At 42.1% G+C, this 72,089-nt stretch overlaps 1 pseudogene; it reads right to left on the minus strand.

Annotated features, from left to right (window-relative positions):
* Positions 1-26,890: 26,890 nt before the first annotated feature.
* On the minus strand, positions 26,891-28,069 carry LOC140508597 (RNA 3'-terminal phosphate cyclase-like protein pseudogene; annotated as a pseudogene).
* Between the last annotated feature and the right edge of the window lie 44,020 nt (positions 28,070-72,089).

Below are 72,089 nucleotides of genomic sequence, written 5' to 3' on the forward strand. Positions count from 1 at the left end.
CCCAATTACCTGTATTTCTTATTTCCCAGCTGCATGTAGAAACAATTTTTAACATTTGTTTTTTTAAAACTTTTGAGTTCAAACTTCTCTCCCTTGTTCTCTACCCACCCATCCCCACTGAGAAGGCAAGCAACTCAATATAGGTTATACATGTGTAGTTATGCAAAAGACTTCCACTGACAGTCATGTTGTGAAAGACTAACTATATTTCCCTCCATCCTATCTTGCCTCCCCCATTTGTTCTATTCTCTCTTTTGACCTTGTTCCTCCCCCCAAAAGTATTTACTTCTAATTACCCCTCCTCCCATTTGCCCTCCCTTCTGTCATCCCCCCCACACCTCACTTATCCCCTTCTTCCCTACTTTCCTGTACTGTAAGATAGATTTTCATACCAAATTGTGTGTGCATGTTATTCCCTCCTTAAGCCAAATGTGATGACAGTAAGTTTGACTTTTTCCCTCTCACCTCTCCCTTTTCCCCTCCATTGAAAAAGTTTTTTCTTGCCTCTTTTATGAGAGATAATTTTCCCCATTCCATTTCTCTCTTTCCCCTCCCAATATATCTCTCTCTCACTCCTTAATTTTATTTTTTTAGATATCATCCCTTCCTATTCAACTCACCCTGTGCCCTCTGTCTATATGCATATAATCCCACCAATTACTCAAATACTGAGAAAAGTTTCAAGAGTTACAAATATTATCTTTCCATGTAGGAATGTAAGCAATTCAACTTTAGTAAGTCCCTTATGATTTCTCTTTCCTGTTTACCTTTTCATGCTTCTCTTGACTCTTGTGCTTGAAAGTCAAATATTCTATTCAGCTCTGGTCTTTTCATCAAGAATGCTTGAAAGTCCTCTATTTCATTGAATAACCGTTTTCCCCCCTGAAGTATTATACTCAGTTTTGCTGGGAAGGTGATTCTTGGTTTTAATCCTAGTTCTTTTGACTTCTGGAATATCATATTCCAAACCCTGAGATCCCTTAATGTAGAAGTTGCTAGATCTTGTGTTATCCTAATTGTATTTCCACAATACTCAAATTGTTGCTTTCTAGCTGCTAGCAATATTTTCTCCTTGACCTGGAAACTCTTGAATTTGGCTACAATGTTCCTAGGAGTTTTTCTTTTCAGAACTCTTTAGAACTGGTGGAGTCTTTCAATATTTATTTTACCCTCTGATTCTAGAATATCAGGGCAGTTTTCCTTGATAATTTCATGAAAGATGATGTCTAGGCTCTTTTTTTTGATCATGGCTTTCAGGTAGTCCCATAATTTTAAAATTATCTCTCCTGGATCTATTTTCCAGGTCAGTTGTTTTTCCAATGAGACATTTCACATTGTCTGCTATTTTTTCATTACTTTGGTTTTGTTTTATGATTTCTTGATTTTTCATAAAGTTGTTAACTTCCATCTGCTCTATTCTAATCTTTAAAGAATTATTTTCTTTAAAGAACTTTTAGATCTCCTTTTTCATCTGGCCAGTTCTTCTTTTTAGGGTATTCTTCTCCTCATTGGCTTTTTGGATCTCTTTTGCCATTTGGGTTAGTCTATATTTTAAAATATTATTTTCTTCAGCACTTTTTTGTGTCTCCTTTAGTAAGCAGTTGACTTATTTTTCATAATTTTCTTGCATCACTCTCATTTCTATTCCCAGTTTTTTCTTTACTTTTCTTACTTGATTTTCAGAATCCTTTTTGAGCTCTTCCATGCCAGAGACCAATTCATATTTTTCTTGGCGGCTTTGGATGGAGGATTTTGCCTTTGTTTTCTTCCGTTTGCATGCTTTGGTCATCTTTGTCACCAGAGTAAGATTATATAGTCTGATTCTTTTTCTGTTTGTTGCTCATTTCCCCAACCATTTACTTGACTTTTGAGCTCTTTGTCAAGGTAGTTCTCTGCTTCCAGTGGGGGTGACAAGTGTACTGTCAGTCGCTCGATCCTCCAACAATCTGTGGGCCTAGAGCTCCAGAAACAGAGGCTTTAGCTGCTCTTGTTACTGCTGTGGCTGCCACGGGTTCCTCTGCCCCCTCCTCCCTCTGCTGCCCTATGGCTGGGGCCAGATCACTCCATTCTCTTACACTGGTCCCACAGGATTTTCCCACTGACCTTTCAACTTATCCTCAGCATTTTGGAGTCATGAAGTCCGGAAACCATCACAGGTGTGAGAGGCTTCCCCAAGGCTTGCTCAGGTCCCCTCTGTGCTGGCGCAGCTCACGCTGGACTATGCTCTGCTCCCAGCGTAATACAGATAGACACTTCCCGGGGAGCTTCCAGGCTGTCTTGGTCTGGAGATTTGCTTTACTTCATCATTCTGTGGGTTCTGCAGCTCCAGAATTTGTTTAGAACCATTTTTTACAAGTATTTGGCTGGGCTTGGGAGCAGTGCTCTAAAAAGTGTGTGGTTACTCTACCATGTTGGCTCTGCCCCCAGCCATGGAAATACTTGAAGAGAGTGAATGAGGGCTTAAACTAGGGTGGGGGTCAAGTGAGTGAAGAAAAAGGGACAGATAGTAGAGATGTCATGTAGATAGGATAGACAAGGGAGCAGTTGGTGAGATAGATGTGGGGTGAGAGAAAGTGGAAGAGTCAAGGATGAAATTAAGTTGTGACCCTGGGTGACTCTAATGCTACTGGTGCTCTTGGTAGAAGTCAGGAGGTTTAGAAGAGGGGCATGGTTAGGGCTATGGGCATGCTGGAACCAGCTTGAACTGGTTCTTGAGAGCCAGTTGTTAAATTTTCAGTGTGAGCATTTATAGACCATGGAAATTGGCAAACACAGAAAATTAAGGCTTGATTGATTGTTTGTTGATTGTATAGAATTAAGAAGGTGATGGAAAATGTTAATAATGCAGATTAAACTTAAAGATGTGTCATTTACTTTCCCTCTCTACCTCCCCACCCATATCTGGTTGTTAAATTTTTAACATGTTCCTGATTTTGAGGAAAAGATAATAAATTCTGTTTTGAACATGTGATCTAGGACGAACTCTCTGTTCTCCACCATCCATCCTCCACCTTCAATCAGAGGGAAAGAAGGGATGCAGGGTAGAGGGTATTGATTTGATCTTGCAAGAAAGTTAAGTTCCTGGGGGTCACAATGATGTCTGAAGGTATATAGATGGGTGGAAAAACATTAGAAAACTCTCTCTAGTTCCTCGGGGTCCCTTAGAAACCTGAGGGGAGATGGAACCATCCTTGCTGTCAGAGCTCAACTTGCTAATATGAATTGAATTTGGGAGACAATATGAGTTTTTCTTCAGAGAGATTTAAGTCAAAAAGTCTAGAGCATATACATTAAGTTTATTTGTGTGTTTTTGTAAAAAATATTCTACCCCAGTAGGATATAAGCTTCTTGAAGTCAGGGACAATTTCTTTTGTTTTTCTATAGCCCCAATGCCTAACCTGCACATAATAGGTTGTTTTTGTTCTTGTCCGTGTTGTTTGTCCTTTGTTCTGGAAAAGGACCATGACATCAGGGAGGTGGCGCAATGACATGCCAGTGAATTGGTTTTAAGTGAAGAGGGCTCTGCAAAGTCACTAGCCTCACTTTACTTCCCAGAGCCATCTCAGTTCAGTGGCAAGATATAGATCAGGAACACTGGAGATGGCCCATAATAGGTGTTTAAAAATGGAAATACTACTAGTTGCTCTCTATAGCATGCAAAGAGGAGACATATTTCTTGCCCCACTTAGATTATCACTTGCAAACCAGGCAAATAGGTGGGCAGTGGCTATTCATTCCCTCAAGGATGAGAAACAGTTGAGATGAAGTGCATTTTTTTTCAAAAAGAAAGAAATTGCTTTCAAACCCACAAACCTCAAGCTATCACCTCCAGTTGATCTAGAGTACTGAAGGAGGTCACAGATGGGTCACCTGGTGTGCTAATGAGCCTGTACCTTCATTTTTATTGAATTCCAATCTCAGTATGTGGAGGAATTTCTGCTAATTTCTGCCTCCTAGGCTCCACAATCTGTCCTCATTTCCAACCAGGTCTCTAATCCCTGCAATTTCCATGTTACTAGTAATTATGTAAAAAAAAATTTCAGAACTTTGGCTTGTTATGTCTTTTCAATAACATTATATATAAGAATATTCCACATAATATCGCCCCAACCAATATGGTTTCAAAATTATGCTTTTAATACAGTGTAAATAAGCCCCATCATAAAGTTATCAAAACATAATGCCTTTCTGGTAATGACCCAATTATAACTGCTCCCATCGAACTGTGACTCAGATGCCTCATGGTGGTATGCAGGGAACTTGCCTTCTTGAAGGGTCTGCCCCTTGGAGTATGATCTTTGGGTCATGAGCTCTAGCATTTCCTTACAGGTTTTGGCAGTGAGCTGTGTATTTGCCATGCCCCAGACAGACCTTGCTCAGTTCAGAGAGACTTGTTGTGGTGGGGGTGCTCACCAGGTGATTTTTTTAGCCATAACAATTCAAGAGGTCAATGAAGTACTGCCTTTAGTCCTCCTATGGCTTCTGTGACCTCACTGAGGAAACTACCCATTGGTAAATAGATTCAACTCTACACTGTCCTCCTCTCTTGAATCCCTAGCCCCCTTATCATATTGCTGATCATGCCCAGCCAAGCCTCAGCTTTGGATCACTCCCTCCACCCACCAACTTTGCTCCTACACATGCACTGCTCAACAAAGGTGGGTAAAAGCATGCAACTGTTCTGTTTGGGTTCACTACAGATTTATGCAACTGGCCCTCACTGCTGCTAGGTCACTCTTCTATATTTCCCTCATCAGTTCACTCCACAGTGGCTCTTCCAAACCTCTTCATCCCTCCTCAAACCTTTCATGGCTGCCCCTCTGTCCTCCCTATTCTCAGCTGAGAACCTTGACTCATATATTACAGAAAGAAGGAAGTCATCAGCCGTGAGCTTCCTCATCTCTTCTCTTTCTTATCATTCAGATGCCTTCTCCCACATTCTCCTCTTTGATTCCTGTCTCACATGATGAGGTTGCTTCTTACCAAACCTATCCCATCTCCTCCAACAGATTGCCCCCCTTGGTCATCTTCATTCTTCTACTTATTTTCAATTTTTCCCTGAATACTGGCAGTTCCATTTTGCCCACCAACATACCCATATCTGCACTATCCTCAAAACCCCCTCACTTTAACCTTTCATCTCCCACTATTATCTTGTATCTCTTCTTTTCTCTGTGGCTAAACTCCTCAGAAAGGCTGAACACGGTAGGTGCTTTCACTTTCTCTCCTCTCATTCTCTTTTTAAACCCTCCCAATCAGACTTCAGATCTCATCATTCCACCAAAACTGCTCCTTCCAAAATTACCAGTGATCTCTTAATGACCAGATTCAATGCTCTTTTCTCATCCCTAATTCCCCTTGACCTCTCTACAGTCATTGACACTGCAGATCATGCTCTTCTCCTTGATACTCTCTTCTCTCTAGGTTTTCAGGACACCCCTCTCTCCCGGTTTTCCTTCTACCTATCTGGCCACCTCTTCTCTGTCTCCTTTGCTGGATTTTTCTGTCAATTGCCCCCTCTGACTATGGTTATCCTACAAGGCTGTCCTGGGCCCTCTTCTCTTCTCACTCTATACTACTTCATTTGGTGATCTTGTCAGCTCCCATGGATTGAATTACTTTTTCTATATTAGTGAATCTCAAATCTGTCTTTCCTGCCCCAGTCTCTCTGGTGACCTCCAATCTCACATCTCCAACTGCCTTTCAGACATCTCAAACTGTATATCTGTTAGACATCTTAAACTCAATACGTCTAAAATGGAACTCATTATCTTTCTCCCTCCCAACCTCCCCCTTCCTATTACTGTAGTGGGCAACATCATCCTCACAGTCCTTCAGACAGGCATCATTATCTCTCATTGCTCTCCCTGCCATCGCCACATCCAAGATGTTGCCAAGGTCTGTTGATTTCAGCTTTGCACCATGTCTTAAATAGATGCTTTTTTCTCTTCTGACATTGCTACTTCTCTAGCTCAGGACCTCGTCATCTCATACTGGACTCTTGCAATAACCTGCTGTGGGGGGCTCTGTTTGCACCAGGTCTCTCCCACTCCAATCCATCCTTCATTCAGTTACTAAAGAAATTTTCCTAAAGCATAGGTCTAATCATAACTTCCCCTCCTATTTAATATACTCCAATGGCTCCCTATCACTTCCAGAATGGATCAAACATAAAATCTTCTGTTCGATGTTCAAAAACCTTCATAACCTAATCCCCACTATCTTTCCAGTCTTCTTGTACTTTACTCTCCAACATGTACTCTTCGATTCAGTGACACTGGTCTCCTGGCTGTTCCAAAAATAAGACCTTCCATCTCTCAACTCTGGGCATTTTCTCTGATTCCCCCCATGCCTAGGATGCTCTTCCTCCTCATCTTTGCTTCCTTAGCTTCCTTTGAGTTCCAACCTTTCAAAGGAAGCTTTCCCTAACCCTGCATAATACTAGAGCCTTCCCTCTGTTAATTATCTCCAGTTTATCCTGCCAAAGCTTGCTTTGTATATATTTGCTTAGATGTTGTCTTCCCCATTGGATTGTAAGCTCCTTGAGGGCAGGAACTGTCTTTGGCCACTTCTTATATCCCCAGTGTTTAACACAAGTGCCTGGCACAGAGTAGGTGCTTAAAAATGTTTATTAACTGACTGAATTTAGTCTCCTTTGGGGAAATAATAGTTTTTCATTTCTTTTTTTTATCTTCAGCCTAGCACAATGCCTGGAAAACTATCAATTTATCAATCAGCTAGCATTAATTAATCACCTACTAGGTGCCAGGCATTGGGCTAAGTGCTGAGGATACAAAGAAAGGCAAAGAACAGCCCCTTCTCTCGAGGAGCTCACAGGCTAATGGGGGAGACCACATTCATGCAACCATGCAGAAGAAACAACTTATAGACAGGATAAAATGTGATTTGTTTTGAAAGAAAGGTAATAAGATTAAGGAAGCCTGGGGAAGACGTCTGCAGAATGTGGGACTTTAGCTAAGCCAGCAAAAACACTTGGAGTCCAGAGTAATGCATGTATTAAATGTAATGTATGAGGAACAAAAAAGGAGCCCGTTGTCACTGGATGGAAGAGTATATGGAAAGTAAAGTGTAAGAAGGCTGGAAAGGTAGGAGGGGGCTAGGTTATGAGGGGCTTTGGACGCCAGAGAATTATATATTTAATCTTGGAGGTGATAGGGAGCCATTGCAGTTTATTGAGAAGGGGCAGGGGTTGACATGATGTGAAACTAAGATCAATTTGACAGCTGAGTGGAGGATGGCACATTGCAGGTGCTTAATAAATGCCTACTGAATTAACCACCTACCTTCTTATCTTACAGAGAAGTCTGAACTTCCTCAGCTTCCTCTCTGTTTTCCTCAGAATCTTTCAGCATCATTACCCTGTCTTGCATTTTCTTCAGTCACAAAAGAAGAATGCTTGTTATTTCCTTTTTAAAAACTTTTTGGAAACAATTGGAATTAAGTGACTTGCTCAGGGTCACACCTCTAGTAACTATCTGAGGCTGGATTAGAACTCAGGTCCTCCTTACTCCTCGGACAGAGCTCTATCTACTACACCACCTAGATGTCTCTGTTTTTGTTATTTCCTACAGCCAACCCTTCTTCCTGTTCCCTAAATTTAGAATTCTGTTCCTCATTTCCACCCCTTTACACAGACTGTTGTTCATACCCAGAACACACTCCCTCCTTTTGAAAATCTTAGCTGTCATCAAAGGCCACTTCAGATGCCACCTTCTCCTGATCACCTTGGTTGTTAATGACTTCTACCTTGTCTTTACCTTTCTGGTGAAGATTGATGGCTGGAAGCCTCATTCTCTCATTTTATGAATGAGAAAGTTGAGGTGTAAAGAAATTAGTGACCTGCCCAGGGTCACATAGGAAGTCAGTGGTAGAGATGGGTTTCAAACCCAGATCTTCTGAGATTGTGGATGAGCATTACCCATAGTGCTTCAGGCAAGAGAAAGTCAGTGTGATTCAATGGAAAGTACTCTGGCTCTGGAGTCTGAGGCTCTGGGTTCAAATTCTGCCACCAACCCGTACCATTTATCTGACCTTGGGCAAATCACCTAATCTCCCTGGGCCTCACTTTCTTCATCTGTAAAGTCATGGGGATAGGACTGGATGGCCTGTCTAGTACTTTTTAACTCTAGATTTATGATTCTGTGTAGCTTTATATAAAGGTCAGCCAGAGGCACTGACCAGACCCTGGGGACGGAGGACTCCCAATGCAATTTGCAGAGTCCAAAACCACTTACAAAGCCAATCTAATTTGAAACAGTCCAAATCCACAGACAATCTCCCTAGTTTCCGGAAATCCCCACCTCCTTGCTTTTCCTGGACCTCGCCTGTCCATGCCCAGTGACAGCTGCTTTGATCAGCCCTGGCAGTAACCGCTTTGCTGCTGCCTCCAATTTAGAGTCAAAACAATCAAGGGAAAGAGGTAATTTTTCTTCCTCTCCCCTGCTCCTTCTCTCCTCCCCACTTCAGCTCCAGGGCCTCAGCTCCCCAGCTGCTGCCCAGGGTCCATTTTCAGTGTACATGTGTATGTGGACGGGATGTTGGAGAGGCCGACTCCCAAATTAAACACGACACACTCCCTGGAGAAGGGATGAGAGATTATTGCTCTTAGCTGGGGGAAAAGATGTGATTTTGCATGCAGACCTCCTCATGGCTGCATCATTGGAGAGGGACCAAATGCAGCAGCAAGATGGCTCTGGGGGCCGTAGAGAGCCCTGGAGGGTGAGCTGGTATCGCTGGGAATCCTTGTGATCTGCTCACTCCCAGGACCAGGGGGTCAAACAGGTGCTGCAGAGACCAGAAGAGAGGAAGACTCCTTTGGAGGCACCCTTTAGCCCACCCTGTCCTGTCTGATTGGGACTACCCAGTATGGGGGAGGGAATCTTGGAAAAGCCTTTGATTTGGCCTGGAAGACACCTTAGAAACCATTAAGTGCAACCCTCTTATCATCTGAGAAGACTTTAAACCTTGGCCAAGTTCAGACCCTCATTACTTCTCTCCTGAGCTCTTTCAAAAGCCTCCTAACTGGACTCCCTGCCTCTAGTCTCTCTTTCCAGTCTGGCTTCCATTCAACTTTCAAAGAGACAGACCTAAAGCACATGTCTGCCCATGCCACTCTCCTGCTCATCAAGCTCCAGTGGTTCTTTATTGCCTCAGAAGTCAAATACAAATGCCTCTGCTTGGCATTTAAGGCCCTTGAAAATATTGCTCCAACCTACCTTTCCAGCCTTATTATTCTTGTTCTCCTTCATGATAACTTTGGCTCAGCCAAACTGGCCTTCTTGTCAATTTTCACACAGGAAATTCAATATCCCATCTCAATGTGCCTTTGCATTGACTATGGCCCATACATGGAATAGACCCCCTCCTCACCCCTACCTCTTAGCATTACTAGTTTTCTATAATGATTGAGTGCACCTGGTGAGTTTGTTAGCTGAGGACCAGCGTAGCTCAGATTGGAGAGGTTCATGCCCAAGTGGGAGACAGCAGATGATTTTTTTGAGCCACAATAGCTCCACAAGACCATCTACCAAATCATGGTTGGGTTAACAATAAACCCCATGGATCCTTAAGGTTGATGGTCAGGTGGCACAGTGTATAGATTGCTGGACCTATATATAGCCTTCAACACTGACCATGTGACCCTGGGCAAGTCACTTAACCTTTTCTGGTTTCAGTTTCCTCATCTGTGACATGGGAATTATAACAGCACCTACCTCCCAGGGTTCTTGTGAGGATAAAGTGAGATACTCTTTGTAAAGCTATTTGCAAACCTTAAAGCTCTACAGAAATACCAGCTATTATTGTTAGCTATTATTAAAATGGTCAAATGTTAGCATAATAGCTCTTGTGAACACTATACCTTATGATTACAAATTATTTCATATCCATTATTTCAGAGAGAGACAGTGTGGTACAGTGGAAAGCTCACTGACTCTGGAGGTGGAGGACTTCAATTCAAATTTTTCCTCTGATGCTCACTACCTCAGGAAAGTCATTTAATTTAGTAAAGCTTGATAACTATTACTATATATTTCAAGTAAGAGAACTTGGTTCAAATCCTGCCTCAGGTAACTGCTCCTTGTGTAGCCTTGGGGCAAATCATTTAATCATTCCGAGCCTTGTTTTCTCTATCTGTAAAATGAAGGGGTTGTACTGGGTGGCCTCTAATGTCCCTCCCAGCTCTAGATATATGACCTCATGATGACTTAATTCCTCATAACAACACTGCAACAGGTAGAAATATTTTTTAATTGGACTGGAATTTTAATTTCATTGGTATAGAGAACACCTAATGAGGATGCCCCATCTTCCCATCAGTACTGCACTTGACCCATAGACTAGTGTCTTTGAGCAATGGTTCTCCACTTGATCTGGCTCATGGCACAGCTTTGTTCTTTTCTGGGCTCTATTCCAGCCCACCTAGCAGAAAATTGCCTTCACATTCTTGAGAACTCCTGTGTTTGAGGGTAGGGATATGTAAAGTGACTCAGCCAAGGTCACATAGCCAAGAGGCATCAGAGGTGAGGCTTGAACCCAGGTCTTTCTGACACTGAGAACAGTGTTCTAGCTGTATTGCAAAGAAGGGAAATGAGGCTCAGACATCTGAACTGGTTTGCTCAGAGTCACACAGTTAGGACTCTGGTTTTCATTCAGACACAGGAACCTCTGAACCTACTGTGCTGGGGACATTGGACACCTCCCATTAAGGACCTGAAGGGATATGAAAGGGAAGCATGATGGGACTTGTTCTGCTTGGCCCCAGAGGTTAGAATGAGGAGCAATATGTTTACATGGTAGAGGCAGATGGAGGGTTGATGTCAAACAAAACTCCAGACCATGTGAACTATCCTTAAGTGGCATGGGCTGCCCCAGGAGACAGCCCCCATTCAGTGGAGGCTGTCAAGGGGAGGCTGGATAACTATTTGTGGTCCATTTGTCAAAGGACTTTTTGTCTAGAGTCAGGTTAAACTAGTTCTCTTATAACCCTTGAGATTCTGTGGTTCTATAATCTAGTCTACTTCCTGCTGTACTATGGAATCAAGGCTTGGCTGGAGGAGATGGGGAGCAAGGAAAGTTCTATTGTTAGCAGCTGGAGGATCATGCCTGTCTTGCAAAGAATATACTCCTTTCTTCCTTCCTTCTTCCCTTCCCTCTCCTTCCCTCCCCTCCCCTCCTCTCCTTTCCTTCCTATGTTCTCCCTCTCTCTCTCTCTCTCTCAGTCTCTCTCTCTCTCTCTCTCTCTCTCTTCCTCTCTCTCTCTCTCTCTCTCTCTCTCTCTCTCTCTCTCACACACACACACACACACACACACACACACACATACACACAGAGTTTAAGGGTGACAACTCTATTCCTCAGGGTAGCAGAGTGCTTAATGCCTGTGGAAACCAAGCACTGGGGGCTATGTGGGTTGCAAGAGTAGTGATTTTGAGCTGGAGAAACACTAACATGCCAGTCAGCTTGGGAGGGGAGGTTGGGGAAGCAGTAGGAAATCTGTGACTGGGAGCCAAGATGCAGTAGATTTGAGGTCAAAAGACTTGAATCTAAAAAATCCCATCTCAGACACCTCCTACCTAGGTGACCTTGTGGCAAGTCTTTGAGGCCCTTATCACCTGTGAAACAAAGGGGTTTGGATGATATGACTTCTATGTTTTATGCTAGGCCTAATTGTATGAGCTGATGGGTTATTATGCATCCTTCCTACAGCCCAAGCCAGTGGCCAATAAATCTGTGATTCTGTTGTAGTTCTCTAGTCTCTACCTTGTCCTTTTCACTGGGGGACAGGACATTGCAGAGAAACAGAAAGGCTAAGTAGAATTGGAGATGCAGGAAACTCTAAGACAAGCTCTCTTTTTCCTTTATGGGAGACAGCATTGCTTCCAAGGAGTTTGCCTGTTCTCTAGTTTAGCTCCCAGCAACAGTTTTGCTTTGGTGTTTTCCACTGGGGAAGCATTTTCAGGTGAAATCTCTGTCTGTGTCTTCCTGGGGTCTGGGGAAGTGAGCTGGGCAGCTGGCCTTAAACAGTCGTATTGAGAGAGGGAGTGCCTCTAGTGAGGCTGACAAAAGACCAAAAGTACCATCTTATTCCATCTTGTCCTGTTCCACTCTACACACTCCCATCCCATCTCACCAAATGCCACAAGTATATATTAGGCACCTACTATTTCAAAGGCATCAATGTTATGTGCTAGGAATGCAAAGACATAAAAGACTGAGACTATCTCTGGCTTTGGGGAGGCTACATTTTATGAGGAGGGAGGTTGCATCATTTGCACAGAGAAGTAAATAGAAGGACATTTGTGATAGAGAGCACTAACAGAATGGGTCATGGATGGTTCAGGCAAAGCTTCTCATAGAAAGTAGCACATGAACTGAGTTCTGAAGGAAGTAAGGCATTCTAAAAAAAGTAGAGGTAAGGAAAAAATTCATTTCAGGCAAGGCAGATAGCCTGTACAAGGTCTTAGGGGTGAGAGATGGAATGTCAAGTTCAGAGAAGAACCAGTAGGTGGTTCTGGCTGAAATATGGAATGCAGAAAGGGAAGCCACTGTGAAATAAGTCTGGAAAGGAGGTTGGAGTCAGATTATAAAAGGGTTTAAATACAAAGGCCATCTACTAAGAGTTTCTATTTTGTCCTAGAGACAATAGGGAACCACTAAAAATTCTGGAGCAGGGGAGTGCATGCTTAAGGAAAATTGTAATTGGCAGCTGTGTGGAGAAAGATTTGAAGAAGGGGAAGGTTCCATATATATTGTCTAAGATAGAAAGTTTGAGATACCCAATAGAGCAAATCTGAGGTATCATTCCCATGAAAAAGACAAATACCCCAGATGAGCTTATCTCTTGTTGGAAAGAAAGAAATTCCCAGATGAAGCCAATTTATGGTATAGACAATATGGTATAAGAGATCTATCAATGGGGGATGGAGTAGTCAGGGAAGGCTTCCTAGAGGAGGTGGGATAGAAACTGATTGCTCAAGGATGGGCAAAATTTTGATAAGAAAGGAAGCAGGAGCACATTCCACATGGATGGGATGGGACAAATAGTGTAAATAAATAAGAATAGCTTGTTATAAATTGGTACATGTACCCACTTGGGAAAACAGCATCATAGAATATTCCTTGGAGAAGCAGAGCTTTGATGGCTGTGTTGATAACAGATGCAGGAAGGAAAGTTAACTGGGGCCTCAGGGGGAAGCTGTGTGCTCATACCCTTACCCAGTCAAAATACTAGAATGAGAAGCAGTCACAAGAAAGGAAGGCAGGCCTACAATGACTAGCCCTGAAAGAACACACCTAAAATTGGTAACCTCTTTGCTCCTTGCACCATCTTTGGAAGCCATTAATTCCAACTGTCATGAGTCTGTACCCATTCCTACAAGGTCCCATTCATGTGTAATTTCTAGCACTACTATTAAAGGGACCCTTATGTACCACAGTCATATATTGTAAGACAATTTTAACCTCTCTCAGCCTCAGTTTCCTCATCAGTAAAATAGAGATCAAAAATACATTGTGGAAAAAAAAGAAGATCCATTTGGAATTCTGGATTTGCCACTCACTACCAGTATATCCTTGAATCAGTCACATACCCCTCTCTGGTACTCAGTTTTGTCCTATGCAAAATGTGGAGGTTGTATTGGATCCTAAACGCACCTCAGAGGTCACCACAATCCTGTAAGCTTGGGGTTCTTTGGGTGCTCACTGGGCCTCCTTATTTCCTTCTGACATAGCAAAATTGGAAGTGCTAGATCAGGTAAATGGCTCAGTATCAGAACTGAGCAGAGGTTACTTGTCATTATAACTTGCTGACTGGGGGGATCTTGACACAGAGTCAAGGTCTAGGGTTTTAACTTGAGTGATCTAGTCAGTGCCATAGGAATGCCTGGCTCAAGAATTTACCAGCCTTTCAGTTAGAAAGTGTATCCAAGGGTCCCCACACTGAGGCTAATCTTTAATTCCTCCTTCAAACTTCTAACTGGTTCTGGGGGCCACCCTCAGGCCCTTCCTGCCTATCCCTGCACTCAGAAATCACTACCAACTCTGAAGTCATCACTTCAGTTCTCTCAAAAACAGTAGTAACATATCTCCCACAACTACCTAGGGAGACTTGGGTTGCCCCAAACTTTTTATTTATTTATTATTTCATAATATAATTTAATTTAATATTTCTCTCCCCCCCAGGGAAAAAGAAAAACAAAGCCTTTGTAACAAATATGTGTAAATAAAACAAATCCTCACATTATCCTATCTGAAAATCTCTTTCTGCACCCAGAGTCCTTTGCCTCTCTTGGGAGGAAGGTGACATGTTTATCGTGTCCCGTAGTTACATGGTTGGTCATTGCTTTGATCAGAGTTCTTAAATCTTTCAAAGTTACTTGTCTTTATAGTCTTGTTTTTGTTATATTCTGCTCACCTCACTTTGTATCAATTTGTATAAGTCTTCACAGTTTTCTCTGACACTCTGTCCACCATTTCTTACAGCATAATAACATCCTATTAATTCCTAAACCATAATCTGTCCACCCATTCACCAATTGGTGAGCGTGTCCTTAATTTTCAGTTCTTTGCCACGGCAAAGAGAGCTGCTCTGAATGGTTTTATACACGTGGGCCCTATCCCTCTTTAAACTCTTTGGGCTATAGGGCTGGTCTCTCACAGTCTACCATGTGAGGAGGTCAATCCAGGATTGTTGTTCACTTTTATCTGATTCTTTGTAACCCCATTTGGGGTTTTCTTGGCAAAGATACTCAAGTGTTTTGTCAGTTACTTCTCCAGCTCATTTTAAAGATGAGAAAACTGAGACAAACAGGGTGAAATTAAACTTGCCCAGGGTCACACAGCTAGTAAATGTCTGAGGTCAAATTTGAACACATATCTTCCTGACTCCAGGCCTAGCCTCGCTGCCTTCAATCAAGAATAACGAACAGCAGTTTAATAACTTCTGCCTGGCCCTAGGTCTCTCAACTCTGACATGGAAAGGAAAGAGCTATTTCCCCACAGGCCATATTTTCAAAGGAGGAGCCCCCAGGGAGGAACTAGGCAACCTGGAGGTGCTGGTAGCCGAAAAGATAGCATTATTGCTTCTTTACCTAAGAACTGTCCAAGGTCCTTGCTGTTCTTTCCTCTGTAGGAGCAGACTTTCCTCAGGCAGACAATGTCAAGGTCTCCTTCTAGCCTTGATTCAGACGTAGCCAGCCCTGGAGAGAGTTCCCAGTAGGTAGGAGAGGACTGGCTGCCCTGCCCAGTGTGATCAGAGAAGAAAAGTAGCTGCGTCTGCTAATAAATAGGTGTGTGTGGCCTCATCAATTAGCTCCAGTTCATTTACTGTCAGCAGCCATGGGAGCAAGGAGGAGTTAGGGGAAAGGTGGAGGGAGTGAGGGAAAAAAATGATTTTTAGATTAGCTCCCAATCCATATTTTTAAAGGAAGAAAAGGGAACTAAACAGACGTGAAATTAAATCAAATGAGTTCCTGGACAGCTTAATGAGTTTTCCCCCCATCCTTCGGCTCATTCCACGTGTCTCTGGGGACAGCAGGAAGAGCTAATAACCATCTGGGATAACACACTGATTGCATCAACTATTGGAAATCAGTGCTTGGTGGGACCTGGTAGTTCAGAAATATGTCCCACCTTTCTAAAAACAACTTCCCACTACCCTCCCCTCATTACTCCTCCCCCTCCTTCACAAAGTATTCCTGGGAGGGAAAGAAAGAGAGAAAGAAGATATGGAATAATTATAGCTTTGAGGGAGATATGTGGAGGTATTTGAGGAAGGCTGAATGCTGGGGTCCCAGCACTTCTGCCTGGGCAAGACAGGATATATAACTTATAGCAGAAAGAACACTGGCTTTGGAGTCAAAGGACCTGTGTTCAAATCTTGCTTCTATTTCTTCCTTCTTGTATGAACTCAAGCGAGACATTTAACCCCACTGGGCCTTGGTTTCCTCATCTGTAGAGTGAGGGAGGGTGGACCAGATGGGTTTGGAGGTCCCTTCCAGCTCAAGAGCAATGATCCTATGAAGTGTAACTGCCTGGAAAGGCAGTTATTTTAGGGGAGCTCAGGTCTGTGTTTGAGTTTTCACTCTGTCTGCCAAAGGTTTGGGTTGGAGTCTGCTCAGAAGTTCTAAGAATGACATCATCAACTTAGGTAGGTGGGTGGGTGGGGCTGGAAAGCTTGGGTCCTGGTTCCATACCATCCTTCCCCAACCTTCAATAGTTCTTCACCTTTAACCATAGAATCAGAAGGGACCCCAGTGATCAACCGTGTACCCAATATGAATTTAACTACCAATTCTCTGTACAATATTATTGACAAATGGCTATCTGGGCATAATTTTGCATCGGAACAAGCCCTAAATTTGAAATCAGAGGACCTAGATTTTAATCCTAGCCCTTCAATTTACTACCTGTATGATTTTGGATGAATCAATTAATGTCCCTAGGCTTTATTTTCCTCTTCTATAAAATAAGGACTAGTGCAGGGTCCTTTGTCATGGACAGATTTCAGAAGGTCTATGAACTTGAATGGAAAAATAATTACATTTTATTTCAGTATAATTAGCTCCCTTCCTAATCCTATGTATCTCATTTCATGCATTTAAAAACCTTATTCTGAGAAGGGGTCAATAGACCTCATTAGACACTGACCAAGGGCTCCAGGACACAAAATTAGTTAAGAACTCTTTGTCTACAGGATTACTAAAGCCATTTCTGGCTGTATTTCTATGATCCTAGGGTTCAGGCTCACTTGAGGCAGGGTGGTATAATGGAAGGAGCACTAGACTTGGGGAATCAAAAGGTCTATACTTAAGTCCCAGTTCAGACCACTTTATTAGTTGATCTTGGGAAGTCACTTAACCTCTTCCAGACTCAGTTCCATTATTTTAAAAATGAGGCTAAAAATATTTGGACAGTGTATCTTGCCTGGCAAAAACATTTTCTAAAACCTTAAAGCATGGTAGCTGCTGCTACTATCACTATCTCTAGGGACAGGGAGTTCACTGCTTATTGTTGCAGCCCAATCTACTGCTGAACAGCTCTGATAATTAGAAGAATTTTCCTTATGTAATAACTGGCTGTTTGCATAATGCTTTAAAGCGTTCAAGGCACTTTACAAATATTATCTCATTTGAGGCTTGCAACAACTCTGGGAAGTAGGTGCTATTATTATCCCCATCTTACAGATGGGGAAACTGAGGCTAGCATAGATTTGTGACTTGCCCAAGGTCACATATTTTCCTCTCTACAACTTCTACCCACTGTTTCTAATCCTTTCCTTGTTGTTCAAGCAAAACAAATGCAATTAACCCTTTCCCCCATAACAGCCCTCTTAATGCTTGAAGGCTACTAGTCACTTAATCTCTGTCTCAGTTTTCTCTGCAAAATGGCCATAGGTAGCTAGGTGGTGCCATAGAGGATAGAGTGCTATGCCTAGATTCAGGAAGACATATCTTCCTGAGTTCAAATCTGGCCTCAGATACTTGCTAGTTGTATGACCCTGTTAACTTAAACCTGTTTGCCTCAGTTTCCTCATCTGTAAAATGTGCTGGAGAAGGAAACGACAAACTGCTCTAGTATCTTTGCCAAGAAAACCCCAAATGGGGCCACAAAGAGTTGAACTCAACTGAAAAACAACTGAATAGCAGCATCTATCATGACACGCCCACTTCCCCCTGCCAAGTCTTCTTTTCTCCAAGATGAACATTTCTACTTATTTCAACTAATCTTCATATATCATAGTTGCTACTCCTTTGCCATCCAAGTTGCTATCATCTGAATGTACTCCCTACTAACAACTAAGTCAGGCAGGGGATAGAACACTGGTCAGGAGAGCCGGAGTTGGAATCCTGTCTCAGACACCTCCTAGCTGTGTGACTGGGGACAAATCACCCAATGTCTCTCAGTTTCCTCCTCTGTAAAATGAAGATAATAATAGCACTTACTTCACAGGACTGTTGGGAGGATCAAATGAGATAGCATGTGTAAACTGCTTTGCAAACCTTAAAGAACTTTAGAAACGCTAGCCATTGTGATTATTATCATTAAAATGTGGTACCTGGGACTCAATACAATATTCTACGTATGGACTGACCGTGGCAGGCTATGATAGAACTATCACTGCCCTCATTCTGAACACTGTGCTTTTGTTGATCCCCAGACTACATTAGGGACCTTAACTGCTCACTCTTGTTGAGATTGTAGTTTTTAAAATACCTAGATGTGGGGGCAGCTAGGTGGCACAGTGGATGGAGTACCAGGCTGGAGTCAGGAAGACTCCTGAGTTCAAATCTGGCCTCAGACACTTAGTAACTGTGTGACCTGAGGCAAGTCACTTAACCTTGATTGCCTCAAAACAACAACAAACCCAGAGCTATTTATTTTTTAAAGCACAAATTGCTTTCTAGTCACATTTCCTCCATCTTGCATATGCAAGATGGAGGAAATGTGACTATATATGTGTATATATATATAGTATATATGTATATATACTGTACATATGTGTATATACATACATATATATATATGTGGATGCTGTTGATTTTTTTGGAGTCCTTGGGCAAGACTTTACATTTATCTCTCAATCTTTATCTTACTAGATTTAGTCCATTATTTTAACTGGTCAAATGAAATCTTTTTGTCCTTATAATTAACTATCATATTATTCCCTACTCTGTGACATCAGCAACATTAAGAAACATGCCATCTGTGCCTTTATCCAAGTTACTGATAAAAAAATGTTGAAGAGAGAGGTGGTCAAAGAAAAATTTTAGAAGCAATCTATTACAAAACTCTATTTCCTGTAATTTTTCCTTCCCCGATATCTCCTTTATTAGTCTATTAGCCTGGACAATGGATGCCTGGGTTGGACACACATTGGTTATGTCCAATAAACTCAATAGACTTTTAGCTTCACTGGTGATTCAAAGCAAAGCAAAGCAAAACAGAACGCAACTCCAGAAGACTTTCCTAAATGGCTGTTAGATAGCTCCGCCCTGGTAGAAAGCTGTGCTAAAGTGAAGTGGTTTCACTTGACTGGAAATAGGGCCACCAAATCGTACATAATGATCTCTAGGGGTTGTATGTTGGCATAGTCTTAAAATGGAATACCATCTATATTTTATTGTATTTTTATTTATTTTCCCAATTATATTTTAATCTGGTTTGGATAGCACCTGGGAATATTGTGGGCCCTGGGCTGTGTGTTTGACATCTCTGTTGCAGCAGAAAGAACAGTGAATTTGGAACACAGAAGAACATGTTAATAATCCCAATTCTTCCTTTTGCCCACTATGAGGCCTTGGAAAATCCAAATAATTCCCTTGACTCCGAGTTTCTTCATCTGTAAAATGGGCAGATTAAATTCAGTTCTGTAAACATTCATTGTAAAAAGAGAAATGGGTCTAGATGAACTCTAAAGTCCCTTCTTACTCAATGATCCTATGATCTTATTAAAGACCTACTATGTGCCAGGCACTGTGGCTATATGAAAATAAATATCAAAACAGTCCCTGCCTTCAAGAAGCTTATATTATAGAGGGGAAAACCATGTGTGTGCAAACAAGTAAATATAAAGTGATGTCTGAGGATGGGTTAGAGAACTGGGAGAATCAAGAAAGGCTTTGGGTATGAGGTGGACCCTGAAATGAGCCTTGAAGGAAGCTAGGAATGCCAAGGGGGTAGAATGGATAATAATACCTGTTCAGAGAGTTTGGGTGATTGGGAGGATCCAATGCGATAATGTGGGGCTCTTTCTTGATTGTAAATTTCTAATCTGCCCTGATATGACCTTCTTTAAGGCATCTGGCACCAGCTGTGGTCCGTTTTCCAAGCTCAGTAAACTGCCTGGTGGCCTCTTGCCTCCAGAAGGGAGCTTAGTCAATGCTATTTGGGCACTGGAAGTTGCTCTCTTTCAAATGGTGAGTTAGTAGAAGAGCTGGGAAGATTCAGAAGCCATCCGCCTTTCTCTGATTAAGTCTCTAGAGCCCTTGGGTTTCTTTTTGCCAGTATCAGCTTGGAATGTACATTGTGGTTTCTGCTTGCTTTGAAAATGTGACCCAGACGACTTTTCAATCTGTTTTCCTTTTCCTTGCTGGTGACCTAATATTCTGGTATCTTTCCCCCTAGTCTAAACAATACAGCTGCATTGCATCCTATTAAGAGAGAACCAAAGGCATGGATAAATGGTTTCTAAACAGCTGATTATGGACCCCCAGAGGCAGGATCTTGCTGACCTGGTGATTTGGTTGGGAGCTGCTCCTTCTGCCTCTCCTCCCTCTCTTGCAGGGGCCCAAGTGCCCACTAAGGGGTGATTCTGGAAAGTGATTGAGAGCCCTAAGGATTGAACAGAAGGTCAGTGAGGCATTTCTATTAGAGCATTCTTAAAGAGCTCTTTGGGGAAAGCAGCTTAAGTGAAAAGTCAGCTGGCAGACCCAAAGTCATTCATGTGCATCCTTCTCTTGGCAAAAAACAATGATGGCTCCTGGACACTTCTCTCCCTACCTCACCTCTACTCTTTCTCTTGCACTCAATTGTTAGTGCTGCATCAATCTACAGACAACCTTATATTAGGCACAGAGTGCTCTGGATTCAGTATTGGATTCCAATCTTGACTCTTGCTATTTCCTACTTGTGTGACCTTAGTCTCTGTGGAACTCTGTTTCTTCTTCTGGAAAATGAGGCAATTGGATACATGATATTTATGTTCCCTTGTAGCTAAATGCATGATTTGACTTTTTATATCTTTTATTCCTCTGCAGACTGTAAGCTCTTTGAGGCCAGGGACAATTTCATTTTTGTCTCTGAATTCTCATGACTTAAAACAGTGCCTGGCCCATTGTAGGCAATTAGTAAGTGTGGACTTGATAAGAAATAAATCCCAGAGAACTGTTATGTAGTCTTGGGGTATGTGGCATACAAGGAGTTGGGATGAACATGGCATTGGGTGGGAGAGGCAGCTTTGGCATTCACCTATTGCCATGTGTGGATATATGTGATCAATCTGAAAGTTATCCCCTTGCTCTCTCATTGATTGCTGTTGTCAGAGAGGAGGAGAATCTTTCCTGGGAGAGAAATTGGGATAGGACAAGGATACGTGTATATATTCTGTGAGCATTTATTATGTGTCTACTATGTGCCAAACATTGTACCAGGTAATGGGAATTTATATGGAACAATTTATGGTTACAAACCAATACATTGTCTTATTTGATCCTTCCAATAGCACCACAGGGTCTTCGTTTTATAGATGAGGAAACTGGACTTCAGAGAAAAAAAAATGCCTGCAGTCACAAAGGTTGTCAGTGACAGAGCTTAGAATTGAAGTGAGGTCTTCTGACTTCAAATCCAGTATTGGGTTTGATGATGGTGATGGTGATGATGGTGATGGTACTGATGGTGATTGCGATATAGCAATTTGAGGTTTATAAAGCATTTTATATATGTTACCTTATTTGAACCTCACAACAACTCTGCCTGTGAGGTATTTGTTAGTATTATCCTTCTTTAACAGATGAGGAAACAGACTTGATGTATGTCTCAGGTCACACAGCTGGTAAGTATCTGAGGCAGGATTCAATCTCAAGTCTTCCAAACACCAGTGTTTCACCTAACTCTCTGATAATGAAGATACATTAGATGACAGCTTAAGGTGTCATTTTTCTACCCAGTGGATATTTATATTTCTAAAAAATACCTTTATGGTATAGAGTCAGGCAAGACTGTCAACTCCAGTCCTGGGCACTTGGCTTGGAAGTGTTCAGAGATACCTGAAGCTGCATGTGGATAATGAAAAGAGTTTATTTCACAATTGCTTTCTTCCAGAGCTTGGGCTCCTTCCCACTCAAATGAAGTCTAAGGAGGAGAATGACCTGAGGAGTTGTCACATTCTGACCCTGTAAAGAGAGTGAGAACTTGAAGATTTGGTAAACCAACCTCTTAAATGTTGCCAAACCCTAGTTAAGAATTTGGAAAAGATTTGGAAAAGACTTCAGCAGTCCGTTACCTCATCGAAACCACATTAGAACAGAAAGGCCTTCAACATTATCCACAAATGGTTGTCCAGGGTCCTCTTAAGACTCTCAGTGAAAGCAAGTTACTACTTCTCAAAGCATTCACCACTCAAAGTGTCCACTTTTAGACACTTCTAATTGTTAACATTTTCCCTTATATTGTGCTGATATCTGTTCTCCTACAACTTCCACCCATTGCTCTAAGTTCTGCCTTCTGAGACCATAGGGAACAAGTTGACTCTCTCTTCAACATGATTGCTTTTCAGATACTTGAAGAAAGTTAACATGTTTCTCCTAACCCTTCTCTTTTCTAGCCTAAATATCACTGACTGACTGGGGATCTCTTAAACTCATGTTTGTTTAATCGATTTGAAATGTTGCATGGTTTCCAGTTTTCTCACCACTCTGATTGTTCTTTTCAACAACATGCTCTGGTTTGTCAATATCCTTAAAACATGGTGCCCAATACTCCAGATATGGTCTGAACAGAGCAGAATACATCGATGTCTTGTGGTGCTAAGAACACAGGCAAAGGAAACAACAAAGGTACTTACCTATGTCTCAAGGTAACTAAAAGCTATATCCTTGGCAATACAGTTTTAGCTTCCTTCTCTCTTAACCTGTATCAGTGTAAGTGTTCATAGAATTCTTACAGTCAGAGTCTAGGGACTCTGCCATCTGTTATTTTTGGAGGCAACTTAATGATGAGAGGGATAGGGAAGACAGGGGCTTATGTTTCTTGATGATCACTTGACTAATTGAGAAAACAGGTTTGTCCAGTCTAACTTAGGAACAGAATCATGGTGTACACAGAGTGGGACTAGTGAGATTCAAAGCCAGAAGGGGTCAAATACTTGTGGTCCAGTTGGACCTGGGTATTGGGAATCTGGGATTGGGAAACTGAGAGAGTACAGTACTGTTTAATTCAATGCCTTGTTAGTACTTTTATTATGAATTTCCCCATTCTAAAGTTGCCTGCATTATAACTTTCTGTGTTGCCTTTCCCACCAGATACTGCATTCTTTGTCTTGTTCATCTTTGTATCTTACATGCCCTGGCATAGGGCTTTGCATATTCTAGGTCATTAATTAAAATTTTTAAAAAATAGATTTTATTGACATCTTTTGTTTTCACATATCACAGTCATTTCAATTTCCCATCCCTGCCAGATTAACCCCTCCCCTGTGAAAAAGAAAATCAATTAAGGAAAAAGCAATCAAATTTAGCAATTGCATCAGTTAATATGTTTAGTATTCTGTCCTAGAAGTCCCCTACTCTTTTTAAATAGGGGAACAGGTTTGTTTCATCATCTAGTCTTTGGGGCCTTGGATGATTCATTTATTTCTCAGAATTAAACTTCCTTTTCATAATCTTTTTATTTCACATTATTGTAGCCATTGTATATATTTTTCTTGGTTCAGTATCAGTTCGTGCAAATCTTCCCATGGTTCATAGAATTTCTTTGCCCGTTCTCCTTCTTTCTTTCTTTCCTTCCTCCCTCCCTCCCTCCCTCTTTCCCTTCCTTCCTTCCTTCCTTCCTTCCTTCCTTCCTTCCTTCCTTCCTTCCTTCCTTCCTTCCTTCCTTCCTTCCTTCCTTCCTTCCTTCCATCTTAGGTTTAAGTGACTTGCCCAGGGTCACACAGCCAGTAAGTATCTGAAGTCAGATTTGAACTCAGGTCTTTTTGACTCTAGGAGTGGTGCTCTATTCACTGAGCCACCTAACTGCCCCTTTGCCATTTCTTTCTAAACAATAAAATTCAATCATATTCATGGACCGTTTCTTCCCCCACCCCCATTTCTCATTTGGAGGGCAATCAATTTGCTTCCAGTTTTTTTTTTTTTTTTGCTGCCACAAAGAACAACACCATAGACATTCTGATATTTTGGACCTTTGCTTCTTTTTTTGACCTCTTTGAGGTAGATATACAATAGTGGAATCACTGGGTCCTAGGAGAGTGTAAGAAATCCAATACTTGGTGATGCTTGAGAAAGATGAATCTGCTGGTGGGAAGAGTTGGGGAGGTCTTAATATCTGAGAGCTCTCTAATGATAGACAGAAGGACAGACAGATCAATTGAAATATTTATTAGTTGCTGGGATTGGGTATTTTTCACTTTTCTTGAATAATTATCTTTTGAATGATTTATAATTAATGAATGAAGGAGATCTACAAAGTTGTAGTTCAATGACAATTAGCTTTCAGTGTCAGGAAACCATGTTGTAGTTGTTCCAGGGTCAGGGCCAATGGTGGTGCTCTGCAAATGGTCAAGTTATTTTGAAGTTGAGGTTGGTTTTTTCGGGGCAGTATGAGAATTTAATGGACAATAAGGCACAGGGCCAGAAAATATCGTTTGTCATGAGTGAATTGCCCTGGTGTTGAACAACAACAATGTTGTTACTGGCCAGTGTTGTCCATGATTCTCATGGGTTGGGAAGGAGGGGGATGTCTCTGGGATGTATAGGAGCTCTCCTGGTCTCCCCACATTGTGACCCCCCCTTGCATATTTAGGATCCTTACTGTCTAATGCTTTGTCTAATGGGGCTCCAGAAGGGGGCAAGAAACTCAGGGCATGGGAGCAAACAATGACAGTGATGCCTGAGAAAGATGATTCTTGGGGGGAGGGGAGAGTTTGGGGGGGACTTAATGTCCAAGACTCATTATCCCTAAGACACCTTGATGATAGAGAGATAGATAAATCAGTCACTGAGCACTTATTATATGCCAGATACTGTGTTAAACACTGAGGATACAAATATAAGCAAATATGTTAGTCCCTGCCTTCAAGGAGCTTATATACTAGGAGGAGGAAGACAACATATAAAAGAGAACTGGAAAGAAGGGAGTTGGTAGGGGAAGGCTACTGATGAGAAAGTGGAGGGGCAGACTGAAGAGAAAGTTGAGTTGGGAGTGAGGTGAGAATGGCTGGGGCTGCTCATAAAATGGCAGACTGAACTAGAAGCTCTCCAAACAGGAGGGGGAATGGGCCTCAGGATGGAGTCATCTCCAGGGTGGGAGTGCTACTAATAAGAGGTGGAAAGAAAGAGTCCAGTTAGGAGAAGGAAGGAAGAACAGGGCAGGATTGTGCTATGGTTCATTGACAGACAGTGCTGCTGATTGTTATGGAAGGCTTAATATTAATCCTTTTCCTTGAGGTGAGGGAGACATGGGTAATGGTAAGGAATGGCCCTGCTTGGTCTCCATCTGGGTAGTTGTTCTGTGATTTGGGATTAAGGATGGCTTGGGGTATGAATGATTAGAGACAAAACACAGATGATCTGGGGTCAGGCCATAGTCCTTCTCTGCTCCCTGGCATCCTGGCATCTTTGTTAAATTGATTCCTGAGGTTCCATTCTCAAGATAAGGAGATACAGAAATAGAGCCTCAGGTCCTCTTTCACCCCATTGTTGATGACTGAGGGGCAGGCTGAGCTCTGAGCCCAGTGACTGTCTTGTTGAGTAGGTGTCAGCAGGTCATGATAATAGGCCTGATTCTACAGCTGCTTCTGAAGCAGTTTTAGGGTGAGGCGAACTACAGAATCAGAGGCGGAATTCATTAGCCACCTGGGAATTAAACTGTGAGTGGAAGAAGGCATAACAAAGGTAACCTCCTGAGGACCTATGTTGTTGTCAGGATGGATGGAGTGGCTTCCTCCTCTTCACCCCTACTCCAAGTAGCAATGTCAGCTTTGGGGGGGATGATTTGTAACACCTGGGACTTCTAAAGAGTCAGCACCTCAGCCAGAGGTGAGTTCTGAGGTTTGGCTGTTTGAGTTTCATGGCCAGCAACTTACCTAGTGCTGATGCTGGGACAAGAAGAATAAAGCAGTTTTCAGGTCTCTAGGTCAACAAGCTAAGAATTCAGGGTCAAGATGTTAGGTAGTAAGGCAGGTTTGTTGGCAAAATTCAGAATCAAGTCAGTTGTTAAAATACAGGTGGACTCAATTTCTTTTTCATGGAGCTTTTCATAGCATCTCAGAGCTGTAGGCTCCAACCTGGATGGAAATAGCAATCTCTTCTGTAACATCCCCCATCAGTGGTCACTTTGTGACCCCTCCAATGAAGCTTAGCCCACTTTTCCTCAGAGCAGTCCATTCCATGTTCTCTCATACAGTGTAATCCTTGGTAATTCACCTAACTTCTTAGTGATCATCCAGTGAGACCAGACTTCCATGAAGATGGGCATACTCAGGCTCTAGCCATCTTCTCTTCTTTTCTAGGCCTTCCTCATCCCCTCAATTTGTACTGCCTATGTTGTGTCCTCATTATTTTTAGATCTTGCCTTCCCAGAGCACTGAGAAATTCAAGGAGAGAGGGAGAGTCCAGTTCTGTCATCTTTTCTGGACTGGTCCCCATCCTTTTCTCTGTTGTTCTATTTCTTGCTCCGTATTTTCTTTGGACCTTGCCACCATGTCTCAGCTTCCATTTTTCTCCATTCTTTCATCCCTCTTCTCCCACTGACTTGTTCTTTTCAGAACTTCCATTTTGAGGGAAGTCCCAGAGCAACTGTCTTTCATTTTCTGAACTTCACCATCACTACTTCACTTTCTAGAATTCACCATCATGTTCCCTCATGGATAACTTTGCTCCCAGCACCCAGCTCTCTCCTTTTTCAGCTTCCTTCTATGTGTTCCCTCATTAGAATTAAGCTTCCTGAGGACAGATACTTCATTTTGCTTGTGTTTGTACTACCCATGCTTAGCACAGTACTTAGCACAAAGTAAATTAGCTTGGTGACTTGACCCTTGACTTATTTTTTTATTTAAATGTCTTCTCTTTTTAATGTCCTATAAAAAAGGAAAAGGGAGAAAAAAGTCCTTGGTATGTGGCTGTCTTTGCCCTAAATGTTTATATGGCAGTCTTCAGGAGTCTTCACTTTTCAGTCTGGTCTGACTTGAAGGCAGAAGTGATATTACTTGATGGTCTTGCTGAGGTTTGAGAAGCCACCTCCCACACATGTCATCAATACCGTCTCCCTTCCCTTGAGTTCTTCACCACTGTGATGTAGTTTCAATTTTGAACGTGATTTGGAAGAAACTCTTCAAATGTCACAAAAATTCTATTGTGTAAGGAGACAGCGATCCTAGCAGGACTTTGGAAACATCCTGCTGTCCAAAGGTCATGAGAAGCAGAACTAAACTCTAGTTGGTGGAGTCCACACAACCTCCTGTATAAATCTCTTCCAGCAACAGCTTTGCATAGTTCTTGCCAAGGTCTTCTGGGAGCACCGCTGCCCCCTGACCCTGGGGGTTTATGGCTAACCCTGCGCTGAGAAAAGTTTCATTGGTGGTCTCAGCAACAAGTGAGAGCCCAAAGCCTGGAGACTTTCCAGAGTTGATCCCTTTCATATGGTCTGTGTAAATATAGATATCAGGAATGAATTTGTTAAGAATGCTGCGAGAAGACTCCATGATGCAATTGGTGATACCCATACAGAGTACTCCATTCCTCGGATATGTTTGATTTGGGCCAGGGTCTGTGAGCTGAATGGGTTTCAAAAGCTTCCTCATAGGACAAGAGAAGAAGACTTCTACTCCCCCTCCTGGACGCATTCCTCTTCCGACAATCTTAAGCTTAAATGATTCACCATCAATTCCAAACTGTTTCAGTAAAAGGAGGGCTGTTGCCTTCAGAACATCCACTGAAGGGTCTACCTGGTCATTGGTTATGCCTCGGAGAATTACTCTTAACAGGTGCTTCATGAAAGGGGCCAAGCAAAGAAGACTCTCCAGGTAATACTCAATACTCCCATGGGCGCTGCAGTCATGTTCCACTAATCCACTGTATCAGCCCAGGCTGATAATACAAAATAGTTCCTGTTTGTTTTATTTCAATTCGAGAACCATTGGTTATTTTATCTAAGAGCTATATAAAACCTGTTCGAAATCTCAGAGGCTGGGGTTCTCGTCTTTGGCCAGGATCTTGCGGATCTTCACCAGGCTCCCGCTCAAGGTGGTCAAGACAAGGCCCTGGAGAAAGAGGTTGCAGCCCCTGTATCAGAATGAGTGTGGCTGGGTAGCCATGTGCGTGCGTCCCCTACCCGATCCTGCCACCCGCACAGCCCGGGGAACCATACTGGAGCTGGCATGGCCGAGGAGCGAGGGAGGAGGAGATATCTACTTATTTTGACTACTTAAAACTTACCTCCCTCTTTTCTCTGAAGTCATCCCCTGAAGATTTCTTCACCAAAATCCAATCATTTCCTTAGCCTACATCCCCTCCATATTTATGGACAGTTTGGATTAGGCTGATTCATCCTTGTTTGCATCCTACCCTGTGGCTGGGCCAATGCAATCCAAACATCTGGATGTGAATGGAAAAATACATTTGATTTTTCTGGATGTTTCCAAATACTCAGATGTTGGGCAGGCAAATCATAAGGATTTGTTTTTGACTAAATTTTCCAATTTTCTTCCAGATGTTTGACATTGTATCTACACAGTCTGGAGAAATGTTTCTCAGTAATTTTGCTTTCAATTTGGATCTGTCCTTAGCTGGCTCCTTTCTCTATACTCTCTCCCTTGGCAATCTCATTCAATCCCACCACTTCCCTGAGGATGACTCCAAGTCCTGACCTCTCCTCTGAGCTTCAGACTTTCATCTCCCGATGCCTTCATTGATGGCCACAGATGAAGCTCTCTCAGTAGGTTGGTAGTGGCAGAAGAAAGCTTACAAAGAGTTGAAGTAATAAAGTAGTGGAGGCATGAGATGTAGCTAATTTGTAAAAGAAGTTTGATCATGAAAAAGAGGACAAGGACAGCAAAGTGGCACAGTATCTAGAACACTAGCCCTGGAGTCAGGAGGATCGGAGTTCAAATCCAGCCTCAGACATTTACTAGTTGTGTGACCCCTGGGCAAGTCACTTAACCCTGACTGCCTCCAAAAAAAGAAAGAAGACAAAATAGGACAATACTGGGGTGAGCTAAAAGAATCAAGGCAAGAAACCTGGGCATAGATCATAGGACTGTAGATTTAGATCTTGGAAAAAACTTTAGAAGTCAACAAATCCAACCCCCTCATTTTACAGATGAAGAAACTGAGGTCCAGAGGAAATAGATGACTTCCTTGGGTCACACAGCCAGTAAGCATGACCTCTGGAGTTTGACCCCAACTCTTCTCCACTCCACGTCCAGGACTCTATCCACCATGCTGGCATATTGGTAGGCAAGTGAGAGGGACTGAATAGAGAGGGAATGATTGAAGCTGTTAGAGAGAAGGCAATGCTACTGAGGTGAGGTCCTTGGGGAGGTAGATTTTTTCAAGGGTTGAGGTAAAGTATGAATGAATGCCTCTGTGACTAAAGGGAAGAAAGAGAAAGGAGGAGATGATACTGAGTAATACAGAAGAATTGAGTTCCATGGGCTTTGAATGTGGAATTCAGGATTAGGACCTTGTTTGTCTACTTCTCTCCATGGGTTGCAGAACTGAGAGGGAACCAAGTCGCAGAACTTGGTAGAGACACTGACAGGGTAACTTTTATTTAAGCCCTTGTTCAACTATAAAGCTCTGGGGTACACTCTACCTCTATTCCATCCTGTTCTTGTTTCTCCTTCATTCTTGAAGAGGACCGTGACATCAGGCAGGTGATGCCATGACTTGCAAATTAATTGGATTTAAGTGAGGGAAGTGCTGTGCAAAGTCACCAGCCTCACTCTCTCCTTTGAAGTCATCTGGGTACAGTGGTAAGATATAGATCAGGATGAGGGGAGATGACCCAGGATGCAGTGGGAGACATTGACCTTTTTAAACTAAGGTCTTTAACAGGTCTCCGTCTGATAGCAGCAACAGCCATTCAGTGATTAAGGCTTGGTTACATTCCATCCTGTACAGCAGGGAGAGAAGAGGTGAGAGCTAATTACTGGAATGATATATAGTAAGAGGTGAGGGGGACAGCCTGACTTGATTCAAACCTCCTGACCTAGTCTCTGCTCCAGGTCTGAAACCACTGCTTTGAAAAACCCTAGAATTCTTCATGGTTTCTCCACAGTGGGCATTTTCCATAGACTGTTTCCCATGCCTGGAATGCTCTCCCACCTCATCTTCATCTCTGCTCCCTGATTTCCTTCAAGATTCAGTTAGTTGCTGCCTCCTAGCCTCCCCCCCCAGTTGTTAGTTCTTTCTCCCTCTTGAAATTACATTACATTTACTTATCTGTTTGCTTATTGCATCCTTCCAGTACAATATAAGCTGTAGGAGGGCAGGGATAGTTTCATTTGCTGTCTTTGCATCTTTGGAAGTTGGTCCAATGTCTGCCTAGCTGACACTTGTAAAGTCCTAGTTAAATTGAATCAAATTGAATTCCTGGGATGAAACCAAGCAGGGAAGGATGGCCAGGAAGGACAGGAGGGGTAAGAACTGTGGGCTTGATGCTTTAGCAAAAGGAAGGCAGACCTCCACAAGTTTGTTGGGATAGGAGGCTCCCATACTTCAGAGCTTTCCTATTGGGAAAGAAGCAGGTACTGTGGGCTGTTGGAATCTCCTGGGTGAAACGGTCCTATCACCAGTCAGTACCTTTTACTGGCTGTTATACTTTCTATAGCTTGAAATTTGTAGTGCTATTGGAGTACTTTCTACATCTTAAGATTACTTTTCTGTACTTATCTACCTTTGGTTCCTCAGAGGTATGTGTGTGTGTGTGTGTGTGTGTGTGTGTGTGTGTGTGTGTGTGTGTGTGTGTGTGTGTGTGATAATGGATAGGGAACTGGCCTAGGAGTCAGGAAAACCTGGGTTCAAGTCCCATCTCTGACACAAACAGGCTGTGAGATCCTGGGCAAGTTAATCTCCTGGTTCCCCAACTCAGCTCTCTAAGATGATAAATTAGGGGGCAGAGAGCATCAGTGGTGATCTGCATGATAGAGGAGATTTCCTTACTGGGAGTTCCCTACACTAATGAAATGATAGGTCTGGACAAAAATAAAAACAACCAAAAAATCCTCCAAACGACCAAAAAACCAACCCCACTCAGCAACAATGAAAAACAATGTCACGAGGACAAGATGGGGGGTAGAGGTGGGGCATGGCTAGATAGCAGTTGGTCTGAAACAACCCATTGAGGTTTAGAGGATCGCTGGCTCAGTGTGAGTCAGTGGTACCTTGTATGTAGTAAATATTTAATGAATCCTTGTTGGACTGAATTATGGAAAACCATTTCCCAAGAAACATAGTCATCTTTGTGCAATACAAGTCTACACCGATCTCTCTCTTTGCTGTTCTCCTCTGTTATATTTAAGTTCTGAGCCATGCAGACTCTGTCTGGATCAGAAATGCTCCTTCCTCTAAAATGTTTTGCATTTAATTTCCCATACCACTCATTTGTCACTTACTACATCCTGCCTTGTGACACTGGGACTGTTATTTTGTTCTTGTGTTGTTCTATCTTGGAATGTCACAGCTCAAAGGGACTTTAGTGGTCATGTAGTACGACTCCCTCATTTAGTGAGGAAGAAATGGGGCAGGGGACCCAGAGAAAGGAGGTGGCCTACTCCCCATCACACAGCAGTGCCATGGTGGGGGAACCTCTCGACTCAGTTCAGTCCAGTATACTTTGATACTTGGTGCCCCTTCTTCTTTCACAGTGCTCGGAACAGGGCTAGGCACACTTTTGTCTCTGGCTATTCAATAAATGCTTTGAATTTGACTGTTAGAAGAGAACAGTAGAATCTTAGGAAAATTGCCTCAATGTTTCTCCTTTTTCCTTTCTTATAGGGCTGTTTTTATTAGACTGTGGGTGACTACCTAACCCTCCTCCAAATCTTTTGGAAGTATGTGGTCCTAGGACAGAGGGAGGACCAGCTAGATGCAAACTAGCTTGTCTGCCTTCCGTGTTTACCCTATCTACAATTCTCTAGTTCCTATAATCCCACATTACTCCTCAAAGGTGTTGTGGTTGTTTGTCCTTAGTTTTTGAAGAGGACCAATGACAGTACAGGATGATGTCTTGACTTGCATGTGAATTGGATTTAAGTGAGACAGAGTTGCATGAAGTTGTCAGCCTCACTATCTTTTCCAGAGTCAACAAAGTCCAGATACAAGACAAAAGTCAGGATAACTTGGCGATGGCCTGGGATACCATGGATGATCTTGCTGTCCAGATCAGACCAAATTATAAGTGATTCACAATCCTACTTCAGGTATCTTCATAGCCACTGGAACAAATTCTTCTCATCTATCCAATCCACCGGGGGAAGTCTTCACATGCCTGGGGCAGACATACCCCTAACTCAACAATAGGTTTGAGGCCCCTTGGTTACTGTCAACCTTGTTTAGCCCATCTGCTGAGAAGATTTTCCAGGGTGTGGCCACTGCTCATGCTATAGCTTCTAGGAGTTGAGTGATTGGCAGATGAGCAGCCCTGAAAAGGGCTCAGCAAGTCCTCACACCAGGGGACTAGTCCTCCTTGAATACCCCATATACCTTTCCTCAAAGGGAGAGCCTGGGGAAAGGAGGTGGAAAGAAAGAGAATAGTGGTAAGCTAATGGATTGATACCAGTTGGTCTCCTTGCCTTAAATCTCTACCTTTGCAATGAATTCTCTAGAGAACCGAGAGTTTAAGTGTCTTGTGCAGAGTTGTACGACCAGTACATGGCAAAGGCAGAACTTGAACCCAGGGCTTCCTGACTCTGAAGCCAGCTCTCTCCCCGCTCTGCTGTTTCTTTTCATTTGATTGATTCCCAATCTGCTTCTCTGTAACTTTGCCCATAGCTAGTTCTGCTCTCTCAGGTCAAATAGAGCAAGCCTAACTTTCCTCCCACTTTACAGTGCTTTCAATGCTTGAAAATCATCCATCAGAAACCCCTTCCCTTGTACTTTGCATTTCTCCTCCAGACTAAGCACCCCAATGCTTTCATTCAATCACGATACTCCTCCAAAGGCATTCTGGGCTCTGAACACATTCCTTCTCCATTTTCCCCATCAGAACTGCTTCCTCTTATATTACATCCCTTCATTACCCTCCTTTCTGCTCCTTGAGAGAGAACTGATCAAAGAAAATGATTCTTGATCATGTATTTAACCTGCAAATGCAGCACCTCTTCCAAGGAATGGGATGCTTGACGATCTACTTGTTTTCGAAGCTCTTTATTATTATGGTGACTGATTATTAATATAATTACTGACATATTACTTCTATTGAGTGAAGAACTCTTCCTTGTACAGACTGTGATATGGAGAGGAAAGGATTGCCTATGGAGTTCGCCCATCAAACACACACACAGATACACACAGAAACACACACACACACACACACACACACACACACACACACACACACACACACACACACACACCATGTGTATATATGTATCTAAATATTTAGAGAATGGAAGCTTTGGCCTATGGGCCAGAGAATGAGAAACAGCTGGAGAGAATTAGGTCTCTCAGAAACAAAGGGTGTGTATTTGAGTAGAGGGAAATAAGATTAGAGGAGCAGGGTGGGGCTAGATTAAGGGTTTTGGAAGTCTGTCTGACTGAGGGTATTATCCTTGCTTAGCAGACAGAGTGGTTGAGAAGATCAAATGAAATAATACGTTGATGTTGTTTTTTAGTCAATTCAGTTGTGCCCAACTTTTCCTGATCCCATGGATCATATTGTCCATGGGATTTTCTTGACAAAAGTACTGGAGTGATTCACTATTTCTTTCTCCAGTGGATTAAGGGAAATGGGGTTAAGTGACTTGCCCAGGGTCACATAGATGATAAGTGACTGAGGCTGAATTTGAACTCAGTCCTTCCTGATTCCAGGCTTGGCGCTATCCACTAAGCCATTTAGCTGCCTTCTCTTTGGGGTGTATGGGGTATTCAGGGGGCTAGTTCCTCTGGCGTGAGGGCTACTGAGTCTTTTTCAGGGCTGCTTATTCACCTTTGATGCCCACCGGATACACCTAACTCTCACCTATGGTTCTAAAAAGCTATGTACGGCATGTGGTCACAGCTCAGTACAACCATTTCAGCAAACTGACTAAAACAGGTTGAGGGTAACTAATGGGCTTCCAATCTGTTTGTGAGTTAGGGGAAGCTGTTGGCCCAACCACCTGAAGACTTCCCCTGGCAGGATGGGTCGATGAGTACAACTTGTTCCAATGACCATGAAGGCAGCTGAAGCAGGTGTTATGGAGTGCTTAGAGTTTGGTCAGACATCATCGAAGACACCAACGTCATCAACTGTATCTAGGCCATCGCCAGTCATCCTGGCTTTCGTCTTCTCACTGGACTCCCAAAGAAAGCATGAGGTTGATGACTTTCTGTCTCACTTAAATCTAATTCGCTAGCAAGTCAAGACATCACCTGTGATGTCAATAGTTCTTTTTGAAAATGAAGGATGAAGGGCAGCTAGGTGGTACAGTGGATAGAGCTCTGGCCCTGGAGTCAGGAGGACCTGAATTTAAATCTAGCCTCAGACTCTTGACATTTACTAGCTATTGTGACCCTGGGCAAGTTACTTAACCCTGATTACCCTGCCAAAAAGAAAGAAGGAAAACAAAGTTTCACCACCAGCGCATGCGCACACACGTATATATCTGGAAGGAACCTTGGAGGCCATCACATTTTATCCTCCCTCACTTTACAGCTGAAGAAACTGAGGCTGATAAAAGTTAAATGACTTGCCTTGTAAATATCTGAGGCAACATTTGAACTCATGTCTTAATTATAATAATTAAAATAATTTCTTACATAGCAATGTAAAGTTTGCAAAGCACTTTACAAATGTTATCTCATTTGATCCTCACATCACGGCTATGAGATGGGCACTATTATTACACAATGAACCACAGCTAAGAGGTTCGGTGGAGAGAGTTCCCAGCCTGTAGTCAGGAATATCCAACTTTCTGAGTTCAAATGTGGCCCTAGACACTTACTGGCTGTGTGATCCTGGGCAAGTCACTTTACCTATTTGCTTTCATTGCGTCATCTATAAAATGAGCTGGAGAAAGACATGGCAAACCACTCCAGGATCTCTGCCATGAACACCCCAAAATGGGGTCATGAAGAGTTGGATAAAACTGAAAGCTATTATTAGTCTCATTGTGCAAATGATAAGCCTGAGACTGAGAGATGATGTGACACTCCAAGGCCATGAAACTGATAAGGGACTGAGGTAGGATTTAAACTCAGGTCTCACTTACTCCAAGTCCAGTGCTCCATGACTGAAGTACATGGAGTAGGCATGCAGTAGGAGGAAAAGTGACAGGCGTCCTGTGTTCCAGTAAATATCCTTGTGATGTCAAGAGAGAATGAATGAACTCCCTCACCCCAGCATGTTAAATAGACATACCCTGCCCCCTGGTAGTACCAAGAGGATTGGACAGAAGGTACAAAGAAGCATATTTAGGCATGATATCTCCCCAAAACCAAAGCCAAAACTCCAAACCTCATGATGACAGGCTTTGGGGTTATGTGAGATGAGGAGGTATTGAAGGACCTGGGAAGGTCTAGTTTGAAGAAGAGAGGACTTAGGGGGGTACATCAGTACTGGCCACTGTGGCACCTGTTGGTGCAGTGGATAGAACTGTGGTCTCAGAATCGGGATGAACTGAGTTCAAATCTGACCTTGGACGCTAGTTCTGTGACCCTGGGCAAGTGATTTAACCTCTTTGCTTCAGTTTCCTCATGCATGAGGTGGGGATAATGATAGCACTTACCTCAAAAGGCTGTTGTGAGGTTCAAATGAGATATTTGTAAAAAGCATCTAGTATAGTGCCTCACACACAGGAGGTGCTACATAAATGCTTATTCCCTACTGTTTTTCAATATTTGGAGAGCTGTCAGGTAGAAAAGGGGTTAGATTTGTTCTTGTTGGCTCCACAGGGAAGAACTAGAAACAATGGGTAGAAATCCCAAGGGACAGATTTCATCTTGATATAAGGAAACACTTTCTACCAAGTTGAGTCATCCCAAGGTGGAATGGGTGGCCTAGGCAAGTGGGAGGGAGGGAGCTACTCATCTTTGTAGCTCTCTCAGCGAAGGCCAGATGACCTCTTGTTGAGGATATGATAGAGGGCAGTTCTGTTCAATGCTGGTCAGACTAGCTGGCCTCTGAATTTTCTAATAGCTCTGAGGTTCTGTGTGATATTTGGTGGAAGGAGGCTTTTGTTGAATCTGTAGTCCACTACTCTACTTCCTGGTGATCCACCTGCCATACTTCTGAATGCCACCATCTGCCTTGGACTTGGAAATCCAACTCCCTTCTTGGGATACAGGTCTTCTGAGGGGTGAGAGCTCACCATAACTACTCCTTCCTTCCTCATTCTATTTCTAGTTCTGGAAATAAAAACCAAATGAGCCCTACCATTCCAGGAAAGGATATGCCAATTCATCCCTCTATGGTCCTACTCATTCCCCCTGTAACTGAAACAAAATGCTTATCCCTAGACACAGCTGCCCTCTACCCTCTAGAGGGCAGGGACTGTCTTGAATTTATATTTGTATTTTTTGGTACACAGTAAGTGACTATTCACAACCCTCCTTGTTGGAGGGGATGTTCACATGGATGAGGTTACATATCTACTGGAGGAGAAAAAAATTAGGGATTTTATGAATTAGCTCATTAATTATAAAAATTAATTCCCCAAATTAGAAAATAATTAGGTATGGCAACTAGACCTATGAGGCTCCAGCAAAGTGAGACTCTGGTGAGTGGTCTGGAATAGTAGAGAGAAGGGTCATTTTAATAGGCCTTCTTTCTCTTCTCTCTGCCCAGGCAATGAATGTCATATTTAGTAGTTACTGAAAAACTGCTCAGTGTGGGAAACTTTCTGGAGGTGCCAAGGAAAGGGAGTAGGGCATGTGCCAAGGCCAGATCTCAGCCTCATGTTCTTGGATGAGCCCCAGAGCCAGCCCTTGCTCTCAGGTCCTGTCCCTCTACCTAGCTCTCTGCCCAAGCTTGGAGTATGTGCACCTGTCAGGGTGGCACAATGCCCACCAACGATACTCCTGCTCATCAGTTTGCAACAAGGAGGAGAAATGAATCTGATGCCATTTAAGAAGAAAACTCTTAAGAAGATAGTAGAAAAGTAGGAAGTCCATTCTACTTTCCCAGCACTGGGAGAAGTAGGGGAAGAGGACAGAGAATATCAGACTGCCCAAAGTCTAGTCTCAGGCTCTGCTGCTAATGAGCCATGTGACCTTGGTTAAGTCCATTCTCTGAGTTTGGGTTTTCTCATCTATAAAATGAAGGCGTTGGTCTAAATGGCTTCAAAGTCTCTTCCTCCTCCAACCTTCTATGACTCAGGTCTCTTCGAATTTCTCCTCTTTTATTCTCTTTCCAAAGCCTTGATCAGCAACAATGATAGAATTTAGAACTGGAGGAGACCTTGATCCTAGAGGTCAGCAAGTCCAGTCCTTTCATTTTACAGATGGGGAAACTGAGGCTGAAAAATGCTAAGTGACTTTGGAGAGAGTGTGTGCAGATTATACAGTTATGGGACCTGACTCCTGTCACTTTCCATTTGTCTCAGCTTTGGTAAGTTTTAACTGCCTTGGACCTCAGTTTCCTTATCTGTAAATGCTGAGGTGGTTAGACTATCTGACCTCTAAGGTGCCTTCTAGCTCAAAATCTATGCTGCTGTGTTTACCCAAGGCTACACAGGGAGTACATAGCACAGAGGGGATCTGAAGCAAAGTCCTCTGACTTTACAAGAGTGGTAGTTGGTGCAGTGGATGGATTGCTGGGCTTGGAGTTGAGAAGACCTGAGTTCAAATCTAACCTCAGAGTTTACTTAGCTGTATGACCCTGGGTAAGTCATTTAACATTTTTCCTGCCTGTTTTTTCATCAATAAAATGGAGATGATAATAGTGCCTACCTCCCAGTCTGTTGGGGGGGGAGGGGGATGAAATGAGATATTTGTAAAATGTTTCACAAATTTTAAAGGGCTATATAAATGCTAGCTAAGTCTTTTTTACTATCACCATCACCATCACCACCACCACCACCATCATCATCATCATCCTCATCATCAGTGAATATTTGGATGATGAGGTAAGGGGTTGGTTGAGAGATGAGAAAACAACTGATAGAAATGTAATTAGTACCTAGAACTGGGAGTGTTTCTAGAGAACAGTCATTTGGACCCCTCCACTATATAGAAGGGAAGTGGCTCTATCAGTGTCACATAGTAAGTTAGTAGCCGGGTCAGAAGGGAATCTAGGTGGCTTCATCTTGCACAGAGACCTAGGCCTGGAGTCAGGAAGACTTGAGTTCAAATATAGCCTCAGACACTTACTAGCTGGGTGACCCTGGACAAGTAATTTAACCCTATTTGGCTCAGTTTCCGAATCTGTAGAATGAGCTGGAGAAGGAAGTGGCAAACCACTCCAAGAAGACCCCAAATGGGGTCACAAAGAGTCAGACATGGGTGAAAAGACTGAACAACAACAAGAGCAGGGTCAGGCCTGGAACTCAACTGCCAGGCCAGGGTTCTTCTGAACATAAACTATAAGAAGCTCCCAGCCTATCCAGATCATAAAGTCATGACTACAGAGCTGGTAGGGATGTCAGAGGTCATCCACCAACACCCCCACTTTATAGATCAGGAAACTGATGCCCAGAGTGGTTAAGTGTCTTGACTTGGGTCACACAGAAGACCCGGGATTCAAACCCAGATTCTCTGACACCAAATCTATCAGGCTTGTCATTGCCCCAGTTGTGCCCCTAAGGCAGCAGAGGATGTCTTCCGTGTCCTCTCCCTGATTCCAGAGACTGGGCATGGAGGCTCACTGCAGTAGCAGCAGAAGGGAAAAGATATTAATGAGAAGTCTTCCCTGGGTCACCTGCGCAGATGCACTTCGGTAACGATTTAGCCTGTTCCTACAATTTATCCTTTTTTCTCTCCTCCTTGTAATGTTGATTTAGCTTATGGCTTTATGGTTAATCATTTTGCAGTAAATCTTATTTTTAATCTCGTATGGCCCACCAGGGATCATTCTTTTTATTAGGAGATAAATAGAAAAGCGAACCTTTTGCCAAATAGTGATCAGGTTCTGGACACCTTCCACTGGGAAAAGGAAAGGAAATTACTGGGCCCTGGGGAAGCCTCCTGGCCCTGGAGATTGACAGAATAATGAGAACAATTATAAGAGAGGGGGTGGCTTGGCATAGGTTGTATTAAATACACTTATGGCTAATAAGAACCAATGAAGCCTCATGGGTTTGGCAGAGTAAGCTCTGGTCTGGGAATAAGAAGACCTGAGCTTGAATCTTTAGCTCTTTGATTTGTGACACAGTTTCCTCACCTGTGAAATGGGCAATTCAAACAATTGATCTTCGACATGGTTGGCACAGAAGATAGCGTGCTGGACCTGAAGTCAAGAAGACCTGAGTTCTAATTCAAACTCAGACATTTTCCTAGCTTTGCAAACTGTAAAGTGCCATATAAATGCTAGCTATTATTATTTCAAATGATCCAATAAACCTTATTTTTAATGATCCAATAAACATTATTATTTCTAATGAGCCAATAAACATTATTGTTTCTAATGATCCAATAAACATCCTTCATAATTGCTCACTTGAAGGTATATAAAATACTTTGCTCCTGACCACAGCTGCAATGCAGGTAGACGATGTAAGCAGGATTATCGGCACTTTATAGCAGAGGAAACTGAGGCCCAGAGACATTAAATGATTGGCCATTGGTCAGTGGTAAAGCCTACTTTAGAACCCAGGTCCAGTACTCCTTTCGTTTTTCCACAGAATCTCTTTGTTTCTGTTTTTTAAAATTTATTCATTCATTTAATTATGAATTTATTTCATTTTATTCATTCATTCATTTATCTATTAATTAATTTAGGCAAATTTATTTAGGCAATTTATAAGTGGGAAAGAATGCTCAGATTAGAAGTCAGGAGACCTGGAATTTAGTTTTGACTCTATTCATGTCACTTAATTCAGTATATGACCTTGAGAAAGTAACTACCTAATGAAGTAGATTCAGACTAGACAATCTCCAAAGTTTAGATCCTTTGCCTTCTGGAATATTATATTCTTAGCTTTCTACTCTCTTATAGTTGCTGAATTGTTCAGTCATGTCTGACTCTTTGTGACCCCATTTGGGGTTTTCTTGGCAAAGATACAGGAGTTGTTTGCCATTTCCTTCTCCTATCATTTTACAGATGAAAAAATTGAGGCAAACAAGGTTAAGTGACTTGCCCAGGGTTACTAAGCTAGTAAGTGTTTGAGGCTGGATTTGAAATCAGGAAGATGAGTCTGCCTAATGTCAGACCCAGCGTTCTATGCACTATGGTGCCACCTCACCTCCCTAACCAGAAGTCAGACCAGCCAGCAGTTCCAAGCTATGGAGGAAGGGAGGGAGAAGCTATATGCAGAGAATGTCATAGAATCACAGCATCTGGAGCTATAAGGTACGGGAGGGATCCTCTGGACCCACATAAGAAAACGCTGCTGGGTTTGAAATTTCAGGGAACAGAGACTGACCCACACCTACCTTCGGCTAAATGCACAGTTTATGGAAGAAACACAAACTGATTTTGTGGGCAGGCACATTCATATGAGAAGGATACCCAGCTGTGGATATCCCACTTCCCTGCCATCGCAGGTCCCTATCCTGGCCTCTTGGGCTATATTCAGTTTCATTCCCCCAATCAGCTTGGTCCAGGATGCTGGTTTGCTGTGGGTGGCCCAGAAGGGTCAGGGACTGTGTGACTTTACACCGAGGGAGACACAGGGAGCCAGCTGCCACAATCTAGGTTAAGCAAAGCCTGGTCACCTTTGCTTGTGGCAGCCATGAATTGGTCAGTAAAAGCTAAGCTTGGGAATTGGTGGACTTCTTTTGATGTGAGGGGCTTCACTCTTGAAGGTCTATCAGTCACTTTGGCTGTCCCTCTGCATTGCCCTCTTGCTTTGGGTGAAGGGGCCTAATTTAACAGGCCTGCATCAGGAGAATCTAGCAGTTGGAGGATTGTTAGTCATTGTAGACTAGTCCTCATATCATTGGAGGTAGTTAGGTAGCACAGTGTCTAGAATACTGGTCCTGGACTTAGGAAGACCTGAGTTCTAATTTGGCCTTAGATACTTACTAGCTGTGTGACTTTGGGCAAGTCACTTAACCATTGTTTGTCTCAGTTTCCCCAACTGTAAAATGAGGATAATGATAACATCTGCCTCCCAAAGAGGTTGTGAAACTCATGAATAAATCCTTTACTTCCCCTTTTCTTCAATAGTAAAGTAGGATTTCAAGTGGACTGCATTGTGTGTGGTTTGTCCTTTGTTCTCAAAGAAGACCATGACATCAAGAAGATGATGTCATGATTTGCAAATGAATTGGATTTAAATAAGGCAGGGTTGTGCAAAGTTAGCAGCCTCACTTTCTCTTCCAGAGTCATTTGGGTCCAGTAGCCAGACACAGATCAGAACGACTGAAGATGGCCCAGTAGACTGAAGAGAGGTGAGGTAAGGGAGTAGATTCTCAATCTTGATGGCATGCTCATATCAATTCCACAGATGATGCAAAGCTTGGAGGACTAGATCACAAATAGAATAAGAGAGCCTAGATCCAAAGAGATCCTGCCAGGTTCAGTCTTTGAGCTGAGTAAATTAAGAGGAAATTGAACAAGGATAAATCTAAAGTCTTACTACTGGGTTCGAAATGTCATCTAAAGAAGTATAGGATAGGGAGGCATGGTTAACCAGTGATTTGAATGAAAACAAATTTTAGATTAAAATAGACTGCAAGATTGGTAGGAGTCAGTAATACGATGTGGCAGACAAAGAAACAAAAAAAAAAAAAAACCAAATGGAATCTTGGGACATGTTAGGAGAGACACCAATAGCTGGAATGAAGAAGGGAGGCGCTCTTGTCTCTGCCCTAGTCAGATCTCACCTGGAGGGCTGGGTTCAGCTTTCAGGGCTTGAAGAGGTAGAGAGCCTCCAGAGGAGGGCAGCCAAGATGGCAAAAGGGATCAAGACCATATCATAGGAGGAGCAGTTGGAGGAACTAGGGTTGTTTTGCCTGGAGAAGGGAAGATGTGGGAGGCACATGGTAGTCGTCTTCAAGTATTTTGAATTATTGTCATATGAGAGAGGAATAAGACTTTGGTCTTAAAGGGCAGGACTGGGGACCACTGGTGGAAATGGCAAAGGGGCCAAATGAAACTTAATATCATTTAAGCTCCACTTCCTAACAAGGAGAGTTGTCCAAAAGTGAAATGGGCTGTCTCTGGAGGTGGTGGGCTTGTTTTGCTTGGGAGTCTTCAAGCAGAGGCTGGATGAACACGTCTTATACATTATTGTGGGATTCCTTTTCAAGTGAGGTTTAGATTAGCTAGCCTCTAAGAGCCTTTCCCATTTTGAAGTTGTGAGATTCTGAGATTGTCACACAAAGTGCCAAAGCAGGTCTGGAGGAGAACTGGGTTGCTGTGCTCATGCCTGTGTCTCCCTGGGTAGTGGGCTTGATGAGATGGGGGGGACTTATATTCTACCTGGGAGAGAGTATCTGGTGAGGGGCCCCTTGTTTTGTGTCTTTGATAGGATAGGATCCCATATTTGATAGACAGAGGGAGACAGACAGACAGACAGATAGACGGATAGATAGATAGATACTAAGATAGGTCAATGGATAGCTAGATGGATGAATGGATGAATAATAGATAAATAGATGGATAGATAAATGTATGTATGTATGGATAAATAAAACATATAGAAGATGGATGGCTATATAGATGAATAAATAGATATTTATTAAATGCTTATTATATACCCAGCATTGAGGCTATAAAACAAGAAAATAAGGCTGTCTCTACTCTCAAGGATATGCATTCTGATGGGGGAAGGTAACACATAGAAAGGAGTTCTAAAGCAAGGAGATGAAATTGAATGGGGAGGGAGTTAGAGAGAAAGGGAACGTTCTGGCTGGAATATCTGATCCTATGGTGAATCAGATGATTTTACCAGAGCGCAGCCATGATGATGCTTCTACACTCAGCTGCCTGACACTCAAGTGACATGTGGCCATCGAGGCATTTCCCATCTCTTGTTCCTGTCTTCCCTGGGCATGTCCCTGTTGGTAGTAGTTTCCAAGGCAAGGCCAACTAGATGGTCACCCTAACGCAGGGCCAGCTGCATGACCTCTAAGTTGTGTACAATCTGCTTTTTAATGGGAAACTATCACCATTGGGGTTCACTGAACTATTATGGGGAACTTGCATGTTGTACAAGATCAATTCATTTTTTCTTCATTCATACATGCACCACACATTTACTGAGTATTTGCAGCAGCATAAGGTTGGCAAGCCCTCCCTTGTGAACCCTTTGCTCCAATCAGGCTGGTGTCCTTCCTGTCGGCTGCTCATTCCTGTCTCCACACCTTCGTTCAGTCATTTCTTCCATCTGCAAAACCCTCCAAGAAAGGTGAGATGGATAGAGTGCTACCCTTGGAGGAAAAAAGACAAGGATTGGGTTCAAATCCTGCCTGTGGAGATACTTACTAGCAACATTACCTCCTTGAGCCTCAGTTGTTACCTCCTTGTGCATTAATACTTCTCCACTAAATTACAGACTGATTTTGATCTGTGGTGGTCAAGGGAGTACTTACTAACCATCGGTCCACAAGCATTAATTAAGTGCTTACTATGTGCCAGGTACTAAGGGACTGTACTGAGCACTGGGGATATAAAGAAAGATAATAAGTCCTTGCCTTCAGGATTCTTTTAATTATTCTAATGGGAGAAGACAAGATGTAAATAACTAGGTACCTAGAAGATATACACAGAGTAGATGGAAGGCAGTCTCTGAGGAGAAGGCGTTAGCAGCTAGGAGGGCTGGGAAGTTCTCCTGCAGGAGGTGGGATTTGAGCTGAGTCTTTAAAGGGCTAAGAGGTGAGGAAGGAGAGGGTTCCAAGTATGTGGGCAGCCAGTACAAAGGCACGGAGATGGAGTATTGTGTTCAAGTGACACCCAATGTTATTGGAAACTCCTCTCTATGCCTTCCTTTAGAGAAGGCAGAAATGGGATTGTCAGCTCACTCCCCTCTGCATGTGCTGCTCTGCCTGGTTTCAGTTCCAGGGAACAAGAACCCACTGGTGTCCTCTTGTACCCTGAGCCCCTTTCCTGCCTCCTTTCCTGTGCTATCTTCCTCCATGCCTTGAGGACAGAAACTGTCTTTCTTTTTCATTGGTATTTTTTAAATTATTTGTACCTTCTGTGATTAGTGCAGTGCCTGACACGTAGTAGGTGCTCAATATATACTTATTGGATTGGATTGGCTTTTCCACCTCCGGTCCCATCTTTCTGAACTTCTTGTACCATTCACCAGGGGCCTTTCCGTCTTAGAAGATCCTTCCACTCTTCCTGCCATTGGTGAGTTCCTCCTGAAACCTCCTCCCTTGTAAGAAAGCGTGCTGGCCAACCATGCTCACTCCTTTTTATGCTCTCCTAGTTCTAATCCCACCTTCTCTGTCTCCCTCAATTTCCTTTTATGTTCAATCTGTTTTAGTCATGTCCAACTCTTTGTGACTCTATTTGGGATTTTCTTGGCAAAGATATTAGAATGGTTTTGCCATTTTCTTCTCCAGCTCATTTTACAGATGAGGAAGTTGAGGCAAACAGTGACTTGCTCAGGGTGTGAGGTTGAATTTGAACTCAGGTCTTCCTGACTTCCTCCTTAAGGGCAGGCACTGTCGTTTTTGCTTGTATTTGTATTCTATGCACTTAACCACAGTGTCTGACACAGTAATTGCTTAATAAATACTTAGAAGTTTGAACCCAATTCTTCCTGACTCTCTTCCCATTATGCCACTTAGCCCCACTACAACACAGCCACACTGCCTCAAGGAAAAGGGTTAAGATCATAGAAAAGTGCTGCAAAATAAAAGTGTCCTTTTGAGAAGTCCAGGGGAAAAGGAAGGAGAGGGAGGCTGAGAAGTGTTGGAACCAGATGGGGTGGGCAGAGGTCATGGAGATGATTAATGTGATGGGGAAATGCTTGATGGAGCACAGTCTACTTCCCTTCCTCATCTGGCAGGATTTCAAGGGTCTTCCAAGTGTGGCCAGCTTGCCTGCAGCGGGCAGTACACCAGCCAGCCAATTCCAGCCTGGGTAGCTCATGCCAGCCAGAAGGATGCCCCAGCTGCAGGGCAGATGGAGAAAGGTGAACGATCTTGGTGGGGAAACTCAGACAAAGAGTTCCTCTGTGGTTGGATTGTGGTATTAGAGTTGGAAGGCACTGAGGAGGTGCAAGCCCAAGCCGAGACCTTTTCCCTTTGGATTGGGAGGGCTTTTGTCCTATTTGTCTGAAAGGCCCCTGGAAAGTCTGGCCTCGGCGGGGGTGGGGGTGGTGCTAATTGGATTCCCCTTCCATTTCTCCCAGTCCAGATACTCCCTGTCTCCTACTTAGCATTCTTTTGATATTCCTCCCTTTGATCCTATTACCAGCCACTCCCATCAGGGTCCTCCCTGGGTTTGATCTATCGAGCCGATCCCTGGGACCCCAGATTACTTGGTGACACCTGGATTCTCCCCTCAGTCTTTTTCTGTATTTAAGTTCCATCTTGCCTCCATGAAGGCACTCAGATTCAATCCAGCTCTGACTCTGTCTAGCTGAGATTCTCCCTGGCCCGCTTGTGAATACAAGCATTACAAATGCTTAGGCTCCTTAAGAGTCATCCCAGTATGGTGAATCATTAATAAACTTTGTTTTCCTTTGCTTTTAAGAAGGCTTGTGTCAAATTCATTTCAGCAGGACCCGGCATGTCAGTTTTTTGGGGTACAGCACCCCAAACCTCAACAGCACCTTGGTTGTCCTCACTTTAAAAATGGGGAAACTGAGACCTAGAGAAGTTAAGGTCCTTGCCAAAAGTCATAACAGAGCTGAGATTCAAATCCAATCTCCTGACTTCAAATTTGTATCTCTCTTCCCCCTTTACAATGCTGCCTCACTGGCCAAGAAGACATTTGTGCCTGTCGCGTGTGGGTTCATTTAGGCTTCTGAGTGCCCTAGAGGAGGGTGGATATGCTCCCTCTCTCCCCTGTGAAATCATTTGGGCTTCTCTTCCCCTTTCCTACTCCTCCCTCTCCCTGGCTCGGTCATCCACAATCCAACTTCCCCAAACACCAGCCGTTTGGGAGGGCAGAGTATTTTTCTATTAATTAGCACTTTGTTTCCGACTGTTGATGCCCCTGGGCACATTTACAAAGCATTAAACACCCAATTAAAGGTCCATCTTTTGACCAGCATGATCTGTATCAGTGGTTCCATACCATGAGACCTTGCATAGGGTACTGGAGGTTGACAGATGCCTGGGTTACTGCAATCATCTCCTAGCCAGTCTGCTTGGCTCTAGGCACTTACTCATGCCTCTCAGCAACCCCATCTTTCTCCCAAACAAAAACAGTAAAACCCCTACTCTGCATGTGGCACAAAGAGCTTTACAAATGTTATCTAGTTTGATTCTCACAACAACGCTGGGAGGCAGGTGCTATCATATAATTATGCCTATTTTACAGATGAAGAAACCAAGACTGAGGGAGGTCGGGTGACTTTTCCATAGTCATGCAGCTAAGGTGTAGGACAAGACTTACATTCAGGTTTTCCTGATTTCTGATTTAGTGTTCTAACCTCTGAACCACTGCCAGAATGATCTTCTTGCCTGACTTTGAAACTTCATAGCTGTGTGACCATGAACAGGTCACTTAATTCCTCTAGCCCTCAGTTTCCTCATCTGTCAATGGTGACAATGATCCTTGTGCTACCTTCCTCAGAAGGAAAGTGCATGGTAAACCTCAAAGCTCCAGAGGAGTAAGAGAGATCACACTTGTGTGCCAAACTTAAATCACCACATGTACTGAATTGTTCCTCTGCTTAAGAACACACTGTGAGTCTCTGTTGCCCATGAGAGTAAGTCCTTAGGCTCTGCCTCATTTGGTCCTTCCTTGTTTTTCTTCCTTCTCCTCAATCTGAGCCTCCACTCTTGGTAGGTGACTCTTCTTGCCCCCACACCTTGCTCCTCTTCCATTCCTCCATGACCCTATTTAGATGTTCTTTTCTCTCCCTCTTCCCCAGTTCTTCTCCAAAGTCTGATCAGAGCCTGAGTTTACTGTTTTGACACCTGGGGCGTGAAGGACATCTGGATGGAGCAGTGGGAAAAATGTCCTCAAAGTGGCATCACAATTTATGATGTGGAAATAATTTCTAAAAATCTGAACTTGTGCTTTCATCAGTGTGGGAAACTCCCAGGGCAGAAACTGCCCCCTCCCTCCACCCTTGCCCCCAACAGATGCAGATGAGAAATTTGTCTATACCTTCTAGTCACAGAGAGTTGCCTGGGGGCACTTATAGGTCAATGACTTGCCTGGTAGTCACTTGGCCTCTGTGTATCAGTGGTGAGATTTGAAATCAGATCTTTCAGATACCAAGACTGGGTGTGTACCCACTGAAAAACCTAGTCTTCCATGGTATGGTGGACAGAGAGAGAGCACTGGCTCTGTGTGATAGGCTCTACATCATGTCTTACTTCTGATTCTAATTATCTGAGTGACAATGGAAAAGTCAGTTATTCTCTTTGGACAATAATGTTCTCATCTATAAAATGAGGGGCTTGAACTAGATGACCTCTAAGTCCTCTCTTAAAGGAGCTCTAAAGCTGTGATCCTATGAATATCAAAGAATTAAGGTAATTTCAATTGAGTGTATATCTTTTTTGCACTTCTTACTGGTGGTTCTCAGCTTGGTGTGATTAGGTAATGGATGGATAGATAAATGGGTACATAGATAGACTGATAGATGGATATATAGATGAACAATGGATAGATAGATGAATAGATGAGTGGATGGATGAATAGGTGTATGAATAGATGGATACATGGATGGATACATAGATGGATGTATAGATAGACTGATAGAAGGATAATGGATAGATAGATAAATAGATGGATAGATGTGTAGATAGAGAGGTGGATAAATAGACTGATAGAGGGATAGATGAATAAACATATAGATAATAGATACATGAATTGATAGATGGATAGATAGATGAGCAAATGGATAGACTGATAGATGAATGTATAGATAGATGGGTAGATTCATAAATGGAAGGGTGGGTAGATAGGTGGACAAATGGATAAATAGATGGATGATGGATAGATAGGTGGATAGAGGGACAGATGAGTTGTTAGATGAATAGATGGATGGATAGATGAATGGATAGATGGATGGATTAATGAAGATGGGTGGGTACGTAGATCGATAGGTAGATTGACGAATGGAGAGATAGATAAATAGATGGACAATGGTAGATAGATATATGGATAGACAGATGTACAAGTGGATACATATATAGATAGATGGATAGATGGATGATTGGCTGGATAGAGAAAGTATTCATTAAGTATTTGCTACGTGCCACCATGCTAAATGCTAGAGATACAAATACAAGGAAAAAGAAAGATAGCTCCAATCCTCAAGGAGCTTATCTTTAAATGGGGAAAAAATGCCTAAAAGGGAACTGAAAAGGTATATGTGCATGTTTGTGTGTGTATGTGTGTCTGTGTCTGTGTGTGTCTGTCTCTGTACGTGTGTATGTGTGTGTATGTGTGTATGTGGGAGGATGGAGGAGGGCAGAAGATATGCCATCAAGCCAAAGAGAAGGAATAGCATGAGTAGTCATGAGCCGAATGGGCCTAGAAGAAAGCATGAATGGTGGGGAGATACTGGGGTGAAATTCAATCGTCAGAGGAGGGGGCTGGAGGAATGGTGGCCAGAGAAGTAGTTCTGGGAAGTCAGGGGATGATCTTGTAACTTGGTGTTTCTATGCAACTGCGTACGTTACACTTTTCTCTCCTCTAAACATTAGTGACATGGAACAAAACCCTGTTTGCCACGTACTGGTTCTAGCTCTAATTAGACCCAACATTCAAGGCTTAACTTCTAGTCCCACCTCTTCCGGGGAGCCTTCTGTGATGACTTCTTTCCATCCACAGAGATTCCTTCCTTTTGATAGAAAGAATGTTGCTTTTATAGCTAAATGATTTGAGTTCAAATTCTGATTTGGGTCTCTTGGGTCATTGGTGAGTTCTTTCCATCTCTGGGCTTTAGTTTATTCCTCTGAGAAATGAGAGAGTTGAACGGTTGACCTGGGAGTTCATTTCTAGCGCTAAACAGTCTATGATTCCGTCAACTCCAGTCGCATTTACCATATAAACCATGTAATTTAGCACTTAATTATAGGGATAAGATATCTTCAGCTGTTTTCTAGTTGTTACATTTATGTGTCTTGTGTCTTCCAGCCAGGTTGTAATTTCCTCTAAGGTGAGATTTCTTTCTTTTGTTTCTTGACAGCACCTGGCACAGAACTTGGGCACATAATGACTGTTTGGTAAACATTTATTGTTGACTGAGTAATTGTGCTTTTAGTCAGATCTGTTCCAATGCAACGTAAGTCTATAAGCATTTGGCTATTTTTTTAATTTTTAAAAGTTTTATTGGCATCTTTCATTCTTATAGTCATTTTGGATATATTTCCTCCCTCTCTTCCTACTCCTTATATTGTAGCAAAGTAAACAATTAAGTTACAGGGCAACTACAGCTGATAACAATGTATACCACATTCTGTACCCATAGCCACTCACCTTCTCAAAAGTTAGCAATGAGATGTTTCCTCATTTGGTTTTCATTTTTCTCTCCAGTCAAGATTAGTCAATATAATTATAACTAGAGTAGCTTTCAACAAGCATTTATTATATCCCTTTTATGTGCAGGGTACCATGCTTAGTCCCTGAGATATAAAGACAAAACCCCAGAAAGAATAAAAACCCCAAACATTCCCAGGCTCTTACATTCACCCAGGAAATGTATCATGTAAGCAGATAATTTGAAGAAGAGGTAGAGCACACTCATGAGCAAGGTCCAGATTCAAAGCTTGTAAACCCCTGGGACTGAGCTATGGCTACACAGAAAGCCAAGAAGGGATTCCATTTCATATAGAAGAGAACACGCTAAGTCCTTTCTAGAGACTCTACAGCTTCTGCTTTGGCGCTTCTTTTGTCCTTAGTGCCTAGTAGAGTGCTTGGCACACAGTAAGCACTTAATAAGTGTTTGCTGATTGATAGACTCCATCTAGTCCTGTATAACCTTGGAAAGCTGCTTGATCACTAACTTTTCCTATTGCTTCATCTTCTGCGAACTCCCAGGCTATTTCTTGCTCCATTCATCAGAGGCATCACAAAGACTTCATAATTCGTCTCCATTAAAAAATGACACCCTTGCCGTGGTCCAGAAAAGAATGTGTCAGGGGTTCTAGCCAAGGAGCAAGGGAGGAGACCTGTGACCATGAGGGGTCAATGAGATTGCTGTCCAATGTCCATGCCCACTTCTGATCTGGGAGCACGGAGCTGGGGAACACACAGAGAGTGTCATTTAACCTCAGTCCCCTCATTTGTAAGATACAGTGGATAATCTCTAAAAACCTCTTGAAGCTCAAAATTATATGATCACTATGCCTGACATTTTTATATATCACTTTAATGTTTACAAAGTGCTTTTACATATATTTTCTCATTTGAGCCTTACAACAACCCTGTGAGGTAGGCTCCACAGGCATAATCACCTCCATTTTGTAGATGGGGAAACTAGATCACAAATAATTTAAATACTTGCTCAGGGTCACACAGCCATTAAATGTTTGGTGAAATTTGAACCCAGGATTTCCTGTGCGCCTCTCTATCTGCCTCCCTTGGAAGTCAATCCCTGGCCTTTGCTGTCCCTCTGTCTTCTAAGTCCCCTGAGGGTCTATGGAGTTATTCTAAAGGGGCCTGGGAGTCTATATGCTGATTTGTAACTAAGCAAGGAAACCTGCAGACTGAATACTCTCACAGAAATGAATGTTTCCATATTTCAAATTTGTATAATGCTATTATGGTTGATAAAACACAAATAAATTAATTTAAAAGCATAATAGAATTCATAGTAGTTCATGGACATTATATATCTTCTCAATCAATGAATTTCATAGTTATGTGGGGGTACAGAAACATGTCTGATGTTCAAAAGGGGTGCTTATTGGAAAGATTGGAAACCACCGTTTTAAGTTCTCTTCTAGCACTGACATCCTGTGTTCTCAGGTCCCTCCCAGTCCTGACACCCAGTGTTCTAAGGGTCCTCCTCACTCTGACATTCTGTGTTTTAAGGCCCTTCCCACCTCTGACCTCCTAGGGCCCTTCCTTCTCTGACTTGCTAGGATCCACTCTCCCTCCTAGATCTGACATTGCACATTCTAAGGGCCCTCCCAGCCCTGACATTCTGTGTTCTCATAACCTCCAAGTTATAACGTTTTATATTCCAAGGTCCCTCAGCTCTAACATTCTTTGTTGTAAGATCCCAGCTTGCTTTGACATTTTACCTTAACCATATTTTCAGCTGTAACATCCTATGTTCCAATGATCTTTTTTGTTCTGACCATCTGTGTTCTCAATCCCCCTCCAGTCTAACTGTCAGTGTTCAAAGCCAATTCATGATGGGCCCTAGTTATGCTCACTTCATCCCCTTCTTGGCTTGATCCTGCCCTTATCCCAGGATGGTGTTCCCCCTCTTTCTGGCTCCCCTTTGTGCCTTCTCTTGTTAAAATATAAGCTCCTTGAGGTCAGGGACTGTCTGGCTCGTTTGCATTTGTATCTTATGCATTAATACAGGGCTCAGCACAAAGTAAGTACTTAATATGTATTGTACTGTTTTCCCTTCTAGATTCTCCCAAACTGCAGTTCCAAGACCTCTCTTCCCTTCCCCATTTTGTATTCTAAAGTCTCTCTCAGCTCTGACAGTCTGTTCGTAGACTCTTTCCAGTTTGAACATTTTGTTATTCTCTGATCACATGAAAAGTTAAAAGCTGGGAAATGGCACCAGGACAATATGAAGACCTTGTGGTACTTTCTGTCTTGACCTGTTCCTGGGGTAGCTGGGAGATTTCCTGTTATTAACAAGGAGGATGCTCCTATCCCACCCCATATGTCAGCTGGGGGAAAGTAAAAGCTGGAGAGGTCTGTCCAAGCCCCAGTCTCATCAAACTTCCTTGGAGGAAGGGTGGTGACACAGTCGTCTTTTACTTTTAAGCTAAAAAATATATATCTCAGGAAATGCCCTTTGGCCAAGGTGGTTTTTTTTTTCTGTCTGTACCATAAAGAGCCTCCCTATTCTGGTGAAGTGAGCTTTAATCTTTTCTCCTATCCAGGGGTGTCCTCAGGCCACAAGTGGCCCTCTAGGTCCTCAAGGGGGACCTTTTGACTGAATCTAACCTTCACAGAACAAATCCCTTTAATAAAAGGATAGGACTTATTCCCTTGGAGATTTCAAAGCCCTCCAGTGAACCCTTGAAATACAGCCAGGAAGCCTTGGAAATACAGCCAGTTTCACTGATCTATCCCTAAATAAGGAACAAGTGAGCAGTGTTTAAGGAGGATAGATAATATCATCCTGGGAGATTTGCCTTCTGAATGGAAAGGGGAAAGGAGTGGGATAGAAAGGGAGAGGGTGAAGATGACCCATTCCCAGGAGGCTTAGGAGAGAATGTTTCCTATTGGTTTTTTCCACATAATGTGGAGGGGAGAGAATAGTGGAGGCAAGAAGCCCTGAAAAACCTATTTGGGTGATCTGACTTCTTGACTGGTTAGAATTTAAAAGAGGAAGGAGACTTGAGAGACCATCTCATCCCACTCTCATTTTACAGAGGAGACATCTGAGATCCAGAGAGGGAGAATCTTGACTCAAAGCACACAGCTAGTCAATAGATCCACTTAGGGAGATTTCTCCACCTTCTTGCTAAGGAGAAAGCATCATGAGGAAATGAAAAAAAGAACTGGACTGAGAGTCAGGAAACCGCGATTTAAATTCTAGCTCCCACACCTACCTTCTGTTTGAAAATGGACAAGCCTCTTAACTTCTCTGAGCCTGATTTCTATCCTAAAAACAGGGACAATGATAGTTGCATAGAGAGACAGCCTGGTAGAGTGAATTGAGAACTGGTCTTGGAGTCAAGAATATCTGGGTTAAGGAGAATATTGTACACAGTTAATAACAACATTGTAAGGATGATCAACTATGAATAACTTAGCTACCCTTGGCAATACAACCATTCAAGACAATTCCAAAGAACTCATGATGAAAGATGTTATTCATCTCCAGAGAGAGAAAACTCATGAAGGGAGTACAGATCGAAGTATACTTTAAAAAATTTTTCTTTCTTTTTCTTCCTTTTTTTTTGCAACGTGGTTGATTTGGAAATATATTTTATATGATTTCACATTTATAATTGATATAATTGATATAACTGATTGCTTGCTTTTTCAATGGGTAGGGGAGGGGTGAGAGAGAGAACATTTGGAACTCAAAATGTTAAAATATGAATGTCAAATAAAGTTTAATTTTAAAAAAAGGATACCTGGGTTCAAATCCAGTCACTGATGCATCAACCCTTGATAGGTGAATAATTAATGAGGGGGTGGACATATGAATGAGGAGGCAGGCTAAAAGTTTTCTGCTCCCCCTGCTGAGAATGTGATTTGATCATGAGACTCAGCCTGCCAGCACTCTGGACAAATGAATCCATCTCCACCCAGACCACTCCCACCTCCCCATCTCTACTCAGGCCACTCAAGTTGAACAATGTGTATATGGGGGTGGTGATGGTAGTGGTGGTGGTGGAGAGGCAAGGAAGTGGGGAGGTGCAGGGTGGGATTTTAAGAGTAAGTCTAATGCTTTTTAGGGCTAGAATTCACCTACACCTTAAGCAGAAATAAGCTGTCTTGGGTCCTACCCAAGATTGAGGAGAAGGTTCCTGGAGGATTAAGGCCAATCACACAGAGACTGACTGACCTACAAGAGCTGGTCCCTGAACAGGAAAATAGAAAGTAAAAAAACCCCAATCCCAATTTGATTCTTAATATAGAAAAATAATCACTTCTCTCAATATACTATGTCATCTGATCTTTGTAATAACCATGTAAGGAAGGTGCCATCATGTTCTCATTTTACAGATGAAGAAATTGAGGCTGTAGTGAGAAAGGTTAAGTAAGTCCAGGGCGACATAGCTAGTAAGTATCTGAATACATGAATTTTGTCTTCAGTGCCTTCTAGTCTCTTTTTGTATCTTTCAACCTCTCCTGGTGATGCCCATAGACTCATATACCTGTTAAAGCTGGAAAGGACCTGAGATCTAGTCCAGTTTAATCAGTCATTTAGTAAACTAGAACCTGTTATGTGTCAAACACCAAGTCAAATGCTGAGAAGCTACATAGGCTGGGTAAGGTCCCACAGCTAGAAAGTGGCAGAGCAGGGACTCTATTACATCGCTATTCTGTCTCCCAGTTCACCACTCATTCCATCCTACTGTTCTTCATGCCCAGTGTCCATACAAGTCCTCCTTTCCTCTAGTCTTCTCTTCTCTTTTTCCTGACCTGTTTTCAACATAGATTCTGAAGTTCCTGCTCTGTAAATAGCACTGTAACTCATCAATGACTCACTTTGGTCATGTCTTTGACCATCCTGGTGCTTACCCATGCTTACAGTAACCAGATAGGAAACTGATGGACACACAGTACATAAAACACAAAGCTTTTCTTGGAAGCCTTGAAATCCAGGTATGGCACTAACCATTTTATGCATTAGATTTTAGGTTGCAACCATACAGAAACTTTCCCATTATGGAAACAAGAGAATATCACAGCTCTGGCTGAAATCTTTTTAACACCACTTAAAACTGTAGAGATTCTAGGACGCAATGGGACATCAATCAATATTTTATTTTTAAAAATGTATTCCAAAAAAACCTTAATGCCTTGATCAAGAAATTGCAATGGACCTGGCTTGGTGCTGAATGGAAAAAAACACTTTGAATTTTCTCAGAAGGAAATGTGTTGCTGTCTCTCCACCAGAAAACCCCACTCTAGAGCACTGTCTCTTGCCAAAGCTGAGAGTGTTTCCGAGAGTGACAAAAAATTCATCTTGTAGAAGCCATTGCTTAGCCTTCCAAGCTCATGTCCAGGGTAACAGATAAGAGAATGCTGGTAATGGAAAGGGCCTTGGAATGAAGAATGTCAGAGGGAGAGGAGCCTTAGGACACAGAATGTCAGAGCTGGGAGGTCCCTTAGAACACAGGATATCAGAGCTGGGAGGGGTCTAGGAGAGGGAAGGGACCTCAAAGGAAAGAATGTAAGTTAGAACATAAAATGTCAAAGAGTAAGAGACATTAGAACAAAAAATGTGAGGCACAGTGCATTGATTAATCCTTCTCCAATAAAGAGCAGTCTTATGCAAATAGACTTGAGCTCTGGGTGATACATCTAAGTGCATTAGAGAGAGGCAGGACAAAATACTTGGCAATGCCTTCTGAGCCCTCTGCTTTCCATAGATCATGTCAATATTCAACATCATGGTATCCTGACCCTTTCCAATGACTTCTCATACCAAGATGGTGGCCTTGTCAGTGGATCGTGAGGTTGAGACCTACATGCAAGAGACCAAGGAGGGGCCTTTAATTCTTTTTTTTTTTTCTCAGTAATTTTTTAAAAAATTAAAAATTAAATACAAAACAAGAAAAGGAAAAAGAAACAAACTTAAATACAAAATAAGAAAAAAAAAATTGCCATGTGCACAGCCTTTCAAGAAAGCCTATATAATAAATACCACACATTGTGTTCAGAGCTGTTCATCTTCTCTTTATTTCCTTGTAGATTCTATTTTGTTCTCTGCTGTGTACTTTTTAACCTGGTTTTTCCCCCCACCTACTGCCTTTCCCCAAGAAGGATACAATTAAACTCGGATACACACACATACACACACATATATTTATGTTTGTTTATATATGTATACAAATACATGTATATATGTGTGTATATATACACAGTACACATGTACACATATGTATAGACATACATATATACATACACAAACATATACAGACATATACATAGATATCTATAATCATACTCATATATGCATATAAACATTCATATACATCTGTTAAGACTATACTTGTTTATTCTCTGTTACTCTGAGGGTGGATAACATCTTCCTTCATAAGTCCAAGTCTTTCCATATTTTTCTAAGTCCACCAACTTATCATTTCTTCCACCACAGCAATATTCCAATCTTATACTGTCTAGTTATTTTAAATAGTCTAAAACTATATTGATTAATATGGCTGACATATAGTGTAGTTACCCTATTTTTCTTTTTTGATTAAAACTATTTTAGCTTTAACTTTGTCTGAGATCATGATTGCAAACCTTGCGTTTTTTCCCTAATAAATTCTACTCTTGATCTTTTTTATGTGTATCTCTTTTTTCCTATCTCTCCTGACTTCTCTACTTTACTTCTACCCACTACCTTGCCCTCCTATCACTTAACCTACCCCCTCCCAAGGATCCCTCCCTCATCCTCTCCACCCCCTTTCCTCTTGCCTTCTTGTTTCTATCTGAATTTAGAAAACTTTTATAACCTTCCAAAACTATATATGTTGTTCTCTCTTTATCCTATTCCCATTAGTCTAGACACCCTTCTATACCACCCCTTATCTATTCCCTCATCTTTTTATTTCTTTATAAATTTAGAAGACTTCTACTCCCTTCTAAATGTATATATTGTTCTCTCTTTAACCCAGATCTGATGTGAGTAGGGTTCCCTCTAAAAATCCCTCCCCCCTCCATATCCATATATTTTATTTCTTTCTGAATTTAGAAGACTCTCACACCCTTCTAGATATATATGTATTATTCCCTCTTTAACCCATTCCCAATGAGAGTAGGGTTCCAGAGGTATCAATCCTCCTCCCTCATCTAATTCCTCTGTGTGTCAGCTCTTCCTCTTGCACCTCATTTGTATAATTACTCTTTTTACCTTTTTCTAGACAGTATTACTTTTTAGAATTGTATCATGCTTAACTCTACCCCAATCTTTTTTTTGCACTCACTACCCAATTACTAATTATAATTTTGGAGATACAGTTTATATTTCCTTATATAAAATGTAAACAGTTTGTCCTTGAGTCCCTTGTGATTAGTCTTTGATGTTTGCCTTGTGTTTCTCTTTGATCTTGTATGTCAAATTTTCTTTTAAGGTCAGATTTTTTTACAATAAAACCCTGAAAGTCTGGCAATTCATTGAATGTCCATTTTTTTGCTCAGGATTATGCTTAACTCTGCTGGGTGTGATATTTTTGGTTGTAACCCTAGTTCTTGCTCTTAGATATATGTGGTCTTTTACTGTAGCTGCTTTGACTCCATCATATTTGAATTTTTTTTCTTGTTTTTCATAATATTTTCTCCTTAACCTTGGGGTTTGGGAGTTTAGCTATGATATTCCTGTAGGTTTTCTTCATAGGATCTCTTTCAGGTGGCAATTGGTATATTTTTTTCTATTTTTACTGCCCCCTCTCTTTCTAATACTTAGGGACAATTTTCTTTAATTATTTCTTGTAATATTGTATCAAGATTCTTTTTTTTTATCATAGCTTTCAGGTAGTCAAGTTATCCTTACATTTTCTCTTCTTGACCTGTTGTCCAGACTAGTTGTTTTTTTATGGGATATTTCATGTTCTATTCTTTTTATTCTTCATATTTTGTTTTATTATTTCTTGGTTTTATAACTTCACTGGCTTCCCCTTGCCAAATTCTAATTTTCAAGGAGTCATTTTCTTTCTTAAGATTTTGCATCTTCCTTTCTATTTTGTTAATTTTCTTTTCATAATCTTCTTGTTTTTCTTGGATTCTTATTTTTTAAAAAAGTTTTTCTCAGTATCTCTCATTTGATTTTTAAAGTCTTTTTAAAGTTCTTCTACAATTCCTTTTGGGCAGGTGACCATTTGATGTTACTCTTTTGGGTAGGAGAGGCTTTTTTTTTTTTGCGTCAGTATCCTCCTCCTCTGATGAAGATTCCTGGTCTTCTCTATTCCCATGGTAACTTTCTATGGTTGGATTCTTTCTCCTTTGCTTACTTTTTTTTAAATAGAAATTTGTTGTAATCACCTCTACTCCTGGGGTATGGGAAATGGTGCTTCTGGACTCAGGTCCTCCTTTAGTTCTCCCCTCTGGCTTAGAACAGAAACCAAGAACTCCATCCTCCTGTAAGTGCCCACAGCCAGTGGTGTCCCTGCTCTACTGCTTCTGCACTCACCCTTTCTCTCAGGGCCACTTCTCAGCAGCACACCTGGGTTTGGCATCCCTTATCAGCAGCATCCCTCAGTCTCCCTAAATCAGACACCTGACTCCCCACACTTTCAGGGAGATGAAAATTCCTGTGGCTGGGGTGGAGGCTACTTTCCAACCCAGTTAGCAGTTTCAGTAGAACTAGCCTGGAGGTGTTTATACTTCACAGGGACAAAACCTCAGTCCTGGAATTTTTCTTCCATTCTCCTTCAGTGGTCCTGGGAGAACTACTGTTCTGCCTCAATTCTTGTTTATTTTTACTAATCTATATGAGACCTGAGGTGCTATTTTGTCTTGTTTGTGGGGGAAATCTGGAGAGCTTGAAATTGTGGGGGAAATCTGGAGAGCTTGAAATTTTCTGACCATTTTCCCAGAATCCTTAATTTTGAGGGTCCTTTAATTCTAAAGTTCTGGCCAGCCTGGGTGGGATTGGGCAGAAAGGTGTGCAGCTTTGGACAAAGGCTGTGAAGGCAATTGTAGACAAGTCTCCCTTGGTTTTTGTGTCCATTATATGCCCTAGAGTGCTCTGCTGATTTAACCATTTAGCCCTAGCTAAATCTTGAAATTGTTGTAGCAACTCTTCAGACATGGTCTTGAATTGTGAGATTCCATCTTATTTCCCTCCCCCCCTACCCCCCCACCAAACTGTTCCTTGCCTCCATGCCAAGCTGCACTTATTTTCCACTGAGAGTTGAGCCCTCATGATTTGAACCAATTATGTTGAAATGATCCCCCTTGGCCAACACCCAGATTGGCAGTGTCAGGGACAACAGGTTATTTTTGAAAAAAAAAGTTCAGTTTATGGTTTAGTTCACATCTTGGTATTAACATTTATTAATGTCATATCAACACTTAACGCCTTTCATCTTCAAAGAGATTTACTCCCACAATGGAATGCAGGCATTTATAAAGTTTTTGAAGTCATGGTAACACTAAAAAAATAAATTGCAGAGGCTTGATCAAATAGGAAAGTTTTTAAAGGCAGATGGTGATAAAGTGAGGTCTTTACTGATTTTTGGCCAATGAGCCATGTTTGAGGCTGGGGGAGGGATGTGATAAAATAACAATTATCATTGTAAGATAAAACCAAGAGATAATATGATAGCCTATACTTCTTTTGTTCAGCCCCACAGGCTAGAACTATAATCGGTGGTGGAGTTATAAGGAAGTAGATTTTGTCTTGATATAGGTTAGAACTTCATAATAATTGAGACCAGAGTAGACTGTCTTTTGAAGGAAGTGAGCTCCATGTCATGGGAAGTATTCATGAAAAAGTTGGGTGATCACTGGCCAATGTAAAGCAGAGGGAATTTCTGCTTGGATAGAGAAGGGACTAAGGAGATGTTTGAGAGCCAGTTTTAAGTGGAGATTCTGTGGTTCTTTTTGGTTCTTAAGATCGAGGGTAGAGGGTATCAATCTTGTTTTATTAAAACATTTCCCTTTCCTGCTACTTCTGGGTGACATGAAAGGAATGCATATTCTCCCTATGGAGGCAACATATGTACTATCTATTTACACTATAATCTGAATGTAGTATAAGATGAAGATGGCAGCATAGGACAATAGATAGAGAGCTGGTCTTGGAGTTAGTGTGAGCTGGACTCAAGTTCAACCTCTGACTCCTACTAGTTGCGTGGCCTTGGGCAAATCACTTGCTCCCTTAGAGCCCTCAGAGAACTCTGAGACTCATTGGCAGAGGAAGTTTCTTCACCTGGAAACTCTTATTGTAAAGGAAGAAATCATAAGTTCCAACCAAAGAAAAGAGATGAAGGTGGAGAAGGGAAGGATTCGGTCTGATGAGAGTAATATATAGATAAATGAAGAGGAAGAAAATAGGTTTACGCATGATATTCTCCCTTAAACTAGTCAATATTTAAAAAAATATGTACAACTGAACCCCTCCTTGTGGACTAGTCTAGGTAATCCTAGCAAATGTTTGTAGGACCCTTGAACATTTCCACAGAAGCCTAATGAGTTTCTTTGGAATTTGAGTCAGTTTCTTTGAAATCCCATCAAGGATTCTTAGAGTGAGGTTCCAAGGAGCCCCAACAAGCTTTTCCATGGAACCCTAATGAAATTCCATGGATTCTTGAAGAAAGATGATGGAAGTGAGAAAACAGAGGCATGGAGACAGTAGATAGAGAGTTGTATGTGAGGAGCAAAGAGAAGGCCAGTTTGTGGGGATGGAAGATTATGGGGGAAGTGCAGTGTTCAGTGAGCCTGAGAAGATGGGTTGGGGTCAGTTGTTTAAAAGCTAAACAAAGGAGCCCACTCAAACCCTGCTCCTGTACATGAACTATGATTTTCATGCGTGGCTTTCCTTTACATTCTCCTATGTACCACATGCCTCATAGTAATAGAGTTTGCCCATCCTAACTTGAGCTGGGCATCTTATAAGTAGCTAGAGGGACAGACTGGTAGAAGTTTGGTCATTTCCAGTTTCCCTGATGCCTAGAGAATTGGGTCTGACTTTTTTCCAATCCATTCTGGTAGATCTCTCCAGAAAGCATCAGGTAGGGTAAATCACCTCTTTCCCAACCATTGATTGGTGAGGCCCTTGACCGATGGCCTAGAATTATCCTTCTAACTATTTAGCTGGCCAATATGCCACTGTTTTTTGTTCTGGACTCATCTTCACCCCAAACTATGCCCAATAAGTCCTTTCCCACCCTTGCTAATTATGGATGGGTGAAGGAAATTCAGTAGAAACAGTATCTTAAACTCATGTACCAAGTACCTCCTCATCCCAAGTAGACCAGAAGTTTTATGGGTCTGAGAAAATGATATTAGACTCACAGATCTGGAGCTGGGGGAGGGGGTCCTCAGGAACTATCTAGTCCCACCCCCAAATTTTATAGAGGACAAGACTGAGGTTCAGAGAACAGAAAGAACTTGTCCAGGGTCACAGTAGAAATAAGCGGGAGAGTTGGAAGAAATCTCAGGGACTGAGATGAAAAGTTCAGTGCTCCAGGTTGAATACTTTTCCCACCACACTTCACTGTCTCTCGAGAGCATGGGAACCATTGCATCTGATGCATTCTCTGGAGTCGGTATAGTCATAACTGACATTTTGTATAGCGCTTCAAGTCTTACAAAACTTTATGGTGCATCACTCCTCAAAACAACCCAATGAGGTTGTTATCAAGTTTTTCAGTCATTTCTCAATCCTTTCTGACTCATCTTGACCTCATTTGAGATTTTCTTGGCGAAGATACTGGATTGGTTTGCCATTTCCTTCTCCAGTTCATTTTACAGATGAGGAAACTGAGGCAAACGGAATGAAGAGACTTGCCTAGGGCACTATAGCTAGTAAGTGTCTGAGACTGGATTTGAACTCTGGGAGATGAGTCTTTTTACCTCTAGGCCTTATGGTCTATCCACTGTCCTATGTACCTGAGCAGGTTGTTAGTGTAGGTATTATCATTTTTATTATTTTCTGTTTTTCATTGTGAGGTAATAGAGGTCCAGAGTGGGTTAGGTGACTTGTTCAAGGTCACCCAGTTTGTAAATGTCTGAAGCAGGATTCAAATCCTTGTCTCTATCAGATTGCCTAGTCCACAATGATGCTGCCTCACTAAGCCCCAGCCTTGAGATCCAGGGCTGGATTTAAAGGGGAAGTGGTAGCTAGAAGGGAGTGCTGGACTTAAGAGTCAGGAAGACCAACAATCAAATCCCACCTCAGGCACTAGTTGTATGACCCTGGACAAGTTACTTTACCCTTCTTGGCCTCAGTTTATTATCCTGTAAAATGGAGATAATCAATTAATCAATCAACATTTAATGAGCACCTAGTCTGTGCTCAGCACTATGCTAAGTACTGGATAATAGCATTTACTTCATGGGTTGTTCTAAGGGTCAAAAGTGATAACACATGTAAAGCACTTTGTAAACTTTAAAGTGCTATAAAATGCCAGAGGCCATTGTTTGTTATTGTTTTACTGTTAGTATTTTCTGCTCTTCCACCACAGTGGAGGGAAGGGAGGCTGTGGCTGATTTATCTTGAACTGAAACAAACCCTTATCTCAGGGATATCTCATTTTCCTATTCATTGCCCTGACTCTGGGCTGGCTGACATGCCTGGCTTTGGACATGCCTATGAACTCCTTTCCCCTGTTTCCTGTTGCTCCAGGATCTAGCTACCCTGTGAACTCTGTCTTGAGTGTCTGGCTGCCCTCTCAGCTTTCCACCCTACTGTTATTCCCTGAGAGATCCCCTTCTCCAGCCTTGTAAATTGCCCTGGAGGGCGGGCCTTAGCCTATCTTCTCCCTGAGAGGTGAGGATCCAGTACATTGGGCCTAAGTTATTCATTGATGATGTTAACTCTAGTGAGAGAACACAGCTTTCGGGAGACTTTTCCACGTTTGTGACAGGTCTAGACAAGATCCGTGTTCTGAGGAAGTGCAGAGTCTCTGCCAGTGTCCCAGCCTGTGTCTCCACAGTTTGTACATGACAGAGAAGAAGGAGGGCAGAGGAGACCGAATGTGTGAACCCCACTGGTAGATGTGGGAATTAGAGACATAAATATAGAGGGAGACAAAGAAAAGAAGACAGGTCCTGAGACAGAGAGCTAGAATGACAGAAAAGGGAGGAAATAGAAAATGGAGGTCAAGAGACAGATATGGATAGAGGAGGCTATAGCCATGGACAGAAGCCCTTTCTAGCATACTCCAGGGCTTACCTCCAGTTTAGAACTAGGGGGTGGGGTCATGTCTGAATCTCTTGTCAGCAGATTTGGGAGTAAGAATCACGAAGTCACAGAAACCCAGAGTTGAAAGGGACATCAGTGATGATCTAGGCCAGGGGTTCTTGATCTGGGTCCATGAACTTTTTCTAAATTTCTATAAAATTTTCTAAATTTCAATATAATTGGTTTCTTTATAATCTTATACTTTCTATTTTATGTGTTCAAGAATATTATTCTGAGAAGTGGTCCATAGGCTGCACCAGACTGCCTGAGGGGTTCCAGACCAACCAAGATTAAGAAGCCCTGATCTAATTTCACCATAATCTGAAAAAGAGTCTCTATGAAAAAGAGTCTCTGATGTTCTCTCCAGTACCACACTACCTTCCATAGTGCGCCCTTAATAGCAGACAATTGAATACCGTCTTCTAGTGCTCCCATTGGTCATGTAGGTCTTGTTTCTCTAACTAGATTTTTCCAGGGCTAAGTTTGAACCTTCTCTTGTATCCCAGGTAGTTCCAAAGACAAAGCTAGACCCCTAATGGATGCTCAGTAAAGACAGGTTCTATTTGAATTATTTGGGAAAACACAGGAGGCAGAGCCTTGAGGTGAAGAAGTTCTGGAGTCCAAGATGGAAGAGTTGGCCCTGAATCATGATGCTGCCACTCACCAGTTGGATGACCTTCAACAAGGCTCTGAACCCATTCTTCTTTGCTTGTAAAATAAGGAAAGTGATGCCTTTCTCCACAGGAACTCCTTCTCGGGGTTCTCTTGAGGATCAAAGGAGTTAGTATATAGAAATTATTTTATAGGCATCAAATTCAAATTATTTCAAGGTCTATATGATACATATGATATATAATTATATGATATATAAATTCTATATGATATATAAATATATAAATTGATTAACATATAAATAAGTTCAAATTACTTCCAGGGCTATATACATGCAAGCTACATTTATAGTTATTCTTGGATTCTTCCTGCATCTAGTAAGTTCAATTTCCCCCCTCTTTGTCTCTGCACAGTCTGGCTACCATGCCCGGAATGTACTTTTACTTCATCTCTGTCTCTTGGAGCTCCTCACCTCCTTTAAGACACAGCTCAAATGCTGGCTCCTGGAAGAAGTCTTTCTTGTTCTAGCTATTTGTATGTACTCCTCACCTCTAATGAAATGATGGTTTAAGTACTGTTTTTTAAACATTTTTAGTTACTTATCAATGACTCTCTTGGGCACCCTTTTTCTACATATCTCTTGTTATTTCTTACAGCAGAATGAAATGTCCTTGAGGCTAAGGAATACTTAGAGCCCAGCACAGTATCTCAAATGCAGAAGGAACTTAATAACTCTTGTTGAACAGAATCGCATTGAATTGTCCTGCCTGTCTCACAAGGATGTATGAGTATCAACAGAAATAAGAGATGGGAAATCCCATAGAAATGGTGGCTATTTTTCTTATGACTGTGCTCAAAGGGGCAAGCTATATCAATCAAGGTCCATTGAGATGCCACTTTGGATTGATTTAAAGGAAAAACACTCTTGTTTTGGGTGGCTTACATTGGCACATATTTTAATGTTTCATGAATGAAAAAGAATTTTCTCTGGGGCTATTGTATGTGGCAGAGCATAAAATCAAGAAATAAATGATGCCAATTCAGCCGACCACCTAAAGTTTTAGTTATTTAGTCTCTAAGACCATTGGATTGGAGAACAGTAGAGGTCCAAGGGAACCTGGAGGTCCTGTTGTCCACCCTCCTCCCCCATGAAGGAGTCCCCTGACTCATAGGCCTGGCAGATGGTCATCCAGCCTCTACTTAGGTATTACTTGGCCTTTGGGGAATTTTTTTTAAAACCCGATTCTCTTTATCTTGCCCAGGTTGAAAGTGCCACTTACCTGTCCTGCCTTACTCAGATTGGTATGGGAGCTTGGTCTGGCTCTGCTTTTGATATAGGTTGGTCTGGGGAATCTCCCACTCCCTCCCCAGGGTGACCTGGTGGCTTGTCTTCCATTCCTGGGTCTCGCTATCTTATTATTACACTTTCTGTGGGCACCTAATTAGCTTAGCTCACTATAATACAGAACACCTGAGCTCAAAATACCCACTAGCCTTAGCTTTAAGGTACCAGGTACCAGGTTTCTGCACCTCTACCGCTCAAAACGTTTTCTTAGATGTTAGCTCTCTTGTTCCAAGAATCAACAACCTCATTATTGTTGAGAGAGAGAAGGTGTTATTCATTCCATGTTATCAATGGGGGTTGTTGTGGTTTGTCCATTTTCCAAGAGGACCATGATATCAGGGAGGTGACAATACAGAAGCCAAGAAGATGGCAAAGATTTCACAGGGAATGAATGAATATGGTGGAACTGGATTTGAAGTCAGAAGACCTGGGTTGAAATCCTGACTCTGTTAGCACTTGGATTTCCTTGGACAATTGACTTGGCCTTTCTGCATCTCAATTTCCTCACTTGCCAAATGTGGGGGTTAGATTAGGCAGCCTCTCAAGTATCTCCTTTCCCTACCCTCCACCACCCTCCTCCCCCCTCCTCGCCAGAGCAGTGCTAGAGTAAGGGCATGCTGATCTTCTGCATATCTCTGGCAGGATTGTTTCTCTGCCTGTAGTGCATGAGTCCTCCCACCACTATTACCACTACTATCATCACTACCACCATTACAGGAGACCTATAAATAGAGAAGGTGGGGTGCAGGTAATATGTACTTTCTATTCTCATGCCCCATCCTAGCTATAAAGAGAGTGGAGACTAAGTCCCTGCACATAGTTAGCAGTTATGCAGAAAACAGTCACCCCCCCAGGGACTATCTCTTATATAAGTTGTAATGTCATAGATTTGGAGCTGGCAAATACCTTAGAGAAAAGTCCTGCCACCAAATTTTACAGATGAAGAAACCGAACCCTAGAGAGATTAAGTGACAATAAATAATAATAACAGTATTATTGTTAATAATCGCTAGCATTTATATAGCACTTTAGGTTTGCAAAGCACTTTTCACATATCTCACTTCAATCTCACAATTCCTAGGAGGTGGGGGTTATTATTTACAAATAAGGAAACTGAGGCAGACAGATATTAAGTGATTTGTTTAGCATTAACCAGCGAGAAAGTGTCTAAAACAGAATAGGAAGCCAGGTCTTCCCGGCTCCCAAGTCCAGATCCCAATCTGTGACACCATGTTGCCTCTCTGTGATTTTTTTTTTTAACATTTGTATAATGCTTCAAAAAAGTTTTGCCTTTTATCTAGCTCTCCTCCCCAAACTAACCATTAGGCAACAAGCAGACAACAGCTGGGTAATTGACTGACTATTTTCTATCCCTGTTCAGATGTTTGATGTCACACTGATTTAGCCTCTGTGCTGGGTTGGTGAACAGCTGTGGGGTCTCTGTGCTGCCGGGGAATCCCCTCATCAGAGATCACCCCTATCCCCTCCAGCCCCATTGTTCTGGTCTCCAGGTTGCATCGTGTTCAGGGCAGTTTGCAGAGTCAGGGATAGCTCCTGTTCTGGCAAAGTGGTATGACTGCTCTGCTTGGAAGTTGACCACCACATTTTCAAAGCATTTTATACATGCTATGATACTGTAGCCTCATAGCTGCCTTGTGAAGTAAGTATTACAGGTGTTATTTTCCCTGGAGTGTGTGTATATGTGTGTGTGTATGTGTGTGTGTGTGTGTGCAGACTGAATTGGAGTACTTCCCATAGAGTTAGGTGTGTGCATTGTGTGCACTGGTCCCATGGTGAGAGTGATGTGCTCCAGCTCCTTGCTAAAAGAGCATGTACAACATGCCTCTTCCTTTGGAAATTTAGCATAGTGCTTGGCATACAGTAGGTGTTTAATAGGTGTTTATTGAATGATTGACTAGGGAACCAAAGTTCACATGCTCAGGGCAGTATAGTCAGTTATAGCCATAGAAAGGGGGCAATAGCAGGAAACAGGATTGCTGAGGGAAATCTGAAAGTCATGTACAAACCATCTCAAAAATCAAAGGAACATAATTTACAAATTGTATCATATATTAATCAAAATTCACATCCTGGTAATACATGGTGAATTAGCAGAAACCACTGCTATCAGGGTTCTGGTTCTATGATGCATAAATTCCCGACAAGTTCCAGACTGCTACATTTCCATACCAGCAGAACATCAAAAGATGCTGATAATGTTGAGATGGCATGGATGTGTTAATTCTGAATTTTTACCACTGACTTTGAGATGATTTGGATCTGTTAATGAATCCAAATGAACATTTGGATAAAGTTAATGGAGTTCAAAGGTGGCACAGATAGGCTTCGATCCATCCCCCCCCAAACCCTACGAAAATGAGACCTTGAACTCCTACCCCTGCAGCATTCTTCCATCCCCTTTGGGTTCATGCTGCCAAGGGCTCTCAACTCCGATCCAGGTTTACATGAGCAAACCTCTCTGCCTCTCTCCCATTCCCATCATCTTCCCCACATTGCCTGCCTTCCCCAACCCATCCCATGTTCCCAACATTGCCTTCTGCCTCTGTATCCCTCCCCAATATTTTTGCCTTATCTCAATTTTCTGTGCTGTTTGCCCCCATGCCCTTTGTGGCTGTTAAAGTGAGATTGCTGCCTGCTTCCCACTGCCAATTGTCGTCTTTCCAGGTGGATACCCAAAAAACTGGGCATGCCTCCCTCCATTTAATAATTTAATAAATTAATTATTAATTAAGGCTGCTTTGGCAGCTCCATTCCCTTGGAGATCTTCAATTTAAGAAGCAATTGTCACATGCCTAGTATATCCCAGGCACTGGGCATACAAAGACAAAATGAAACAATTCCTGCTCTCAGGGAGCTTATAGTCTACTGGAGAGGGTAGGCTAGATGAGTCACTGGTTGGATATGCTGTAGGCGGGATTGTGGTACTAGTTGGACCTGATACCTTCTGAGGCCCCTTCACATCTAGATTCTTTGATTCATTTCCACCCTGTAGGAAGTGAAAAGAAGGGAAAAGAATGGAAAGTGAACTGTGTTTGAACTCTGAGGGCTTGGATTTGAATCTTTACCACATATTACTTGGATGATTTCAACTCAACGGGCCTCAGTTTCCTCATCTATAAAATGATGTGGGGAAGGTAATTTGTAAGGTTTCTTCTAGCTAGAAATCTATGATTCAATGAAAGCTGCAGTCAGGAAATCCTGCCCCAGGTCAGAGTCAAGCATTGGAGAACTGAATCCTCTGCGTCCTTAATTACTTCTTTCCTTGCAGGCCAGCTCATTTACTTTCTGGGGCAGATCTTTCTGGGATGTTGTCTCCCACTGTTTTATGTCATCCTGCTTGGCTGAGGTCAGGAGAAAGCTGATGAATAAGAAGTGAGCTGCTGCTTCGGAGTTGAAGAAGGAGAAGGGGGGATAGGGTCCATGTGTAAGATTGTGAGCTTAGTGAAATGTCCTGGTGTTCTAGGGATCCCCATTGCTCCCCATTCCCCCCAGCATGCTTTTATAGCCCAGTCTTGGTGCTCAGTCCTTCCTGTTTAATCGTGCCCCAGGTCAGAATCCAGTAACAGCCATCTAAATACCAACATGGACTTAGATTCTTAGAGATGGGAAAATAGAATGTCAGAGTTGGAAGGAGCCTTAGAACACAGGATGTCAGAGCTGGGAGAGCCCTTAGAACACAGAATGTCAGAGTTGGGGGAGGGCCCTTAGAACACAGAATTTCAGAACTAGGAAGGCTCTTAGAACACAGGATGTCAGAGCTGGGAGGGCCTTAGAACAGAGAATGTCAGGGCTGGGAGGGGCTTGAGAACACAGAATGCTGGATTTTGAAAGGAATTTAGGACATAGATTATTAGAGCTGTAAGGGACCTTAGAACCCAGAATATGAGAGCTGGGAGGGCTTTAGAGCACACAAAGTCAGGATTAGGAGGGCCCTTAGAACAGAGAAAGTCAGAGCTGAGAAGGATTTTAGAATATAGAATGTCAGAACTGAAAAACAATTTAGCACATTAGAGCTACAAGAGATGTTAGGACACAGTATCTCAGAGCTGAATTGGACCTTAGAATACAGAATTTCAGAGGAGGAAGGGAACTTAAAACATAGAATGTTAGAGCCAGAAGGAACTTTGAGATCATCTAGTTCAACTCCCTCTTTTTACAAATGGGAAGCAGAGTCACAGAGATATGACTTGAAATGACTTGCCCTAGGCCACATAGTGAGTTAGTGACGGCGTTGCTACTCCTGGGTCCCCGTTACAGTCTCTCTTTCCATTGCACTGCCCTGCCTGACAAGAGGGAAACTTCAGTCCTCTGCTCATTTTTCTTATTCTTGAGTGATGTCATCCAGCGTCTAGGGAAATGTCTATCCTGAGCTCCTTCACAGTGTAGCCAGAGCACATACATTGCACAAACTGTAATAACCACAGACAACAATTTCTATTGATGGCAAAGGAAGGACCATTTCATCAGCAGGAGCAGAGGTTGTGAACAAATATTTTAGGACAGCTCTTTGTGTAAATACATCTGGCCCCAAGAGCAGAAGAAAGGAAAAAGAAATCTTGGGTAAATGCAGATGAATTCCCAACAAGATTCTTCTTTATGGAGGGCACATGCATGGAATGCTAAGTGAGGCCAGACTTGAGGAGAATTAATTTCTCCACTCCTGGGCTTACATTTCAGACTTTTGTGAAACAAGCCGGGAGATAGTGATACAAAGCAGAGGTGGGCATGGGGGAGAGACTGAGGTGCATGCCAACTCCATGGGCTCTTTCTTTAGTCCTTCATGCTCTCCTACAATTCCAAAGGGGACATCCGAGAAGGCCAGCTGGGGAATTGAGTGCCCAGATTTCTGGATTAATTAGAGGTGAGTCAGGTAGGTAACTCGGCAGAACTACACTAAATTTGAGGTGTGAAGGAGGCACAGGTTGGGCGGAGATTTAATTCAACTCAGTTCAACAAGTTCAAGATCATGGGATGTCAGAGTTGGAAGGGACTTCAGAGATCTAGCTCAGTACAGCTGCCTCCCTTTTACAGATGAGGATACTGAGACCCAGAGAAGGAAAGTGAGTCATTTATAGTGATGTCTATAGCAGGATATTCATTAATGTGAAGCACTCTCTCTCCCCTTCATCACTGTTACTCTTTAGAGATGGGAGTAGAGGTGGTTTTTAAAATTATTTCTTCAGTTACAAACTAGACAGACTACTTTGGGTCTATTCTTATTTTTTTTTGTAAATTTTAAAATTTTAGACTTAAATACAAAATGAGAAGAGAAAAAAATTATATGGAGATCACAAGAGAGGATTCAATATAAAACAATAAATTTCCATTTCAAGAAAACTTATAAAATAAATACTACACATTATTTCTACAACTGTCTGGCTTTTCTTTGCTTCCTCGTTGATTTTCTTTTGTTCTTTGTTATGCACTTTTTACTTTATTTTTCCTCTTTCCCCTTCCCAAAAGAAGGCTATGATTAGTTGTGGCTACGTATACACAGATATATATATAAACATACACATATGTACACATATTTGCTCATATGCATATACATACACACATAATATACATATATACAAATACACATACAAACACACACATAATATACATATATACAAACACACACACACACAAACACATATATATATATATCTGTATAGATAGGACCATACTCTGCTTACTTCCTCCTATTATGTTTCTCTGAAGGTGGATAGTGTCTTCCTTTATAAGTCCAAGCCTTTCCATGCTTTTCTAAATCAACCAGCTCATCATTTCCTGCCCCACAGCAATATTCCTTTCTGTATTCAAACTGCATCTTCCTTCATAGGATCTAAGAGGTTAATTTGGATATTTATACTAGTCAGAATGACTTAGCTGTTTAACAATATTGCGGTTACTGTATACGATGTTCTCATTTCTATCTTCATTATTTCATGGTGGTCTCTCCATGCTTTTCTAAAATCATTGACCTCATCATTTTTTATAGCAGAGTAATATTCCATCATGAACATATACCACAACTTGCTTAGACATTCCCCAACTGATGGGCATCCTTGCAATTTCCAGTTCTTTGCCACCACAAAGATATTTTAGAACACGTAGGTTCTTTTCCATGTTCTGTAATCATCTTGAGAAACAGATTTAATGTGATGTTGCTGGGTCAAAGGGAAGTTTAATAACTCTTTAGACACAAATCCAAATCTTTTTTCAAAATGGTTGAATCAGCTCACAGATCCACCAACAATGAATTAAGATCCCAGTTTTTCCACATCCCCTCCAATGTTTGTCACTTTCCCGTTCTATTGTTTCAGCCAATCTGAAAGGTGTAAAATGATATCTTAAGATTGCTTTAATTTGCATTTCTCTAATAAATAATGATTTAGAGCATTTTTATGTAACTATAAATTGCTTTGATTTCTTCATTGGAAAACTGCCTATTCATATTCTTTGATCACTTATCAATTCAGCAATGACTCACATTGATTTGACAACATTATATATTGGGATATGAGACCTTTATCTGAGAAACTGCCTATAAATTTTTTCTCCCAATTTTCTGCTTTCCTTTTGATCTTGGTTTTATTTGTTCTATTTGTGCAAATCTTTTTTAATTTAATGTAATCAAAATTATCCATTTTACATCTCAACATACATCTCTTGTTTATTCATAAATTGTTACCTAGCCATAAGTCTGATAGGTAATATGTTCCATGTTCTTCAAATTTTCTTGTAACATCTCCCTTTATATCTAGATCATATATCCATTTTGACCTTATCTTGGTAAATGGTGTAAATTATTGGTCTATGCCAAATTTCTGCTAGACAGCTATTAGTAGATACTTCTTCCAGTAACCTGACTAGCTTGAGCTATCTTCCAGTTTCCTCCTGCCCCCCACAGATACACCGAGACCAACAGGGCCCCAAACCTGGGTTGTTGCTCTCCCAGAGACACATAAAGTGAGAGCTATCCCTCTGAAACCAGTGCCTCAGGTACTAAGCTAGTCATCGACTCTCACACAAGAGTGGTTTGGAGCGATTAATTTGGAAGTTAAACTCCCTCTGGTGCCAGGTGTTATGAGCATTCTCTTATGCTATACACATATACAGAGCATCCAATTTGCATTATCTCCCGAGGTCTTGGGACATAGTAAGTGCTTATTTAATTCATTTTCATTCATTTATTAATTTCTTACAAGAGCAATGAGGTGGCACAGTGCATAGAATGCTGGGCCTGGAGTCAGGAAGACCTGAGTTCAAATCCAGCATTAT

This window comes from Notamacropus eugenii, chromosome 5, assembly GCF_028372415.1.
Source record: "Notamacropus eugenii isolate mMacEug1 chromosome 5, mMacEug1.pri_v2, whole genome shotgun sequence".
NCBI classification, from domain to species: domain Eukaryota; kingdom Metazoa; phylum Chordata; class Mammalia; order Diprotodontia; family Macropodidae; genus Notamacropus; species Notamacropus eugenii.